Consider the following 72089-nt stretch of genomic DNA (forward strand, 5'->3'; position numbering starts at 1 on the left):
TGCGCCCAAACGACTTTAGCTATTCGTAGATCCATCCTTTGCGCTAAACGACTTGAGCTAATCATAGATCCATCCTTTGCGCTAAACGACTTGAGCTAATCATAGATCCATCCTTTGCGCCCAAACGACTTTAGCTAATCATAGATCCATCCTTTGAGCACAAACGACTTCAGCTAATCATAGATCCATCCTTTGAGCACAAACGACTTTAGCTAATCATAGATCCATCCTTTGAGCACAAACGACTTCAGCTAATCATAGATCCATCCTTTGAGCACAAACGACTTGAGCTAATTGCACATCCATCCTTTGAGCACAAACGACTTGAGCTAATCGTAGATCCATCCTTTGCGCCCAACCAACTTTAGCTAATCGTAGATCCATCCTTTGTGCCCAAACGACTTGAGCTATTCGTAGATCCATCCTTTGCGCCCAAACGACTTCAGCTAATCATAGATCCATCCTTTGCGCTAAACGACTTCAGCTAATCATAGATCCATCCTTTGCGCCCAAACGACTTTAGCTAATCATAGATCCATCCTTTGAGCACAAACGACTTCAGCTAATCATAGATCCATCCTTTGAGCACAAACGACTTGAGCTAATTGCACATCCATCCTTTGAGCACAAACGACTTGAGCTAATCGTAGATCCATCCTTTGCGCCCAACCAACTTTAGCTAATCGTAGATCCATCCTTTGTGCCCAAACGACTTTAGCTAATCGTAGATCCATCCTTTGTGTCAAAACGACTTGAGCTAATCGTAGATCCATCCTTTGCGCCCAAACGACTTTAGCTAATTGCACATCCATCCTTTGAGCACAAACGCCTTGAGCTAATAGTAGATCCATCCTTTGCGCCCAAACGACTTTATCTAATTGTAGATTCATTCTTTGCACCCAAACGACTTGAGCTAATCATAAATCCATCCTTTGCGCCCAAAACGACTTTAAGTAATCGTAGATCCATCCTTTGTGCCCAAACGACTTGAGCTAATCGTAGATCCATCCTTTGTGCCCAAACGACTTTAGCTAATCATAGATCCATCCTTTGCGCCCAAACGACTTTAGCTAATCGTAGATCAATCCTTTGCGTCCAAACGACGTTTTTAAAACGCTAATTTTTAGTGATAACATTAGCACTTTAACCGCGTGTAGGACCGACCATAAAAATGACTAAAGGATGCGATGAGGCCCACCATGTTTCTACAGTAAAATCCAGTTTATATAAGTTCATTTTGTTCTTGTTAAATTATTCCAAGCGATATTGACAGGGAGAGCGTGGCGCAGTGGTTAGGGTACTTGCCTTTAGTGCATAAGGTCCCGGGTTCGATTCCCGGCGGTGGCGATTTGCTGGGATATTGAATTGGAAAAAAAAAGTCTGAAATTAATTGGCAACTTCTGTAGATAAATTTCAGACTTCCGCTCTCCCCATGGTTCATTTAGAATTGGGTAAATGAATCATGAAAGTACTCCGTCCTTCGGAGGGGACGTTAAGCCGTCGGTCCCGTGTACAGAGAGCCATACCTGTACATGTATCTCGCAGCCAGTTTCGAAAAGAGTAGGGTGTTAACCCCTGACTGTTCCTAACCCGTCCCGGTGTTCAAATGGACCCCAATGGAAATAAGCTTCAATAGAGGCTTTCTTGGGTTATCCAGGGTTGTCAGAACTCGAACAAATCAAATCAAAAAATTGATTTGTTACTTGTTAGTTAGTCATTATGACGTCATAGAGATTATGTGGGGGATGATTGTACTTATTTTGGTATCACTGGATAGAAGAGACCCATAACTATACAGTAGCACCAAATATAACAGTATACGGAAATGAAGGGTTGTTGCACCCCCAATCGATCCGTATTAAAAATATGCCTCAGTAGTTCTAGGATAAAGCTAACTTTTTACCCTAACCTTAAATGCCCTACACCCTACCTTAAACCCGTTTTGTTGTTGACCCTTCGGACTAATGGGATATTCCCATTGTCTCGATTTATCACAATTTCATAATCTGACTTGGTAACACTTCGAAGCAATGCATGATGGGAAGATGTCATTCTAAGTATTCTATGCAGTGGATCAAATCGTGATTCTTGTATAAAGCATTTAACTTTATGCATTTGTGTTTCCTAACTCTGAATAACTGGTAACATTGGACTTGCTCAAGCACCAGGACGTCGGTGGATTTTAATGTGATTTTCTGACCGTGGATATCAACTTGCCGCTTTCTTGTACATTATTCATGATCTCACATACCCTGCATTGGAATCATTATACAGGCAACGCTAATCAGGCCTGGTCATACTGCAAATCATACTTCCATAGCAATTGTGCGTTTATCAGGTTAGTGCAAGAATAATACATTGGTTTTTTACTGATTGAACGATTTTGGTAGGGGCAGAGAACTGTTTATACATGTCATATCTCCCTGGTATGAACGTTTAACGTTGATAACGTTAATGGTACACCCCTGGAGAACCCCACACTGGTTCTTTATGGCCTTTCCAGAACCTTTTCAGGTACAAAATGGCTCTTCCTTTCCAGAACCATGTTTGATTAATTGTAGGACCATTTAAGGTTCTACATACAGGGCAGCTCTAGAACCTTTTCAGGTTCTACTTGTAGTCAGATGAGTTTTTGATGCAACTTGCAAAATGTTGTGGGTGTGCTCCGTCAGAATTTTGAGGTGGTGGGTCTTTTGGAACTAACGGCATATTGGTAAAAGGGGGTCTCTTGGAGCTGCAAACATTCAAAATCAAGGGTCTTTCTTTTCTCTTTGGTTGAAAATTGTCTGAAAAAAAACCCCAGAAATGTGAGGGATGAGCAATTTAGAGCTGAACTTGCCAAAATCAAGGGTCTTTCGGAGCTCTATTTTAGCCAAATTTAGGGGGTCTTTCAGAGCTGCGAAATCTAAAGGGGGTCTTTCCGGGTAGCATACCTGTATGGTCATTTGTGTTAAGTGCCCCCAAACGCTTTTAATCTTCAGTGGGGTACTCCAAAATAGCAGCCTTGAAGGCTGAACTAGGAATACGGGAATACTTAATTGAAAATGATGTTCACTAAAATCGATGTAATCTTCTTGCACTGAAATGATATGCTACCAAAGTTCTGCCTGGGAACAAACAATAAGTTTGAGGAGACTAGCTAGGTGAATGAAACTATTCTTCCATAAGTGGAAGAAGGGTCCAACTCCACCATTTTCCAAAATGAGTTAGACCCAGCATTTTATTGCTGGCAGACAGTTCTTCCTTGTGTGTGAAAGAAGGGCTCAAATCCACTGTAAAGTCTTGCAAGTTCAGTACTTAATCATGTTTTCCATGGAAGAAAGATCCAATTGAGATGGGCCTTTCTCAATATTGGAAATATTATGGAGATGGAGTTAGGCCCTTCTTCCACTTAGGTAATAGGTATTCAACTGGAAGTGGTAACAAATCATCAATGTTGTGCAAGCGCAGGGGTATCATGGCCATTGTTTATTTTGGGGTGGGTGGATTTTGAAATAGTAGACCTTTTTTCCACAAAAGTGGACCTTTTCCCAAAATGTTGGTCTTTTTTGACTAAGAAAGCATAAAGAACCTAAATTTTCCACATATTACGACCGCAAATACGCAAATTTGGACCTTTTTTACCCGAAAAAAGCATAATAACCTTTTTACTCCAACGCTCGCAAAGTGGACTTTTTTGCTTTTTTTTTTATGGGGGGGGGGGTGCACCCTTACCCTCCTCCCCTGGCTACATCCCTGTGTCCAGATTTGTTACAGATGGAGAAGGATGTGATCAGCATTGAGAGGTTAGTGCAAAAAGGACCTATCTGCAATAGCTGCTCAATAGACATTTGACACTTTCTGCATTCTAACATGTACACATATGACACATGGCAGCTATTGCAGATAGGACCTTTTTGCACTAGCCCCTCGGTTATAGGGTTTCCTCAATCTTTGGTTATTTCATTACATTGCAAACTAATATTTATCACCCTCTGTTTGTCACCTACACCACGCTGTCACCATTTCATCTTTTTAAACCCTGTTCATTTTAAAAACTTTCCAACTCTTGAATATGTTGTACATTACACTTAGTAGCTATGCAGATTGACAACACAATGATTCTGTAGACTGCCACCAGGAACAGAATTATTTGGAAATTATAGGAACGTTGAGCTTGGCACAAGCATCAGCATCGTACCTCCTGTAAGCTGATCATATAAAAAGGTAAGACAATGTACTTAATAATATTTTATATTATTACCTTGCAGGGTGTACTAAAGGAAAAGATGCATGTGGGGCCTGATAGTTGGGGTATGGGGGAAAAAGATCATCATATGGGATGCTCCATAAGCTATTCTTCATGTGGTACTGACAATGTAAACAACATCCTGATATCAAGTCATGTGGAAGCATGAGTGCAAAATTAGTCCCTGTGCCCCCTCAATCAGTCAAAGTGGCCCCCATGGATGAATCGTGCTACGTCACTAGCTGGTGTAGGATACGGTACATATCGTCAGCCTACTAAGTCATTTTTTGTAATTTTACAAACAAAGTACAAAGTTCCCCTTCTTTCTTATCCACATGGCTTCTTTGATAAATCTCTTCTTTCTATTCTCTGCCTTTGATTTTTGAATGCTACCATCCAATAACATGGTTTTTCCTCAGAAACATGATCAGTTTTCCTCAGAAAGATGGATTTGTTTAGAAAAATTTTGAACTATACATTTCATTGACAATCCTGATGAACTTATTTGTGGAGTATGACTCTGTGCTTGTGAAAAATAACCTTTCAAAACACATTCTTATACACATATGAAATATTTAAAGTGTGAATCACATTTAATTCTTCCAACAAATGTTTTTTGATCGATATGTACAGAACCCTATACATTTGATCATAAAATTTATATACATATAAAAATACATGTACATGTAAAACTTAGCACACAGCAAGAGCTTTTGAAAAAGTTTTAGCTATATAATCTATATTATAATATTCAGCAATGTTATTTAAAATACATTTAAATAGTACTATAAAGATACAAAAGTGTTTAGCAATAACAAGAATATGGATTAGATTTGTAAAATACTACTTCATGTAGTAAAGGAAGATATATATAGAAGAACAAAAGGAAGATAAACATATATGAAGATTTTGTTCTATTTATAAAAACCTGTTCAAATATATTGTCATCTGTATCACATACTGTTGTATCTTAATAAGCTCCCTTGTGTGATTTTTATTATCATTGTTGAATTTCATATTGATAATTGATATTTCAGCATGCTTCTTTTATGAATGGACATGAGATTGTAATAGTGTTAATACAATACCTCAAAATTAATATAAAGAGTTTACTTTAATGTTTCTAATCAGGGCCGGATTACGTAAAACAAAATACTTGACATGCTTGAGTGCACAATCTCCTCACGGTGACTTTGGGCCGCCAAATTTTGGCCTGGCCTAGGGCCCCCAATAAGGTAAATCTGGCCCTGTTTCTAATCACAATCCTAGAGATGACAATAATAAAAATATTACACAAGACAGTCTTTTGAAATAGGACAGTATGTGATGCAGGCGACGATATTGATAATACCAAACAAAGGTGGGTACGCCATTATGTGGATGTGCAGAGTAGCATCAGGGAGCTACTAGCTGCCCATACATGTCCATTGTCCAACTTGTGTAATGTTAGTCACCAACAGCCACCTGGCAGCCCTGGGGGTACTTCATTTTATATTGGGTACGGATGTGCGGTTGTGTTCCGAAAACACACCCAAAAAATAAACCAAATTTGTCGAAAAAGAGAGCCAACAATATACTACTTGTTTTTTATTATTTATGTTCAAAATTTTCCCAATTCTGGAAAAAAAGTCATAAATTTTGTGAAAACAATGAAGATTCTGCACTTTTCCAGATTATTGGAGAAAATTTAGAAAATATACCCATCTCTTATACCAGTTTTAGAAAAAAAATTGTAACCTGAAGTTATACCAAAAAGCCTTAAAATACACCCCAAGCAGCTACACATCCCTGGTTACCTTCACTGTGGTTCCAATTTGGTGAAATTTTCCTAAACTTGTTTCATTTGATTGAATTTGGCCAAATATTGATAAAACTATTACACAATTTATACATAAATAGCACACAGGCAATAGAGGAATGCATTAAAACTGCAATAAACAAGCAGTGACCAAATGAACATTCAATAATCATTAATGTCATAGAAATATAGTGGGTGGTGGTAGCACCATGGTCGAATGGGGGTATACCCCATATAGGGCTTTCTTCACGTGACCCCAGTCGAAATAGGTATTTTAGCCAAAAATTTTAGGTTAATTTTTGGATACCCCCATAACTATCTTGTCCCCCCCCCCAAAAAAAACCAACGACATATTCCTGGTGCCACCACTAGGCCTTGCACAGTCAGATTGCGAGGGACTTCAACTTCAAATTTTGAAGATTATGGGGTCCTGGTTATAAACTATGGGATCCACCTGTACCCCATAAGTCCACCTGTCCCCATAATTAGACACTAGAACTTGAATTTGTGTCCGCATACTCAAAACAATTTGCCAGGATCCCACAATTTTCAAATTATGGGTTTCAACTGGACCCATCATATTTGGCCCTTGCAAGAACCCTGGCTATCATTGAGATACTTTATAACAATATGAAACCTATTTCTTATTTACATTTATACCATTCTTTAAAAGATACAAAAACACATACATATTTGATTTGTGATGGTAAACCAATTAAATTTTAAAAAATGTACATATTATATAGTGCAATCCCAGCAAAGACAAAAGGTTTTTTTAATCTTTTTTGTTTTGGTCAAAAGAGTTTAATAACATTAAATGTGCAGTTATATATAAAGATCATAAAAATATTTTCAAAAGTTTAATAGGGAAAAACACTACAAAATGTTATCAAAATGTTATTTTGTCAACACTTATTTATGTTGCAATGTTTTGCAGCAAGTTTTCAATATATTCTTGCATGTTATTAAAATGTTTTATACTACCGTAACCACCCGGGTATAAGCCCACCCCCTATTTTCAAAACATTCTGGGAACAAGGGTGCACTCAGGTATAAGCCCAGTACTAAATTTTGGCCAAGTTCTTAAATCGAATCAACGCTTTGCTCTCATATTTAAGAACAAATATTTAAAAAAATATCAGTTGATAATTACCATTCGACTCTTATAATTTTAAGAAATTGACATACAGCGTGTTTATACTGAGCGTACGGCTTTTTGACCCGCTATTTTCCGGGCACAAAATACCGATCATAATCCGGCCACCGTTACCCAGATTGTTTCTACTGAGACCAGAAAGCCGTGTCTCGCATTTGCACGGCATTTTCCCCTGTAAACCGGAAGTACGGAAAACAGATTTGACGGTTGTATCCTAAATTTAAATGTCTACGCATGGCAGCTCATGGCATATGACATACAATCACAATTTAGTGTTTTCGTAAAATCCAAATTGCATTAATTTACCAGTGGATCTAGTAATTGGCTATTATGATATTTAATTTACAGCCAAAATATAACCAACTCATTAACTATAAAGAAGTAGGCCTAGACTAAGTAAAGTCATATCCATTTTACTTCATCAAGTTATGCGAGTCACACATGTGAGTTCATGTGGCCATTGTATATAATATCAGAAAGAAGGAACCTACTACATTATAGGCCTATGCTAGACTATACAAGTAGAATATAAATTGCGTTATTTTTGCAACACGCATGACCTCGACCCGCAACCCGATCACACGGCTCGTTTCTACTGCGCCGATTACACGCTTTGATTCGGCATGATCCACCTCAAGAGGTGGATCACGAAAGCGAGCACATGACCCGCAATCGATTACCCAGATCGCTTCTACTGGGCTTGTTACCCGGTATGACCCGGCACGGCACGGCATGACACGGAATTTGGCCCTGAGTAGAAACATGCAGATAGATGATAGAACTTACTGGTACATTGGTCATATACAAATGGGGGGTGATTGTTCTTATTTTTAAATTCAAGCACTAGCCCTTCCCCGGTTATAAGCCCACCCCCATTTTTGAAGTGAAATCGGCTAACTAGGGGGGTGGGCTTATACCCGAGTGGTTACGGTCAGAGTGTTAGCTAGAACTTGAGGGTTGCCCGTCATTTGAATAAAATTGCCTGTCATGATTTGACCTTTAAAAACATTTACCAGACATCTAGCTACATCTATAGCCCATTGGGGGTTCAAAGAGTTCAAATAATGTGCTGATATGGCCTTGTTCTACAAATTGGGTCTACTGAAAAGGGCAATTAGCATCTCAAAACATACAATTTATAATATAGCATCTGTCAAAGGCATTAATTTTGCCCGTCCCAGGAGCAAACTGGCCGTCTAAAATGACGGCCAGACGGGTGGCTAGCTAAGACCCTGGTTACGGTATTTATATAAAACTGGCAACATTTATAAACCTTTTGAGGATGTTTATATAATTGAAGAGCGAATTAAAAATACTAGTTTGCGGCTGACGTCAGCAAAGGCGCTGTGTGATTGGTTGCTGACCTGCGCAGTATATCATTTTTGGTCTGGTTGACAGGATGTCATATGCAAACTAATCTTTTTAATTCAGTCTTCAATTGCTGGGATCTCATTAACATATTGTACACATCAAGGGATTACTTGCTAGAAGCTCCTATCTGCAATAGCTGCCCTATAGACATTTAAGAAATTTATGCATTCTATATTGTACACAAAACTGAAAATATAACATCTGGTAGCTATTGCAGATAAGGCCTTCTTGCCCTAAACCCCGACATGTGGTATTCCAACAGCTGCTGCATTTTGTATCAAAGGTGCTTGACCACATTGACAGCCTCATCCTGCCAATTTACCCCTTCAAAATGCAGATTTCGGTATCAGGCAAACGAAAAAAAGTTTAGGCCTAATATTTTGATATTATTATTTGGTATATAGTATGAACAATTGAACATTGCACCAAAACATGGTAGTTTGGTGTACTATTCTATGGGCCACTAGGATGTACACATTTTTATTTCCAAAATCCAAGTTGCTGGAGCAGTTTAACTCCAACTTGGAATAAAAATGTTTGGGTGATTGGCCTAAATGTGAGGTACTAAACACAATATAATACAATTGGACCACAATCTGATCACTCATTACATCTTTAATATGTACACAATTCATATCAGTAACAATTGTTTGATGTTTGTTCATTATCTATGCCCGTGCAACGGGGGCATAGATATTGTATTTGTTGTGTTTAGTCTTCGGCTTCTCCTTCTCCGTCTTCTCCTTCTTCTTCTCACGCTTCCTTTGCACCCCTCTAGCTCAAGAACTAAAGTATCCTCGGGGCCCATACTTGGTATAATGATGGCCCATGACCCCTAGAAATTTCCTAGCGTGGTCCCGACCCCAGAGGTCAAAGGTCATGGGCTGTAGGGGGCAATATGTGTAAAATTTGAAGCATCTCTAGTCCAAGAACTAAAGCGCACTCAGGGTTCATACTTAGAATAATGATGGCCCATGACCCCTAGAAGTAACTTATGGTAGCCACGACCCCAGAGGTCAAAGGTCACAGGCTACAGGGGGCAATATGTGTAAATTTAAAAACCACTTTAGCTCAAGAACTATAGCGCCCTCAGGGTTCTTGCTTGGTACAATGATGACCCATGACCTTTAGATATTTCCTGCAGTAACATCGACCCTAGAGGTCAAAGGTCATGGGCTACAGTGAGCAATATGTGTAAAATTTCAAACAGCTCTAGCTCAAGAACTACATCGCCCTCAGGGTTCATACTTGGTACAATGATGACCCATGACCCTTGATGTATTCTATATCAGCCGCATCCCCACAGGTCAAAGTCTAAAGGCTTTAAAAGCAAAGTAGGTACGACCTATTAACACAGTGTAGCGCAATAGGTAGTATTTTGTTAGCTCCCTGTGTTTGCAATGATAAACGCCTGAATCGTACGTCAAGGAAACTGATCACTTAACAAAAACTCCCTTAAAAGGGAATGTGTGGGCATTTTGATTTTGGTTCCTTGGACCACCTCAAAAGATTGTCATGATGGGACAAGGGGTGTGGTTGGTTAAGGGGTGGGGGTATTAGAGAGAGTGTGGTCCAGTCTGGTGGCGTTTTAGAGACAGTGAGGGTCTGATGGTATCATGGAGTATAAGAGAGACTGAAGGCTTGGTAGGGTTTTTTGAGAGAGTGTGGGCCAGTCCAGTGTTATGAGCATTACATGTATATCTAATGAAAGCTCACCAAGTTTTCGTTTGTGAATAGGGGAAGGGGGTTAGGTGATGTCACGGGCATAGATATTCGTGTTTGGTAAAACACATTACTGTGGCATCTAGTTCATATTTGTTCTAATGACTCATACTTAACCATACACAACCAGATTCCTATTACTGCCGACCTCAGATGTACACTGCTGCCCAGCTACTTTGTGGCTACCAGTGCAGTACCAATACGGTACCAGTGTGTGTACTATATAGTACCCATAAGGGTTCAATAGAGTACCAATGAACGTAGCTGGGCTGCAGTGTACCACTGAGGCAGTAGCAATAGGAATCAGGTACAGGGTGTATCAAAATGATTGGTACCCATCAGCTTAGTTGTCTAATGAAACACCTGCTTCTTCCACATTAGATCATTTTGAAATGACTACAGTTTATTGTTTATTGGCCTTTTATGACACAATTTTCATAAAAAAAGGGTGGATGTTATACAACATTTTGATGTGACATTCCTGTACATACTCATACTCACTGGATACTGATGGCTACCAATCATTTGGATAAACCCTGTAGTAATACATATCATTGTACAGACTTTGTACAGGTATAAATGTAACCATTAGGAATTTGTTTATTTTGTTTTGCAATTTTAAAACAAAACACATATTTTTATAAAATTTTCAACTATTACATCTATACAAATGTAAACACAAACTGTGCTTTCAAAGTGTATTTACAATGTTGTAAAATTTATGTTTTTTTACTGAACATACAAAAGAAAATGTACAAGTGAGGTAAAGCTGGCAGGAAAAGTATAGCTGGCAGGAAATTGATTTTCACTACAAAAATGGACCTATAGACCATTCCTATAATTGACACTTTCCTGGCATTGATGGGTTGAACATCGATATCACATATTTTATCAGGTGTTTTAAAATAACTAAAGCGAGGTAAGTAGGGTATCCAATGATTGTCAAATAACGAAAGTGAAGTGAAGAAGATATCGATGTTCACCCCATCAATGGCAGGAAAGTGCCAATCATAGGGATGGTCTATTGTAGCACAACAGCCTTGTTTTCAGACTGTTAAGCCCGATTCATACCTGGATTCATATGTGCAAATCTGCCCTATTTATATCAGGATCTGTAATGCTGTATTCCCTTCAAAGGATTGCAGAGCATTTAGCGAGGGGCCAGACAGAAATTTTTTATCGTAAGCGAAAAATCACTCACGCTGAACAAAATTCAACATTGGAAATTTAATGTGCAATGTTTTAATTTCATAAAGGTAGGTTTGTTATTCTGTAAACCGCCAAAATAAAATTTGCGAACTTGTGTTTGCGAATTCGAGTATGAATCAAGACTTTTAAGGATATCAGAGATTTTCTGCGATAAACAATCAGCCATGTACACTTTGCATCTACTGTGTTATGCTTCGTAGTGACGACTGATTATCTTACAGTTCAAATTGTGGCGGACCCATGCTTGCGGCTTTGGTTAATTCGCCATAGCGCGACTGACTAGCGACGCCCGTGTACCGCGCCGAGTGTACTGCGCCGTTGTAACAAGATCACGCTCTGAAGTTCTAAAAACAACAAACTCGGTCTTGGACACAACTGCGCAGTCTCATTGAAAGTTTGCAACCTGCTTAATATTCATGTGCAACCAGAATCTAGTTGCAAAAGTCCGCTACGTAGTTGTCTCAGTCGTCAATCCAGAAGGTTGACGAATGAGGGCAGCAGTCTAATGCATCATTAGGACATCTATGTGTGTAGTCTTGGGCGATTGTTCGAAACAATTGATTTCAATTAATTATTTTTGATGTATTGAACATCACATGACTGTAATAGGTTGAGCATCATTTGTTGCATACAGGCTGTATCAAAATGATTGGTACCCATCAGTTTCCAGTGACATGACTGCTACATCAAAATACAACATAAGATCCACAAAAAATAAATTATGTTCATTTCAAGAAGACCATTATGTTTCATTTGGAAGAAGCAGGCTTTTCAATAACCGTCAAAACTAATGGTACCGTACCAATCATTTTGATACAGTCTGTACAATCCCCCTATTAAACCATTGCTGTGCATTTTAAGTAGAGAAAGATCATGTGTTTAACAGTTCTTTCACTTGTTTGTAATCGCCCAAGCCTGTTCAAAAAATGCACAAATCTGATTTTGGCATATATTACTGATAATCCTTTCAATCATAAAACAAGAACTGTCTTTAAAAAAGACAACAATAAAAAATTGGTGGTGGGATGAATGGAAAACAATCAGAAATGCCACAGGGTTGCTAAAAAATTTCCTGAACTTTTGCGAAGCTCTCGGCTCTCACAGCTGGAAATTCCGGAAAAGTGGCATCTCTGAGCAATACAAAGAATTGGTTTATCCATTGTGCAAACCTGCACAGAATTAACCTAGCACAGAAATCTTCTATTGAAGGATTATAATACAGCTTTATTCCCTAAGCTGCTTATTTAATTCCTCAATGGAGTCCTCACACTAGTCTAACTCATTAATATTTTACACTTAGGAATTTAGGATATACCAAAGAATTGCTTATAATGGGCTATTCCATTTAAAATCCACACTACCCTTGTAGAAAATATTGGAAATATCTTCCACAGAGATTTTGTAAATATCTTTCACAGGGGAGTATGTTTTTCAAATGTAATTGGTCAGATTTAATCATTTTGAAACCCATACTCCTCCTGTATTATGGCTTTACCTATATCTTCCACATCTAGAGTGAGTATTTCAAATGGAAGTTACCCAATTGTCCATTTTATTCAAAATTCATACTCCCTCTGTGGAAGACTTTAGCTAAATCTTCCACAGGGGGAGTGTGGATTTTAAATGGAATATCCCAATACAATATAAACTAAGAGCACCATAAATAGATCACCTTACAGTAAAAGAAGACATGATAAACAGAAGAGCAGTGATAACACACACATACATCGTCCATATCGATGCTTGGATTTGAACTCCAGTGCTCTCATTGCAACGGTCCCTATTGCAGCATTCAATGCAGCCCCATCCAGCTCGAGATTTGTCGCAGAAGTACTTCTTACCTAGTTGAGTTTCAGCGTTGACACAGCCAGCTTCAGAAGCGCAGTATTTATCTATACGGAACTTGCCCCTTTCCTCTGTTGAAAAGAACAAATTTGCAAAAATAATACGTCAGCTGTGACGCAAGTACAATGCCCGGGCGGGTCGTACTCAGTATAAATAACCATATACGAGGATGTGTTACAAACATGGGTAGCATTTGGATGTGTTACAAACATGGGTAGCATTTTCGGCCTTTTGGTATATCAATGGCCCCTTTTTCTAGGATAATTTTGGCATTGGATGATTCCTTTTTCAAAATCTTCTCTTTTTTTTCAGAAAATAGCCCAATTTTGCCTCACTCGGCTCACTGTAGTCAAAAATTGTGAAATTTCCCCAAAATTTGGGGGAGACAATGTGTTAAATTTGGCTGAAAATTCTTTCAAATTCTCAGCGGCACACCCCTACCCAAACCAAACTTGAGTTTGACTATACTAGTTGATGACTCAAGTCAACTGATTTTTACTTATCAACTTGAATCGAGTCAACAATGTGACTTGATGTCTCAAGTTATGAGTCAAAAGTGACTCAAGTTCAAAAGTCACCTTGTAACAACACTAGTACTAGTACTGATGTGGCAGACGTCAGTGCACATTTCATTGGGCGCAGCTACAAATCGCAAGTGTTCGCTCAAAGCGCTGGTGTACACACACACAAGCTTAAATTCGCTTTGACGTAACTGCCACATCAGGGTGAAAAATGGTATCTAGTGGAATTGTAACATTTGGCAAAATGTTTAAAGTGTTTATTAAAATTCTTGTTTTTTTATGTGATTTAGGCATACTTACTAGAGTAAATTGTTTGTGTTAGGCATCTGTCCTGAGTTCGTGAGCATGTGCGTATTGTATTTGTTCCAATGCAGTTCTCATTAGTGTCTTCTTCAGCACATGTGTAACACTGTAGACAGCTAACTGCATACAAACAACATTGAAAAATTACATGAAAACTTAAAAGTTGCTTCATATTCAATGGTAGTGTTATAATGGGCTGTGAAATAATTATGAGCCTTGGGGAAGGTAAAATTGAGGGAAGAACTTTTGTTGGCAAGCCAAAAAGGAGGGGCAAGCAATTTTTCACGCTTGCTACGTGCCTGCTAGCTATGCTCGCATTATAATCTTAACCATCAGGTTTGAAAATTGGGATCCCAAAAATTTGACATGTGCAAAAAAAAGGGGGGGAAAAATTTTGGCAGCTCAAGGAGAGGGCAAGTTATTTTTGGCACACGGTCCGCACACCGTTTAGGAATTTTACCCTCTGCATGCTCGGTCTCTCTGAGAGCTCATAATTATTGAGCTACCTCAATTTATAAATTTCAGCCTTAGCCTAGTTAGTAACTATTTTCAACTGTTGCGATTTGGTCGTTCACAGCTTTGGCAACAATTGCATCGATCATTTCATAGCGAGCACCAATAATCATGTAGGTATGCTAGGTGAATTCAAATTTGCCATCAAACTGCATCATTTTACATATCAAATTAAAGCCCTTGAGTAAAGAAAGCCAAAACTGAAAACATTTTTGTCATAGCACTTTCCGTAACAAAGTTACATCTTGTCAAAGATTGACTTTCATCAAAAAGATTCTGCTAGCAAAATTCCCCAAAACGGCATTTAGGGGTGTTTCTAGATCTTAGTCTCATGGCGATAGCAGCTTTTTTAATGGAACTGCTATCAAAATCCTCTAAAATTCCATGTGCGACTTGATTATCACCATAAAAATCATATATTTGGGTCAAGTGAAGTATAGAAAACATATTTATGTAGGTTTCCTTCACCGACCTGTTCTCGAAAAAAATTCAAATTTCTATGTAAATATGCATTGTGTTTGGGCCCCGGTCTCGGCGAATTTCGCTGACTAGCAAATGTGTTAACTAAGGTTTGCCTGGGATACCTAAATCATGATAATAATATGTTCAGAGAGCTAAAATGCGTGTGTAGGCGCTAGAATGAAATAGCAATTTTCTTTGTTTTACCTCATTTGGTTGGCTCAAAATTAATTTAGTTAATAATGGGGACAATGTGATCAGTAGCTTTACCTCGTCATTATTTCAGCTTAAATTTAAATGGACAGAATCCCACCTTCTTCCTGATAAGGCTTTAATTTAATATCACGCAAAGAGTATGTTCCATGATGTACACAAAATAATTTTTCTATAGGGTTTTTTATACATTTGCTTTAGAATCTATTCATAATTTGAGCACAGCATCAGCCTCAAGACAATGTCCATCGTTCCACCATGTTCATTCAGGTGATTGCTCGAGAACTCTAGCCAAGAATTTGCTCACCGATAGCTTCACATTCTAGGCTAGAGACCTTTGCATTCAAAATCTAGTCGGATTCGCTGAAGCATCACACCGTGTAAAGCAATGGAAGGTCAGAAGTAAACACAGCCGATCACGACAGGCGATTGCATCAAAAATGTTGCTAAAATTACACTTCAGCAAAATTTTAGACTGTCCAAAATACGCAAATCTTGCTCAAAAGATACAGTTGACTCATCGAAATAACTTTCATTCAAATTTCAACAAATAACAGAATAAATAACCTCCGTGTAAAAAATTGCACCGCTGTCCGACCGAAAAACCATAGTAAAGTACTCTAGCATCGAATGCGTAACTATCGTGTGCAAATTCGAAGGCTGAAGCTAGAGTTCTCGAGCAATGACAGGTGATTGAGGTTTGAATGAGAGATTTGGATCAATGAATGAATGCACACCCATTCTTTAGAAATAACACCAACCCACTTTTTTGTCGTATTAGCTCATGTCTGATGCTTGATGTCGTATGCGCAAATCGCGAGGGTTATTTTAAAAAGGACCCTTGCTTGCAAAACATAAAAGTAAAAATATTATTATTATCGGTCTGCAGAAATATACTCACCTGGTTTCACACATATTTGAAGAACAATCCAAGTCGAGAGAATCACTAGCACTGACTGAGTTTGTAAAAAGCATTTCAACAAGGTTACAGTCTTTCTTAAAATCTGCATTTTGGGGATGAAACATGCAATCAATGCATGAATGGCAAGCTTACATGTCCATGATCATGGATTCAGAACTTGCACCATGCATGGCATGATTTAAGCTTATTAAAATCACACAATTTTATTATTATATGCGGAGTTAATTTGTAGTGCAACAGGTGTTGACATTCACACATATTAATTTATGCAGCCGGCTGTGGCAGTCACTTGAATTCATTATTGTCAGTTTGCCATTGGCAAATTTGGCACCAATTTGTATTTTTGTTTACAAAATATCTTTTGTGAGAGTGCCCTCTTTTGACAATAGTGTTTCTATCTTAATTTTTGTATCGATTAAAATATGACAATCATAATTACCATCTTGATGTCAGAAATATGCATATTTTGTCATTATTCATTTTTATGATTGATTAACAGATCAATACCAAAAAAATAACAAATTTAACCTGGAAGATTACCAAGTAAAAATGAAGAACCAAGTAAGTACATGGGAAATGTAAGAATGTACAAGAAACACTGAAAATAAAAAGTTCATTGACCTTTGTATCTCGCCGCGCTGCAGCGTGAAAATCGATTGATTGGTTGTGGGTGGTGGCCGTTTGTGCCAATTTCTTTACATTTTTCTGCCATAAATTTGTTGTGCCGTAAGTGTTGTCTGTAGAACTGATAATGTGTTTGATAAATTAAAAGTTTATATTCGTTCAAATGTGATTGCAGTGTCAGAAAGTAAATCATGATGATGTAAGCTTAAAATTTACAAATTACATTTTTCATTCATAAAATTATTTTGTTTGTTGACATTGACTTTGAATTGTGTAGGCCTACAGTGCATGATGATGAGTGTAGGTGTACGTGCTGTCGTGCACATGATCATCATCATTGCATTGATCATGCTTGCGCATTTCTGCTAACTGCTGACCACTGCATGCACTGCCATGCTAACGTCAACGACTTTCCTGCCGTTTGCTGCTTTGCTTTGCCGCTCTGAAGATGAAGAAGAATTGCAGAAATGTTAGCGGTGAGGTGACCAGATGCAAGCCGATATTCTCTTGGTCGGGCTGACGTCACAAAGGGGAAATAGCCTTGTAAAACCAGTGTGCGCATGTGCAGTTCCCCTTTCTCGAGCTGGTTGCTATGCGCGCGCTTGTGCAAAGGGGACAAAGTCGAAGGGGACAATGTTCCCGGATGTCCGACCAAGTGAATATCAATCACTCCACCGCTTTGCTGCAAAGGCAGCACCGCTGGGAGTTGAATTCAAGTCAACTCGGAGTGGTGCCGCTCTGACGTATGTGAACAAAATACAATTTTGGAGCGGTGCTGAACAGCAAGAGTGGCTTTCAGAGTCATGCCGCTCAGCGGTGTGCCGTTCCGCTTGCAGACAAGTGCAAGCGGCATGATGAAGCGTGACGCCGCTCAGCGGCAAGCGGCAGAAAGTAACCAGCATAGCGTGGCAAGACCATGAGCCAAAAAGCGGATCTTGTCTTTCTTGCCTTGCGATATTTACTGAACCAAGTCAGAGCCATTTTTGTTCACCCAGGACTCAGGAGCAATTTCAAGAAATCGAGTAGGTGTGTACGTTGCCATAACGCTTAGCATATACACGCATGCGCGCGCAGAAGTCAGTGTAGTGCGTCAGGAGTCATTGTGAGTTATTAATGACCGCGCAATTAGTGCGCAGTCAGGCAATCAATTTCTTTTGATTGGATCACAGGCTTCACATATCAATGAGGTTATAAATAATCCCCGGAATAATGTGCTGAAAGGGCATACATTAGTTGCTCAATGCTCATAAAAGTAAGTATTTGGCTAACTACCGGTACTACAAGTTGACATGAAAAAATAGACCTAAAAAAATATCACAATTACCAATTTTCATGCTTTGCTTCTAAGTATTGAATTTCAGTTGTGACAAAAAGTAAATTATCACAGCAAGTCATGAAATGAGGCTTTTTTTGTTTGTTTCGGAGGCTTCGTGTTTATCCTAGGGGTGTAAATTAACGGTTATTTGTCTAACCGTTTAAACGGACCACAATCCGGTCGTTAGGCCAATGAAAGTCAATTCATTGTTTCCCGTTACACAATTTTTCATGGCTGTGTAGGTGACCATTTCATTTTCCATTATTCATTATTTTATACCATTTCATTATTGCATCTGTTACAGGTGTAAACCAATAACTACCTATGTATACATGTGGGATAAATCACAGTTTGTAGTTTACAGATGTAGTTTACAACCACATGAAGGTGATTGTACAACTATTATCAAAAGTTTCTCAATATTTTTTACGGGATGAGATCAGAGCAAATCAAAAAGTGCGGCACAAAGAATTGAGTAGGTATTCATTATAAATTCATTATTAACCATATAACATGCTCCTACTGCAAAGAAAATCCCTGAAAATCAACAGAAAGAGATTTATGATATTTTGAAACCACAATTATTTATTGGTATGTTAAAGTTTGTTAGAAATAAACATTTTATTCAAAATAATGAAATATTTGGCCAGCAATTGCTTTTGAGCGGAGTAGGGTAACGGGAAACAAGGAATCGACTTTCATTAGCCTTAACCGTGTAAACGTATGTAAAAAAAAAAGTAAAAATTTTAATTTTTTAAAAAAATTTTAAAGTTAGTTATAGACCCTAAATGTCTTGTTATTCAAGGTTTTTTAACATCTAAATCTAAATCTAAACAAATACTCAATAAAATCGCAAAAGCGACATAAAAAAAAAAAAAAAAATGGCCTACGACGAAAACACAAATACTTTTACGAGAATACAGATTAAACATTAAGTTACATTACATTATTACATAGTGCAGTTTTGAAGTGTTGAATACTACAAGACTCTAGAGCAGATGATGGTAGGTTATTCCATTCTGATATGGTATTTGGAAAGAAACTTTTGATGATACTTTCATGGACCGGAACTTCAGAGGATGATATTGTCTGGTGCTTGTGACGGTTTGCCTGTGAATATAATCAGGAATTGGAATTGCTATATCTTCTGATTGAATTTTATACATTGTTGCAAGACGGATATTTTTTCGGCGTTCTTGTAGTGTGGGCCAATTTAACTCATTTAGAATGCTAGTTACGGTACCTTCGGTTCTTTTATAGTTATTAACCACAAACCTAGCTGCTCTGGCGCTGCACCATTTCTATTTTTGGATATCAGATGTTGTATATGGATCCCATACAGCGCAGAGCAAATTCTAAATGAGGACGAACAAGAGCTATGTACATTTGTTGTTTGATGGACTTGGGACAACGGTGTAAATTTCTACGTATAAACCATAGGGCTCTGTTCGCCTTGGCGACAATATTGTTAATATGCAGCGACCATTTTAAATTATGAGATATTTCGACGCCTACAGTGTAAGTATGCATGATGCGTCACACCTTCAAGATTTCATTTCCCATACTATAAGTACATACAATTGGATGACGCTTTGTGGTGACTCTTAAGTGTTTTACATTTGGAAATATTAAAACTCATTTGCCATTTGTTTGACCATTTGTACAGTGATGTAAGGTCAGTTTGCAGGATGTCGTTATCATTAGGTGTTCTGATAACCCTATAAAGGAGGCAATCATCTGCAAAAAGACGAATACGGGTTGAACTGTCTATGTGGGAGGCAATGTCGTTTATGTAAACCAAAAACATCAAAGGGCCTAACACCGTACCCTAAATTCGCCATCAACGACAACTTTCTGCGTTCTATTCATTAACCAATTTTGTATCCATTTCCAGATTGAACCCCTTATACCATAATGGTCTAGCTTCTTAAGCAGTCCTTGATGCGGACGGTGTCGAAGGCCTTTTGAAAATCGAGAATTTGTAGATCTGTTTGCAAGCTATTATCAAGATTTCGTGCAAGGTCTTCTATGGTAATTATCAATTGAGATTCACAGCTATGGTTTGATCTAAATCCGTGTTGAAAGTCAGAAAGAATATTGTATTTTTATAAATGAGACATTATATGACGAAAGAGAATGTGCTCCATGATTTTGCATGTGACTGACGTGAGGGACACTGGCCTGTAATTGGCGGATTGTTTTTCGCCCCTTTTAAAAATTGCCGTAATATTGGCAGTAAGCCAGTCACAAGGGATGTCACCTGTTTCAAGTGATTGGGAAAATATAAACTTGATAATGGGAGCCAGTTCCTGATTGAACTCTAACATGCCCACCCCCCCCCCAAATAATCCGGATTTTTTCAAAATCACAAATTTCCGCAAACTTGAGCGAAATTTGTATTTTAAATCGCATTTAGCGATTTGCAATCATGATAATTAGCGTATTTTTGGTAGGAAAACAGTCGACAACCCGAGATCCGAAATATACCGCGATGGTTTGCAAATGCGTGTATCCTCAGTATACTATCGTATTGTGTTTTATTAAACTGCCTGGAACCAGTGGAATGACTTTATACTGTAACTTTTAGAGTACGGTAGTTGTACATACATGGTTTCTACTAACAGGGCTATTTCATTATAAATGACAACATTGAGTCCCAAAAGGGGTCAAAATTCAAACTCATTTATTTCATGCAAATTCATTATCATTTCAAAGTTCAGATGGTGTGTCAATAATTCTCAAAATATTAGAGCGTCAAACCCTCAGGAACCATTAAAAAAATTAAATTGAATTTTTGCTGTGTGTAAAACATAGCTGCCGTCTGGAGGGACATTTTTTAAACAATTTAATACACAACTTTGAAAGAGTATATGTAACCAACATTGGGTTCATACTTATTCATATTTAGTCTGTAATAATTGTTGTATGTTCCTTTACACTTCAGTGTCTTAAATATGCCAGTTTCAATATAAAACAATTAGTAAATTGATACTAATCCAGATAAATGGTGCAAAATTACTACATATTTAAGGATAAACTTTATCTTCACATGAAAAATTCATGAAATAATCATTTTGTCCTGCCCAATAGCTACACTGATGCATAAGTGAGTATTCTGCGTCAATCTGTTGTACTAGTCATGGAAAACCTAAAATAAAAGACCCTCCTGTGTCATTTGTTCTGGATAGGACACATTTTTAACACATAATAAAGCATACTTTAACTTTAGAAATAGCTGCATCAATATTATTGCATCAATATTATTGCATAAAAGATCCCCAGCATTTAAAATCCACTACAAACAGGGTTAATATTCTGGTTAAATTAGGAATATTGCAATTTTTAGCTAACCGAAGTTCAATGCAGAATAATATCATATGTGTTCTCAACAACTGGACAATAATTTGAACACTAAAGTGGTTTGTAAGCATAATTTGCAATAAAATGCAAAAATTTCTTGTGGGTTTGGCTCTTTGAAATTTTTATTTTTTAGTTTGTTTACCAATTCATGGAAATGACATAATTGTGCTGGAGAGGACATTTGTTAAATTGCAAACAGAATCGTGGATACAGGCTTGCAAACATGCAACAAATACCAAATCATGTGCCACCTTGGTAGAAGGAAGACCACTCTTCCTCTACAAATTTCACATTCTATGATATAATCCTTCTTATTTCAACAATTAGTAATTAACTTCAGTTCTGGAGAGGACAAATTTTTAACGCGAACTGTGGTATCAAGAACAAGTGGTCTACTGTATGTAAAATAAATGAATTCCTCAATCAGTGCCCTGTCCCATCAATTGGTAATATAACACAGATTATACAGGTAGGGTAAGGGTTTATATTTCCTCTTTAATGTTTTAAAACAAAAATGGAGGCATGAATTGGAGAGGACACTCATTTTTTTATTTAACGCAAAATGCCAATTTTGCAAGAATCTACTGAATTTTAACATTTTGCACCAATTTTCACCACTCAACTTGCATGATGTTCCACACATATCATATTTTCATTGCAACAAGCACATTGCCATAGAATGTACCTAATTTTTCAAAGAATTAATTCAGAATACATGGGCAAAATGAAATGGGACTCCAAAATTGGGTTAAAATGTACCTTTTGGCAATTTTTTATACAAAAATAGACAGAATTCTGTAAAATGCTCATGTAGCTTGTAGTTTGTGGCATACTTAGAATTAAGTTAATAACACTGCATTATCACCCTAATTATATCAACCAGATATGATAAAAGCCATTTTTGTGAACGTGTCATTTATAATGAAATAGCCCAACAACTCCAAGTCGCCAAGACACTCTTTTTGGTTTAGCTAAAGTGTGGTTTACATGAACATCTCATTTTAGGTTTAGTTTCTTGAAGTATGTTTTGATCAATTTTCTATTGGTGTTTTTTTTTTCCTAGAATGAGTTATTTTTAAAGTGAAACATTAATTCAAGTTTTGTTTTGTTTTCCTCTCAACAGACTGTCAAAAATGAAGTTGGAATCCAACTGGCTCAAATCAGCTCGCAGACTGTCGCAAACAGCCAGCGCTTCTTTGGCCTTGAACTAGACCCACCGAGTGATATTGTCACAAACAATAAGTCTTCAACAAGCAATGGACATACAAGCACGCATAACGGGGTCCACCATAGGCAAAAACAGGAAGCACCCTCACAGTCCAAAGTAGAGGAGATTACAACCACCAAAGATGCCTCCACCAAAGTTGAAACTAGATACTCTGTGAAAAATCGGTTTTGGTACTGGTTGTTTGCTTTCGGGGCAACCCTTGGCGATGACGTATTCTACTACACCTTTTACCCATTCTGGTTTTATAATCTCTCCCCGTGGGTCATACGTCGGGTCATTCTCATGTGGGGACTGATCATGTACGTGGGACAGTCAAGCAAAGAGATTCTCGATGGCGCGACCAAGTGAGCCGCCAGCTGTACGTATTGAGAAGCGGTATTTTAAAGAATACGGTATGCCTTCTACTCATGCAATGGTCGGGACACTGGTGCCTTTTACAATACTTGCTGTGACGTGGGACCATTACGAGGTTAGTGGACTTAGATTAGTAGAATTGAGTTACATATTTATTAGGTAATCCCAACATCTTTCTTATTGGTCAGTTGTGCCAGCATCTGAGTGCAGTGTTTTGATTACTTCCCCTAAGGCTAATGAAAGTCGATTCAAAGTTTCCCGTTACCCTACTCCGCTCAAAACAAATTGCTGGCCAAATATTTCATTATTTTGAATAAATGTTGATTTCTAACAAACTTTTTAATAAACAAATAAATAATTGTGTTTTTAAATATGTCATAAATCTCTTTCTGTTGATTTTCAGGGATTTTCTTTGCAGTAGGAGCATGGTATATGGCTAATAATGAATTAATAATGAATACCTATACTCAATTCTCTGTCCCGCACTTTTTGATCTGCTCTGATCTCATCCCGTAACAAATATTGTGAAACTTTTGATAATAGTTGTACAATCACCTTCATGTGGTTCTAAACTACATCTGTAAACTACAAACTGTGATTTATCACATGTATACATGGGCAGCTATTGGTTTATGCCTGTAACAGTTGCAATAATGAAATGGTATAAAATAATGAATAATGAATAATGAAATGGTCACCTACACAGTCATGAAAAATTATGTAACGGGAAACTGGGACTTGACTTTCATTAGCCTAATCAGGCAAATTTACAAATGGGAACGAAAATGTGGCTTTGCCTCCTGTCCCCTCATCAAAATCCTAGCTACATCACTGGTGAAAAGTGTTCCATAATAACATTATTACCTAACATTTCTCTATCAATTGATTTATCCACTGTCATTTCTCATTAGGGTGGGCTTGGCCTGCTGGGAGTGAAATTGGCCAAAGGGGGTAATTACCGGCAACTGAGCTTGGTTTTAAATCCTTCTTCAGAGCAAAATCCACATAAAACTTATCATTGGGCTGAGAGAAAAGGCCATGGATGGATTATCTTTATACAATGACATAAATGTATTTTCACTGCTTACAGAGACTGATGCCACAAGTATTGATGCCACAAGTATAACATTTTTCACTTTTTAACTTTTTGTATTTTTGTCTGTATTATTTCTATGTCTTCTTTTATCAGTACTCTCACACATGGGGTGTAGCCTTAGCATCATCATACACACTTCTGGTGTGCTTCAGCAGACTCTACAGGGGCATGCATTATATCCTGGTAAGTGAATGGTGATTAAAACCTATGCTGTTGAAGATTGATATTTTTTTATTTGCACTGATTACTATCCTTTCTTTATCCATAAAATAGTTTTAGATTGTTTCCTCTGCTATTGTACATGTACTGAAAAAGTAGAATTATTAGAGCTACATTTATTTTCGCGCTTTTCGCCTTCCAATCTACTACAAGGTGCAAATATATTCATTTTATGTGTAAAGTCAATGTAAAGAAGCTTGGAATCACATATTGGGCTATAATGTGAAAGATTTTGGGAATATCTCTCCCTCAGGGGAAGATTCAGGTTGAATGCTTGTTTGTAATTTTGTTTATGACAAGTTTTCTTTGTCAACTTACACATAATTATATATTTGACCGTTTTATCTTGCGCAAACTTTAGAGAGGGCGAAAAGAGCACAAATTAATTCAGTACAGAAATTCCTACTTTTACAGAAATATGTGTTTTCGAAATGTCATAAAAATGCACTATTTTTAAATACTAATCATTTTCAGATTGGAAATAAAAGTTTGTGTTTTTTAAGACATACAAACTCTAAATTGGTATTGCAAAACCAATTCCCATATTTATGTAGTGTGAAATTATGCAAAAGGTTATTCAATATAGATGATGGAAATCAGGAAATGTTATTTATTATTTATGTATTTGCATGTTCAACTCTGGGTAGTGGTGTTATAAATTGTAATTACAGGTCATGAGTCAAATGTATAATGCTAGAGGTCACCTGCTGTAAAAAATGAAGGATAGCTTCAATTAGTATTGATGTATTGCACTTATATTTTGAAGTAGCCTACCGTAGTATTTAGATTTGTGTTACCAAACAATGTGCAATTCTTACCGAAAATATGTTATTTCTTTGTCATATTAGATAATGTGCTATTCCAGTTGAAATCCATATACCACCTATAGTGTAAGGTCACTAAGGTGTGACCTTAATCTCACACACAGGTGGTGTCATTTTGAAATGGAGTAACCTCATTTGAAATTAACACCCTTTGTGTGGATTTCAATTGGAATACGAACACGGTAGCCAAGTTGTGTTTTCAAATGATATATCAAATTAGCATGTCAGACAAGTCAAACATGTGAAAAAGGTTTTTTGTAATACATGTAAACGGAAATCAATGTTCAGGTACAGTCTGTGCCAAGTGAATGAAAAAATCTATATGGTCTTGAAATAATCTGTATGACTATTGGAACTATTGAAACTATTATTGAAACTTGAATGTTGTAAATTATCCTAATTGAATAATTGCATACATGTATCAGCACTGGTTTAACACATTTTTGAACATCATTTTGTAATTGAATATATATGTCATCTCTGTAATCAAACAGTCACCAATCACCATCTTTTCATTTTATAGTCAGTACTTACAAGTCATCAGTGATTTGGTAGTCACTGACTATTGAAGTATTTCATAGTGAACAATTACTACACAAACTAATAACTTGGCTGAACATTCTAACAGTCGTAGTCAGTAACTGCAGCAACCAGTTAACAACTCGTGTTAAAACTTTGTACATTTACAACTCTCATATATTGAGACCTGTTCTAACATGATAGCTCTATGACAGATGTTGGCGACAAACCCCATAATGGGCTATTCTGGGTAAAATTCATAGACCCCATGGAAAACACGACCTTATTATTCCATAAGGAATTTGAATTTCAAATGGGTTTACCTGAAAAGTCGATTAAGATTGTGTATTCCATGGGAGTGTATGGATTGCAACTCCCGGTTGCAACTGTAATAGCCCACAGAATTTCCCGATTTTGTCCAATGTTTTGTGGGAGCAGGTTTCAATTGAGGAAGTGCTATTGGATCCATAAACAAGTGCCAAAAGGTATTGATGCATCATTGACTTATCAATTAGCCACTAGGCTCTTACAGATCAAGGTATTGTCTCAAATTATGCCACCTATTTGTCACTGAATAGTGAATAGTCATCACTTGTATAAAATTTTAAAGATTTTTACCCTAATCGATAATCACTTGAAGTACTGAATAGTCACTTAGTTGTGGGATCACTGGTGGTTGTTGCTAATAAATCTGGTGTTTTAGTCACTAATTAGTCACTAATTAGTCATTTGACTAGTACATCAGTTGGTTAATCGTATTGCAGTGCATTCATATCATTGGTTGGAGGGCTTATTCTTGCTGTTCACCATAACTATGTCTTTCATTTTTGCAGTTTTACTTTAAACATGTACAATATTTTCACCTCATATTAGACCATCTCCATTTTACATACCACTACAAAAGGCACATGAATTGTATCAGGGATGATGCAGCAAATATTTGCATTGCATCATTGTATAGTTTCAAATAATGTCCAACCTGGAAGTGCACCATATTCAACTGACGGTGTACTCCGAAATCACAATCCCATGATGCACCTGGAGAAAGGATAATGCAGGTGCATAATACTTCAAGTTCCAACAACAAAGAGACCATCACATGATTTGAGCGTTTAGGTAAGAAACATCCCTTTTGGTTCATTTTCTATAACATTAAGTACAGACAATATTTTCTTGGATACATTCAACTGCATGCCAAAGTACTAATTTTTGTCCCCAATGTAGTGTACTTGGTATCTGCATGCGTGTTGTGCTTAGGCACTTCTAACATTGATTTGCATAATTTATGCAAATAAGATGCAAAAGTCGTCTGTTAGTTTTTATGTTGGAGCTTTCACATGTTAGTGGGAATTTATAGTATGTGTAGGTCAAGGGAAAGTTACATAAAATGAGTACAAACATGCCTAGTTGTGGGTTGGCTATTCCAGTAGAAATCCATACACCCCCTATGGAAGTCATGACCTTAATTTCCCTCACAGGGGGTGTAGATTTCAAATTTATGGAGCCACCCATTCAGGTAATCCCTGTTTGAATTTACCTGTGTGGAAGATTAAGGTCATGTATTCCATAGGGAGTGTAGATTTCAACTGGAATAGCCCAAAATGTTTTAGCGACGGGACGGCTCTTGTAGGTTATAAAACAATATACCGAATGGTGATCAGTGGCATGCCATGCTAAATTGCCAAGGGGCAAAATTGTCCCACTACCCTTTCTTCCAAAATGATTTTGCTTGCAAAATGGATAAAGATTTGCAATATTAAGGTAATACACTATTTTAAAGTGTTGTGATTTGGTAGTTCACAACATCTTGCGAATGGTAGTGAGCTTCGGCAAAAATTGCACTGCTCATTTCCTTGCGAAGCGTGTAGAAGAATTCAAATATCACAGAAATGCTTTTATAGGTCCTGTGGTTCTTGAGTTATGTTGTAAAGAGGGCTGAAACAACAACACTTTTGTAAAATGTACATAACTCATTAACAACAATAAATTAAGCAAGTTTTCAAAGTATATGATTTGTAGAATGAACTTTTGCAAAACATCAAGGTGTTATTTTTCAATAATATATTGATTCAGACAATAAAAATCGATATTTTGGCTGCTTCGACCAACAATACCTCATCTACCCTTAATGCCAAAATTGGCCCAAAGGAAGTTAATTTAACTTAAATTAACTAGTGCAGCACTTAAGTTTGACCGTTGGGTTGACTAACTTATAAATCGCATCTACACTTCATTTGAGACAACTGAACCAAACCCATAAAATGGCAAATTATGGTCCAAATGGCAAATTATAATTCAATTTATTTTTTATTAATTACTTCAATCATTAATATATTATACAATAATACTGATTTAAGGGGGTATTTTAACAGCCAAAGTAGCTGTTCGGTATCGTGAATGTATCATTAAATTCCCGATCTGCCATTTTAATTTGATTATTGCAGGGACAGGCGATTTGCGCGGAACTTTTTTTCCGCGCAATTGGCTATTTTTTTTCCTATGGGCAAGGATACATGATTTGCACTGAAAATAGAGTTTTGCTATTTTTTTCCTCGCAAATCGCCTGTCCCTGTCATGAGTGACAGTAAGAGGACAGTATTGTTATTATTTCAGATGAGGTAGGGTAATACATAATTCACACCAATTCTAAATTTGTACAAATCAATGATTCTCACAATTTAATTCTCCTGCAAGAATACAAATTGCTTCTTGTGGACTGTCACAGATTTCAAGGCCTCAAGGTCGCATGTAACTTTTGGTACCGTAGTAGTTGAATCAACATGTTTATAATCTCAAATACGCCAAAATCAATAAATTCAAAGTGCATAGAAAACTGAAAAATGTGATTACAAAGGTACTACTCACGATTCCAGAAAAATATAACACTAATTTTTTTGGATTAAAAAAATATTATCCTGTTTGCCAAATGAAATCCTTTAGATAGTTCTATCTGAAATAAAAAATTTAATATTTTTGCAATTTGAATGAAAATGGGCCAAAAACATTCAATTTTACATGTTTTCTTACAATTGCAGTCACAAAATTCAAAGACTTGGCACAAGTCTAAGCATTAAAAATGTTGAGTATTGGCTATAACTTGAAATTAAACTTGGCTTGATTGTCATGGCATATGAAAAATACCCTAAAATGCATGTTTTTGGCCCTTATTACATAAATTTGCCGAATATTGAAATTTGACTTTTATTTCCAGTTGAATAACTAAAGGATTAGGATTTGGCAAAACAGAATCATTTTTTTTAATCCAAAAAATTTAGTGTTGCATTCTTCTGGAATTGAGAATAGTTCATTGACTAATTGCAAAATGTACAGACATGCAAAATGTAATAAGTTATGACTCAAAGTTCAATTTATCTGATAGAGTTATGCATATATTACACCAAATTCCCATATAATGTCCATATAAGATGGCACATTGGGGTACGGAATATGCATGTTAAGTTATGTTTAGTTCATTGACTAATTGCAAAATGTACAGACATGTAAAATGTAATAAGTTATGACTCAAAGTTCAATTTATCTGATAAAGTTATGCAAATATTAAACCAAACTCCCTTAACGTCCATATAATTTTCGCTGGCATGTTGGGGTACGGCGTATGCATGTTGTTATGTTTATAATGTTTAAAATGTTCTAATGTGCAATATGGTTCATTCCCCTTGTATATATAACTTTTTTTTGTTACTTAATGATCAAATAGTTGAATTAAATCATATGTAAACAATAACAATTATTGATTTTGAAGTAGATTCCCAATAGTAAGTAGCCTTTGTAAACAATAAGTTTTGCAAAATTTTGTAAATGAAATATAAAAATATTTATGGCAATAGAGCAATAACTATTATTTTGTACAGTCCATGCACCGTTGCACTACTGCTAATTGCACTTGACCCTTGCATTGTATTTAAGCAAACGTGCAGTCCTAACCCTAGCATCCATAAACAGAGCTGCCCTCATTTGTGCTAATCCAATTGAAATCCATTACCCTATGGAAGACATGACCTTATGACATGGGGGGTGTAGATTTCAAATGGAGTCGCCAATTTAGGTAACCTTACTTGGAATTCACATTCCCTCTTTGGAAGATTAAAGTCATATCTTCCATAGGGGTGTATGGATTGAAACTGGAATAGCCCTTAAAATTCCTAGCATAAATAAGTGGTTAATTTTAAACGCCAATTCCAGTAGACTATTATTTGCATGTGTTAGTAGAATACGGGAGTAGAATTTGCTGTGTATTATCCGACTCTACCCTTTCCCATCTTTCCTTTATATTTATCATTTTGTACGTTTGTGGTGTATAATATGCTCAATTTATTGGTGTATTTTCATGTTTGTATGTTGTGACTTTGATGATATCGTCACGTTTTTGTGTTCGTCATATCTCACATATTTCATTATGAGCGAGTGTGAGTGAATACTATACTATACTAACAAATAAGTAATATAAGCAAATGTATTTAGGTGAAACTTTTCATCAAAATTTCCTTTCAGGAAAACAGGTTAATTTATGTTATGAAAAAATGGGTTATTTTTATTACAGTTGAAATTCATACACTTCCGTATGGAAGAAATGGCCTTAATCTTCCACACAGGGAGTGTGAATTTCAAATGGGGTTACCTGAATGGATGATTTCATGAAATGTGCACCTCTTGTGTGGGAGCCCAAGTTAGAGCCAAGGGTAAACATTAAACATAAATAAACATATTTCAACAATGCAATGATGTAAGCAAATGTACGTTTATTTATTTCATATCGCAGCCATATTAAGGCTTAATTACATGAAAAATTACAATCTAAAAACACATCAAAAAATAAAACAATCAAAATTAAATATTGAAACATTTAAAATACAATTTATAAATTTCATTTAAGTTAGGCACCAGAGTTTCGCGCGATCGCACAAAAAGCGCAAAAAATCACGATTTTGGGGGTCCATCGCAATTTTGGTGGTCCATCGTGAATTTTGAGAATTTTGCCAAACACACTACTTTTCAATGTAAATTCACCAATATTTACTGTTTACGTGAGTCCAGACCAGCACAATATCCTCCCCGGAAGCCCTTCCGTGATATGCAAATGTCCGATTTTTTCCATGACGTGTTACCATGTGTGGTAGTTAATTCTTTACATCGATCGTATGTATGAGTGACGTCATTAATCATATGCATAATTGATTGAGCGAAGAAGGGTAGGATATAAGTCACAGAACGCACGCGAGATACGAATCAGTTCATGACAAAAACAACATTTGGATGCCAAAAAGTACAGTTATGCATTAAAATGTTTATTGTACAGTACAGTAGTAGCTTTTCACATAAAATTTGCATTGTTCACATAATGTATCAACTTCATGGAGAGAAAAACATCGGACTAGCACGTGTGAAATAGGTGCAGAATTCGGCATACTTGATTTACTTCGAATTGCGTGTGACTTCATCAATGGATACAAAAAGTGGTGGAAAACGCATTTTCGCGCTTTTTGACTTGAATTTTCGCGCATTTTCGCGCTTTATAAAAAACCGGCCGCGCATTTTGCCGTTTTAAATCGCGCGAAACTCCGGTGCCTAATTTAAGTCATCACAATGGCATAATGAATGAATGGCTGAATGAAGTCAGTTATCAGGACAGCCCTGGGTAGGTCGCATCAGATACTGTCGTATCTCACGAATTGTAGTTTCTCAGAAAATAGCGATCAAAGTTTGGACTCTTCGGAGATGGACATTATGTGAAATTCAGTTGTGGGTGATCTTGTCACAATTTTGCAAATATGGGGCAGATACGACAGTATGTGAAAATGCTTTCTTCAGAATACGGTGATAAAAATTTTAAAAATCCACCATGTAACATAATTACCTAATTAATATCTCACTAAATTGGACCATATTTCCTCTTGAAATTTGGTATACTAGTATTTGTAGTACACATATGCTAAATATGTTAAAAATGAGAGATACAACAGTATTTGGTGTGAGCAGGAATAAAATTTCAGGGAGGCCACCAAAGCTATTGCCTGCCTGCCCTTTTTCAGTTTTGGCCTTAGTACCCCAGTACCCCAGATCTTTGTCAACTTCCAGGCATTATTCATCACTTGTTGGCCTTGGTGCCCTCCTTTATCGTTGCCCATTGGCCTTGAAAGTGGGTGCCCCAAAAAATTAAAATTTGAGGCCTGGTTGCGAGCAACTAAAGTTAAGACTTGTTTTGTAAAATTTACTTGTACATAAATTTCAAGCGAATGCCGAATGTAAGCCTTACAATTGTATTGATTTATATTGCCTTCCAGGACGTGCTCGTAGGTGTCAACATCACGGTCGTCATGCTTGGAATCATCTTGCCCGTTATTGATAGCATCGACTACTTCCTGCTGACGAATCCCATTGCACCTGTTGTCATGGTAACCGTTGCCTTGGTGGCGCTTCACTATCATCCGTGTGAGGAGAAGTGGAACGATGCGCGTGCGGACACCACCATCATTGTAGCTGTTGTGAACGGAATCTATATATCGTCATGGATCATGTGTCAAGCGGGCGAGGATGTTCTCACTCGACTCAAGCGGAAATCAGGTGGCCGGCATTAAATGCCATCCCTGTCATGTTCATACGGGAGTTAATCGGTACATCCATAATGGTCATCGTTCACCTTGTCGTGAGAGCTCTTATGCTCAGGTTGTTGTCTGTTATCTTAGGACGGAAAGTCGATCGAAAAGGTCCAAAAGAAATTATCGTTGAGTTTCCGTACAAGTATGTGTCCTATTTGTTTGTCGGTGTGTCTGCTTTGGCATGCATTCCAATATTTCCACTTTTGGGTATTTAGTATCGGTCTTTCGTGAATGACATTACCGATATAAAAAATTTACACAGGGTTAGGATTTTATGTCGCTGTGTGAGAATCATTTGTGATTACCAACTGTGCAGACATTACAAATTTACAAGAATCAAACTGATTCGTGTAAACTTAGTAGAATTGTCTTTTTCAACAATGGATTCACAAATTCTTGCTGAAACTCTAACCCTGAAAACTGCAATAAATAATGCTAACAATGCATATAAACACCTACCAATAAGTAATTACCTACCCCCCCCCCCCTTTAATGAATAACCATTATTCCAAAGCAGTTGATCGTTTCCCAAATTTGGGATATGCATTCGAAGCAGAATTTATTTCTCATTTATTGTATCATAATGCGCAGATATAAATTATGGATTGGTCTGCTTCAAATGCATATCCCAAATTTGGCATACGATCAACCATTTTGGAACAATTGTCATTCATTAAGGGGGTAATTACTTGAAATTGAAATGTGTTTATGTAATTCTTTGTGAGCTAGCTCTACCAGCATTCAGCAGGCATTGTCTGGCACGCACTATGAGCTGAAGAAAAGTCTATCACAGGGGTGAGAAATAAACTGAAGAGCTCTACTGATAGTTTTGCTCAGAATAAATATTCAACAATTTGGTGCCGACAGGGAAGAGGTACTCAAGTTTGATACACAAGCGAGAATCTTAAAATGAACCCATCTATATACCATTTTACCAACAATTTTGGACCCATTGGCATACCAAAATTCAAACTTTCATCTAAGTTTGTCACATTTTTGGGGCAAATTTTGAAAAAAAAAAAAAGACTAATCCATATACCAAAATTGGTCTTAAAAAAGAAGCCCCATGGCTCCCATGAAAACGAGTACCTTCCCCAGGGTGTCTTAGTTCTTCCTTGTTTTTATAGTGATGTTTCATTTTTCTTTTGAAGTTCAAGTGCCTGGAGTAAATGATGCTCAGTATGAGCTGATAACATGTATGGTGGCAGTTTGTAAAGAGCTCAACAAAGAATAACTCCAAATTTTACAAAAAGTATACATAATTTGAAAAAAAAAAACCAGAGGTTTGTATTCAATGACCTCAAGTTGTGGAGTATGATTTTTAGTACCCAGCGCATACAAAGGTCATTGTATGAATGTATAGATTATGTGGGAATAGAACTTTGTCCTCACATATGAGCATGTTTGAGGCTTAGGTGTAACAAAAATTGTTTGATTGGCGTAACCCGATCGAAACCAAAAAGTAAGCCCACCCTAGACTTTTTTTCTAATAATAAAAAGTTAAAATTAAAAAAAAGGGGAAAAAGTCCCAAAACCTCTTTCAAATGCAAATTACAGCATTAAAAGCATGTGTAAAAATATTTAAAAATCCCTATCTACCTACCCTAACTTTTTATGTTACACCAAACATTTTTTCTGCATGAGAGATATTTGTTTGACTGAAATGTTTCCAAACAAGCAGCTAAGTTAGGGAGCAAACCAAAAGATGGATGTAGATCATGTAGTCCTATGAATGAAACTAGTTTCGTTAGGGAGGGATGGGGTTAAAAATGTTGATTACATTTCTACTGTGCTCTTAAAACATCAATATTATTTGACCCACTTCTGTTTTCATTACAGATGGGGAGGTAAGCGTTAGCTATAAAACTAGTTACGTTTATAGGACGTCATCAATTTTTCAGTTTGTTCCCTTATTGGTTAAAAGCAGCTAAGTAAATTAGTTGACACAAGTTATTTATATAGTTTATACCAAAAAAAAATTACAAAAAAAATGTCTTATTTTGTAAATCATGACAATGAGAATCGTTTTTTTTGTTGTAAAATAGATATTTTTTATGACAAGAAAAATTATTTATAAAAATCCATTATGTCAAGATATGATTCCTGTAAATAAGTTTCTCAGGTTAAGATATTTTACTGGTATTATAAGAAGTAGTAGTTTTTTAATATTTCTGTTGATTCAAATAGATGATATTTAATAAGTTTCCCAATTATCATGTGTGCCTAGCAGCTATATTATTGTGTAAAATGTAAATGACTAAATGTGTTTTTGCTAGTAGTGCAGTCAATGTACTGTTTTTCGTGAATATACTCTTTTTCGTGAAGTTATTCATCAGGTTTGTAGATCATTATAATTTGGAATTTTCATTTTTCAAAACCAAAATATTGACACTGATCTGACATTTTCTTACGTCTTGGACGACATACTTCTTCAGAGTGATTGGTTTCTCATCATCTTCATTGCTGGTGGTAACTCAAGACCACACCCCACGGGATGGAGCTGTTTTACCAACAGCAAAGAGGATGATGGGATACCAATCACTCTGAAGAAATATGTCATCCAAGAAGTACGAAACTGTCAGGTCAGTGTCAATATTTTGGTTTTGAAAGATGAAAATCCCAAATTATACTATTTTTATAGCACATATATGATCAGTGATGCACTAACCGAGAAGGGGGCATTTAAGAATAAAATTTACCTTTATTTTGAGCAAAAATAGTGCAAAACAATTTACTCACAGTTTCTCATGTTACATGGGTTTTGAGGACATATTTTCGTAACCACAATCAAAATGATCATAACACAAAGTCAATGGGTTGCTAACAGGTGTGCAAACCAGGCATGAACCAGTAACTAAGCTATGATGTATTCACTATGACTGCAGTTTTAGTGAAAGTGATGGGCACTTATCAAATCTTAGCTAAGACCCTGAGGCACTAACAAACTTTCAGACTAGCGACTAAAGACTAGCAAACTTTAGGACTAGTAGACTTTGAACTAGCGGATGCAGACCCCTTATCTACATATTTATTCGTAACAGCCTGTAACATCCTTGTTGACTTGCCCTCTTTGTCAACTGCCAAAATATTTGTCATAATCTGAAGCAATGCTAATTCCAAAGGCAGTATTGATGATAAGCCACTCTGATAATTTAGAGCAAAGTCCATTTATGACCATGCTGGATAAATAACTCACAATTTGTGGTTATATGGGTGAATACTATATATGAAATGCTTTGTATTTTTTGCATTATAGTGTTTTGCATAACGTCATTGGACAGGAAAAACCTACTTTTGGCCCTTGAACATGGATAAAGCTTTGTAGGTGTAAACTTTATATTGAAGAGGTTGCTTCATCCATGTTCAAGGGCCAAAAGTACATACAGGAAACACCTCATATTTACTTTTTGGCCCTTGAAAATGGATAAAGCCTTGTAGGTGTAGACTTTATATTGAATGGTTTGCTTCATCCATGTTCAAGGGCAAAAAGTACATTGAAGTTTTTCCCACCCAGTGACGATATTGTTTGCTTTTCACGTTATCAAACGTGCAGGACGTGCATTTAAAGAAAACACTTGGCTATTCAAGTTGAAATCCATACAACTCCAACACAGGGGGTGCCGATTTCAAATGTAGTCATCCATTCAGGTAACCCCATTTAAAATTCACATTCCCTGTGTAAGAGATTAAGGCCAGAGTAATGGAAGACACATTCGTCCACGACCGAATTTGAGATTTTTTGATATTTATCAACACTAAGATATATTCTTTCACTTGAAACTGATAAAATACAACTTGCTAATATTTATTCGTAGTTTTGCTTGACTTATTTCACTCTTTTCAACTCTAAAAGTCACATGGCTCAAGACAGCTTAGTACATTGGCGGGCAATAATGAGCCAGACATGCGCGAATGCGCAATACTGTGATTACGCGCGCGATTCGCGTCGCGTCACGTGGCGCAACTCTGCGCGTATGTCCCACGCAGTCAAGGCGCATTCGGTATGTTGTTAACGCCAGCAAATGTGGTGTAAACAAAACAAAAATTTGCAGTCAAAATGCCACTTAGATTTTTTAATTATTTTGAATTTTGGCGCACTGAAAGCAGACATTATAGATTCATTGGTGCAAAAAGATGCATATTTAGACCATGCACAAGATACAGCTTTTACAAGTGTGAAAGTCTTACCGTTTTAAAATTTAAGGACGTTTTGTGCATAATTTTGACATTTTTTACTAAAACATCGATTTCTCAGAGTTCACTTTTGACAATATTGCACGATTTTTGTGACAAGATAACTCGAAAAATATGCAAGCAAAGGTTAAACTTTTTGCACTATCCTTTAGAGTACATCAAAGTCTAGGGAAGGTTTTTCATTTTTCAAAATATTTGTTTTAAACAAAAATATACACCATTATGTGCAATTTTTAGCTTAATAGAGTGACAAAATGGCTTTTTTCACATGTTTTTTTTAATATTTTTAAAAAAGAGACGAATTTCGAAAAAATAAAAAAACCTTCCCTAAGTTCATGTCTCTTCTTCATGAAAAGCTAACTGAATTTTTTTTCTTCGAACGGATTTTTGTCTAAGTTGTCACAAAAAAATTGGGGTAAAAAAGTAATTTTTTGTGATTTTTTCAAAAACTTGAGATTTTTTAACAAATCTGACGTCACCATGGGATTCCTTGACTCATTTCATTTCCAAAAATGTATAGTTTTATATACTTTGGACATACAATTCAGAAATAATGAAGCTCGAAAAGGTCCATGTTCTCTCCCATTACTCTGCCCTTAAGGTCATGTCTTCCTAGGAGGGCGTATGGATTTCAACCGGAATAGCACATTGCACCTGTTTAGAACTGTAGATGGAAGAAATTGATTGGCTTCCAGGCTGGAAAAATTGGGTTTCAGGACTGTCAAAATGTTGGTTTCCAGTCCTGGAAAAAAATGGTTTTGCACCCCCCCTCCTTTCAATGCCCTGGGTGTTGACTTATGAGCATGTGTAGTTGTAGCTTTGCATATAATTATTGGGAAAGATTTTATGTGTTGTCAGTTCACCAACATATATATGGGAAGTGGCAAGTCTTAAACACCTTGTTTAGTCACTTTTTACTTACGCAATTTCATATTGTTATATTTATTCAGTTACATTCCAACTGATATGACTCTGCCTTCACTATGGACCACAATGGCCTCATCCCAATGGCATAGTTCAATAACCTCAATAAAACAATCATAGTGCAAAATTTGACCTCTAGTTGTAGAGTATGAGGTTTTGTACCCAAATTTTCAAAGTTCATTTAATGAATGTACACATGTATTGGGGTTAATGAACTGTGCCCTGATAGATGAACATGTTGTGGACCCTAGTGCTTGTGCAGATGAATGGTGGTGCTATTTTATAGATTTCTTTGTCATTTTAGCTCTTGTTTTCTTGTAGGATTTCTTCTGTGTAAAAGTAGCACAGATTTTTTTTCTTGATCCAAAGATGTGTACATGTATGTAGTGACTTATCAATTTTGTTTTATTGAACTTTCAATTAAGAGTAAACGTCAAATGAATGTACATGTTTCAGCTATTGGTATGTTTATATAAAACGAAGTGTACACATACAATATTTATGTTGTAATCGTAGCTAGAGATAAAAATAATAGTTTGCATCTGATTGACAATCAACTCGACATAGCCCTTGATAGGTTTGTAGTACCTAAAAGATAGGTTGATTCATCTGGTGAATTCAATAGAAAAACAGAATCACAGGAAATGGCAAAAATTTACAGTACCATTACATGGCAAAAAGCAACTTTTCAAGGCATTGTTGACATGGTAGTAATGGTACCTTCAGGAAAGAAAGTTTCCTTTCACTGAGACTTAACGTTTAAGACATATGTTTGAAGGTGCAAAATTAACCATAGACCATGCTATTTTACCAATGCCAGAAAATTCAATCGTGACAAATCGCAAACAAAGCGTTTCCGAGTTTGATATACAGATGACATCAGATACAAACTAGTCTTTTTAATTCAGTCTCAGATTATAACACAACCAATTGGGCTATTCCAGTTGAAATCCATACACCCCCCCATGGAAGACATGGGGCTACCTGAATGGGTGGCTCCTTTTGAAATCTTCACCCCCTGTGTGAGAGGTTAAGGTAATGTCTTCCATATGGGGTGTATGGATTTCAATTGGAATAGCCCAAAAGCAGCTGAGACATTTAGTGTGAAACTTTGCCATTATGTTTATGCCACGTATTAGGAACACATACCATGGTGTAAATGGACTCCTGGGGTCCATTTCACTAACCTTTATAAAGTTTCGTAAGTCTTGAAATCGTTTCGTAATTTACGACGAGTCGTAAGTTCCATTTCACTAAACTTACTAATGGTACCCTTCGTAAGTAATAGGGATTTTACTACAGGGACCTTTCGTAAAGTTACGTCTAGTATTGGGTATTCGTAACTTTACGAATGGTTACTTGAGTTAGGAAGGGTTAAAAGTTTAGTGAAATGGACCCCAGGGTTCCAATTTCATCATACATTGTGGGAATCAATCTTGTATTGTATTTTGACTTTTGTTGATGGGAGTTGGTGATGTCACCGCATTGAGGCAACTGTTTCACACATGTATTTATACAACGCTTTTAAACATGTGTATATGCCAGTACTTTGAGCATATACTTGTGATTTGAAACTGCACCCTATGAAATGCATGCTGATGTCACTATACTCGCCAAGAGTACAATACTATGTCAAAGGAATTCAGCAGGAGTCTGTTGATTCTTGCTTTTGGGTAGACTTGAAAGTTTGTGAGAATCAACTTTGATTTATACTCAAATTTCTGAACGAGAATCTATGTGAATCGATTCAGAGATTCACGTTGAAATTATAACCTGGCCTGGATTTTAACCACAACTAGACTCAGAGCAAGGGTTTGAACTTCATTTGCTTTAGTTTGACAAGACTGTGTACATACGCTTTGCTTTCCTGTGTCTTAAGAGCAAAACTATACTATAGTGTTTTTACTCGTGGCAAGTTGGTAATGTCAATGCATTGAGGCAGCTGTTTCATGTCCGGCATCTTTAAAACGTGTACGTTTGTATGCCAAGGATTTGAAGCTTTGCCCAATGAAATGCGCACTGAAGTCACTGACATGCCATGAGTAAAAATACTATAGCCCATTATGCTTTATTTGTATGTTTAACACCAGATGGGAACCGATGAATGAATAATTCTGAAGGGTCATACTCATAATTTAAAATAAGGCTTGTTATTCCAAAGGTTCGTTATTCAGAAGGGTCAATACTCCGAAGGCTTGTTACTCCAAAATGTCATTACCCCGATTTTTGGAATAACTGTCCTTGAATAATGATTCTTGCCATACATTTGGAGTAATGACCCTTGTAACAAGCCTTGGGAGTAGTGAACCTTTGGAATAATGACCTGTAACCAAAAGATCATGGTTTATTGCAGGCAGGCAGGCGGGCAGGCAGATACAAACTGTTGTAAGATCTATCTGACTTCTTGACCTGGTCGTAAGACGTAGCACCTTGAATTAAGTTAAGAAGTTGGTATAGTTCTACTATTATTTTGTACATGAAACCTGCTGCTTTGTACCATTCTTCCTATGTACCTTTTTAATAATGGGTTATTCCAGTTGAAATCCGTACTCCCCCATGGGGAAGACATGACCTTAATCTCTCACACAGGGGGTGTAGATTTTAAATGGAGTTATCCCAATCAGGTAACCCCATTTGAAATTCGCTCTCTCGATGTGGAAGATGAAGGTCTTGTCTTCCATAGGGTTGTATGGATTTCAACTGGAATGGCCCAATTCACCTTGATGTGGCAGTGACGTTGAGGCAGCTGTTTCATGTGTGTATCTGTGCAGCGTCTTTAAGCACTTGCGTGTGTTCGCCAGCGTTTTGAGCGAACGTGAGTGATTTAAAATCACACGCAATGTAATGCAACCAGACTCCACTGCCACGTTTTAGGGTGTAAAATGGTAGATTGTAGAATTAAGGTTTCTTCTGGAAGAAGTAATAATGTTCATAGCTGCTATATACATGTAATTCAAATCGGAATGTGATTGATTGATTGATTGATTTGATTCAAGCCCTTCATATTGCTGCAGTGTGTTTAATATTGATACCAGTGTGTATTTCAGCAACTGCTTCTTTGGGCTATTCCATTTAAAATCCACACTACCCCAGTGGAAGATTTTGGAAATATCTTCCATAGGGGGGGGGCATGAACTTCAATTTGAAACTTGCCCTCCCTCAGTGGAAGCACAGATTATAGAAGGAGTCATATTGTATCTTTCTCAGAGGATGTATGAAATTCAAATGGAGTTGCCTAATGTGTTTATTCCATTTGAAATTCATCCCCTGTGTAAGATATTTCCAAATTCTTCCACAGGGGTAGTGTGGATTTTAAATGGAATAGCCCATTCTGTGATAAACCTTTGTAATATTCATCACACATTGTTACTATATTTGTCAGTATATATTTGTTCATGTGTGTCAAAAGAAATTGGTGTGAAATAGAGAATTATCCCACCTAGAAGAAGTATATTTTTGAATGACCACCTTGAAGTTTGTTAATTGGAGAATGGTAAATGTTTAAGATATTTGTAATTGTGAAAAATTGTAATGGTTTGATAAAGGAACCACATGAAATAATCACCTGTGGGTAACCTTGTGAACAGGGATGTTGCTGTGTATTTAATTATTAAGTTAAAATCATGTTAGTATATTTGTTCATGTGTGTCAATTCAGCATCGAAGTGGTTACGTAATTCTCTTGGTTACGGATCACGCTACTTTGGTATGCCTTCGAGTGCCATATACTTTATGTGGTGATCATTTCGATCGTGGTTCATTACTCTAGCGCGTGATCCCGTTGACATAGTAACATTACGTAACTTCGATACTGAATTTTAAGAAATTGGTGTGAAATAGAGATTTAGCCCACCTAGAAGAAGTATATTTTTGAATTACCACCTTGCAGTTTGTCAATTGGAGAATGGTAAATTGTTTAAGATGTTTGTTTGCAATGTTGAAAAATTGTAAAGGTTTGATAAAGGGAACACATGAAATAATCACCTGTGGGAGTGGGGTACCTCGTAAACAGGGGATGTTGCTGGGTATTTCATTATCAAGTTAAAAAATCATAAACCAGAGAGATACATGACAGACTGTCTGCAAACAGTCAAAGTCCCTGTACTTTTGTATGCTGTGAATTATCGCATATTCTCGAGTGTTCGATCGGTTGTGTCTATCAATCATGGTGTTGCATGCCTTTGCATATACCACTATACGCAATAGAGCATTGTGTGTCTTTGTGTTAAAATGCACAGTATTTGTGTCGTCATTCACTGATTGGCTACAAGAAGGCTATTATAATTTATTGAGCCAATGGTATGAATGATGGTTGGGCTGAAGAGGCTTAACGCCATGAGTACTTCTTGCTGATTGGTCACAAGTAGATGATTATCATTCATTGAGCCAATCAGCAACATAGTAAGAATGATGGTTGGTCTAAAGAGGATACAACTAAAATATCTAGAAGCTGTATTTCGATTGGTCATTCTGATTATATTTTGTAATTAACCAGAATGAATATTGGTTCACACAAATATTTTTACAAGAAGTTTCGATTAATGGATTAATGCTCGTATTTTAATCCTGACATTCTTATTGTGAAATTATTCATTTCAAAAATAGTTGTTGTGTTGACTAGTTTAACAGTGTATGTTCTTATTATTGTTGTAATGTTGCTATTCTGTAATAATGGGTTTTAGAAGTGCCTTGATTTTTTAGTTATATATTATAAATCACCTTGAATGGATTCCATATGTACAATAAAACCACCAATATTATAACTAAGTATATTTGATTCTATCACCTTATATGTTATCTTAGTATCAATTGTTTTCTAGCAGCTCAAAATATTTAGCCAGGGCTGTCAACTTTTCAGATTTGGCTGGAATGAGATATTGTCGAAAATGGGCGTACCAGGATGGAAATCTTATTTGCTGATTAATATTGTTCATGGTTGACCCAATTTTATTTCGACAAGATGACTGAGAATCTAAAAAGTGGGGGGTAGGATGGGACAAACAAATTTCTCGACCTATATTTTGGCAATTTTATTTTGACAATAGAAATTTTACTACCTTGGCGCGTGAAAGTGCCCAAATATGTGAAAATGTAAGAAACTCATGCCAAATGCGTGAGTTGACAGCCCTGTATTATCATTGGCCCTGTAATTATCATTGGCCAATCAATTAGTACATTGCCACCAATTCCAGACATTTTTTGGAATTAATTTTCTTAAAATAATTTTTTATAGATGTTAGAAAATGGTATGCAATTATAATCCTTTCCTATGATGTAACTGGGATAGTATATAACATTTACAGGCAGTGTCAATTTTTTTTGGGGGGGGGGGGATTAATCAAAATTGAAGCAAACCAAACAAAATTGTAATATCAATCAGTCATTGGACATAATCTTTGACTTCTAAGCTATTTGCATTAAACCTGATAAAGCTTTTATGTCAAATTTGTTTTGGGAACGGATTGCAACATGTGCACAGTATATTTTGTGGGACCTGAGAGCTCATCAGACACACCAAATTGCATTCTGAATACGGGGAATGTCTTGATGACATTAAATAATTTTGATTTTTTAATATTAATGTGATATTATGCAAATTTTATGGCAAATTATTACAAATTTATGTTTTATATTTTTGATATTTAATGGTCCACAAAGTAAACATTATAAATATAATGATATGTACTTACATTGTATTTAGCTGGGATGTATGTATTCAATGCGAAAGGTCAAAATGGTGGACAGCCTCTCCTCCAAGCTACATACACTTTAAGTACATTATCATTAGATTTATAAAGTTTACTTTGAGGACTGGTAAATGTCTAAAATACTGTGCAAATGTTGCTATCCGATCCCTTAAAAACTTTATATTTGGAAAAATTAGTCAAATTCAAAGTTCAAACATTACAAATGTAGAAATGAAAGTCTACAGCATGAATGGACACTGAAATGAAATGACTGGACCGCTAAGGGTTCTGAACCTCAAAGTTTCAGCACATGGTGTGAACGGGACTATAAATATTCATAGTTTTTCTATTTAATAAGGCAAATTACTTGAGACTTGAACCATGCTCCTAACTGATCCCCCAAAGGTTCTGAACTTCAAAAGTTTGTGCGCATGGTGTGAACATGACTATACATATCAGTTTTCTATTTAATAAGGCAAATGGGAGCCTGGTGGCGGAGCGGAACGGACTCCGACTCATAATCGGAAGGTTGCAGGTTCAAGCCCTGGTGAAACACCATCGCGTTGTGTCCTTGAGTAAGGCACTTTATCTCGATTACTCCTCTCCACCCAGGTGTATAGATGGTTACCGGCATTCTTAAATGCAGGGAAGGTAAAAGACTTGCTGTGGAGGAAGTGTAGCAATCCCCCTATAGCAAATGGAGGAGTGTGGCCCAATCTCCATTGAAAGAGAGATGGACACTCCGATCACTGTTTATACAGGATCGTCTCCTTTACTCTTTTTTAAGGCAAATTACCAATGACCCGAACTGATCCCCTGACTGAACCTTCGAGGGTTCTGAACCTCTGAGTTACAATATATGGTGTGAACATGACTGTAAATACTCATATTTATCCTATTTAACATGTTTAAGAGGCATATTACCAATGACTTGAACTGAGTCCATGACTGAACCTTCAAGTGTTATGAACCTCTTGAGTTTCAGCATCGGGCTTTACCACTTGAAATTAAAGGGAGCTTTTAATGGCTCTCCTTGAGTGCTACAGGAGAGCACTAGGAGAGCATTTTTACTGTACTGTATATATGTGGTTATTATTGTTACACCAAAGGTAGTACACCAAAGGTAGACTAGCAATAAAAAGCTGCTTATCTCCTCAGCTTTATTTGAGGGGAGTGATGGGGAGCAATCGCTCTAGCTCTTCTCAAACGGCAAAGCCTGCAGCATATGATGTGAACATGACTATAAATATCCAATCTTAACCATCCAATCTTTGGTTGGTTTTTTTATGTAGGACATACTAGTCGGCACAGGAGTCTGTATGCTGCTTCTAGCTTTATTTGAGGGGAGTGATGGGGAGCGATCGCTCTAACTCTCCTCAAACGGCAAAGCCTGCAGCATATGATGTGAACATGACTATAAATATCCAATCTTAACCATCCAATCTCTGTTTGATTTTTTTTACGCAGGACATACTAGTCGGCACAGGAGTCTGTATGCTACTTCTAGCAATCAATCTACAATTCATAGACGCCCTCGATCATTTCCTCGTCACGCATCCGTACGCTCCGATACCACTTATAGCTGTAGCGTTTCTTCTATGTCTCATCTATCCATGCAAAGACGACAATGGTTGGTCCAGTACAAGAAATGATACCACTATGTGTCTTTCCTGCGTCAGTGGTATCATGACGGCCTGTTGGATATGCAATCAATTAGGTTGGTTAATCGATGCCGACGTGCCCGTTTCACAACCACTCGTATTTCCAGGATGGACTAGCATAGCGTTAATGCTGCTTAGAGAACTTATAGGATGTTGCATTATGGTATTAGTTCATGTCACAATGAGGACGCTAGTTCTGTTTCTTTTATCGTTAGTTATGGGGAGAAAAATCGACAGAAGTAAAGAAACTACAGTTTATGTTGAGTTACCATATAAATTCATAGCATATTTTTGTATTTGTTGTGCAATGGTTCTAGTAAGCCCTGTGACTTTCAAAGCACTGGGAATACCAATTTACACATTTAATGTGTAAAGATTTTTAATTATGTTCAGGAAAAAACAGATAAAATGTATTGGGTTATTTATGAAGCAAGCTCAAAAGACAAAAAAAACTTTTTAAATTATTAAATCTTGAACAGAGCTTGACAGATTAAATGCTTAAAATCAGTACTTTTGTGGAAGTATATGCAGCTATGCTAGAAATTTCATTTAAATGAACACAGCCTGACATAGCGTGCCGATTTTTGTATGCACTGTGCAATGTACGCCAACGTGTGCGATTGTGTGTATGTTACGCGGAAGTGAATCCAACCATTCCAACTGGATTGGTTGGTATTTTAATTATTGTATCCAAAGTTGTGCATTCGCATTGTAATTTGAAATACACGGTATACAATCGCAGTTGGATTGTGTAAAGCTGTGTTCATTCAATTGAAATTTCTAGTATAGGTAGTCGGATAGCCAGGGGTGATTTTGTAGGTTTGATTTTGTATTAATTTTAATATGTATTAGTTTTAGATTTATATATTATAGACTTGGTTTTTCCCCTATAATACCTATAATTAAAAACGCACAATGCTCGCATCGCATGGGCACCCATTACACAGCATGTTGTCAGGATTTTTGACATTTAACAGTCCCCAAAGTAAATTTTATAAATCTAATTATAATTATGTTCTTAAAGTGTATGTAGCTGGAATGAAAAGCCATACAGCATTTATAAAAAATTTGGCCTTTCTTATTGAAGATATACATTTTTCCCGCCAAATTTTTAATAATTTGCCATAAAATTTGTATTATATCGCGAAAAAAAAAAAAAAAATCAAAATTATTTGATATCAGAACAACATTCCTTGTATTCAGAATGTAATTTGATATGTCTGGTGTGCTCTCAGTCCCCACAAAAATACTGTGCAAACATTGCTATCCCTTAAGTTGGATGTGCCATTTTATTAAAACTGTAGTAGCCCAATAATTGAATCACCAGGGTCCATTCCACTAAACTTTACGAAGCTCCGACTGCTCCGTAAGTCTCGAAATCATTCGTAACTATGGCAAGTCGTAAGTTCCATTTCATTTACTAATGGTAACCTTCGATTCGTAAGTAATAGGGATTTACTACATGGACCCTTTATAAAGTTACGTCTAGTATTGGGTATTCGTAACTTTGCGAACGGTTACTTGAGTTACGAAGGGTTAAAAGTTTAGTGAAATGGACCCCTGGTAGTGAGAGGATTCAGTATGTTGATTTAAGGCTCTATCAGGGATCCCAGTGAAAGTGTTCAAAATTTTATGTAGCTACATTACAGACACTTGTCCCCAAACAGTAACCAAAATGTGACATTTTACCTTTAGTAGGCCATGCTCGGTCTTATCAATTGCAGGGTGAATTAGCGCATCCATATAGGCCACCTTAATTAAAACCAGAGTCTCAAAGCTGCCTCACGTGTTAGTAAAATTCAGTGGTGTGGCAAGGGGGGCACGTGCCCTGTGCCAAATTGACAAATTCGCATCGATTCTGGCGCCTCAAGTGATGAAAGTCAAAATTTGCGCATTTCAACACACTATCATTTGAAAGATCAATTTACCGAAAGTTTTCAACACAGAGAAGAATTACTTTGTAGCAGTGACTTTATTTGTCAAGTATTCCAACATTTGCAGCAAACATTGGATAATTTTGCATAAAACGCTTGTCCCAAAACCTGTAATGACACAAAAATAAGAACAGTAAAAAAAATAATAATAAAATTACGCATTAGGATTTAAATTAAGGTGGTCTTATCTTACAAAAATGCAAAAAGCTGATTTTGTTTATTTTCTGATTTAGGAGAAAAAATTCCTTTTGAGGTTTGTGTTTTATAGTAACCATAAATGAACAACTGTTCAACAACTCTTCCTATACCTTTGTACAGGAGCCAGCATTGTTAATCGGTGATGAATCCACAGTCCAGTAACGATCACGTGAACGCAAGGTTATGTGTTAGCGCGCTAAATTTGTCATGCCTGGAACTTATGCGTAAACACTCTCTTATGTTGCAGGTAGCAGCTTAAAATTATCGCTTTATTCTTTAGTTTTATTGCTGATATCAACAGAGAAATCACCGACCTACTTGTAAGGTTGAGTGGCACTGACAAACGGACATTCCAAATGAAAGAATCATGTGAATTAGACTTCTTTTCGTTGTTGAAAGGGATTCAACCATGTTTCACCGTTGTTTATCACCGATTAACAACTCGAATCTGCATGGTTTATTTCGCACGGGCAGCTTTAGCTGCCCGAGCAGATGCATCATTGCTAATCGGTGAAACATGATTGAATCTCCAATTCAATTCTTGATACCTCACTCATAATAATGAATTCTACATGCCAAAGTAATTATTAACAGTTTATAGAGTAGTTGTATCAGTACAAATCTACAGCTCTCCTGAGAGTCTTGTTATAACATAAAAGTGTTGAAATTAACATTAAATATAAAACAAAAAACAAAAAAACTGTAAATATGTGATATGGTCCTGGTCCACTCAGACCAAAGTTGGACATTTTGAAAATTTGAGTTATTGCTATTACTAACTTGCCCAGTACCTGAGCTTAATAATAACAGCAGTACTGGTATGCTAACTAGAGTGTGTCAATAACATATTAAGTGATGTGTGTCTTAACGCTTCTTTTTATATTCAAGTGGTCAGCCTTGTCAATTTTGTTCATTTTGAACAATTCCAACTAAAAACGAAGGTGATTTACTCACATTTTAGTGATGTTTCACCACTTACTAGTGGTTTCATCAGACTTGCAGCTCATCACATCATACTGTTTCCTTTTATGGACAACAGGAAGCACCATAGAGGGCGTGATGAGTTTGTCAAAGATGTTGTTTAGTGCGTAGGCCCCTCGTCCTTGTTTAGAGTGTCATGATGTGATGAGTTGCCAGTCTGATGAAATCACTAGTGTAATGGTGAAACGTCATTAAAATGTGAATAAACCTTCGATTTTAGTTGGAATTGTTCACAACAAACAAAATTCACAGTTGAAATCAACATTCCTAATGAACTTCAAAGATTGGACAGCCTTAATATTTTAAGTGAATTATGATCACAACGCTTCCATTTTTTTTCCTTGATATATTTTACTGCATTATTCTGTCATTTAATCATTGTTAGATTGATTTTTTTTTCTTTTATATATATTTTATATTATTAATCTTTTAATAATTTTTAAGATTGGGCTTTTCTTTATATATTTTATAGCATTATTCTTTCTTTTGGTGATTTTTAAGAGATTCTTCTTTTTCAGCTATACTGTGCTGTACAACTAAATTATGCAACTATCTCAAATTGCACTCTAAATAAAGTTTGTACAATGTTGATTAAATCTGAGTAAAATGTTACACAACAGAAATGCAAACTGAACATGATTGAGTCAGTGTAATGCAATTGGGTAAGGCTTTACTCAGCTTTGAGTTCCATTTTACTCACCAGCGAGCAGTGAATGTGGTCACTAGTTAAGGGGGGGGGGGGAAAGTAGGTAGAAATGCAATGCAGTCTGCAGATTCTTTTGGGTTTTTTTTCCTCTAGTGATTTTCAGTTATTTTCAGATTTTCTGATGATTTTGCTGGATAGTTTCTTTTCAAAAACCCAAAAGAAAACAAAAAATGAGAGAAAACAAAATAAAAAGGGGCGGGGAATAAGTATTCTGCACAATTTTATGAACATGTTCGTGTAACCATAGACAACTTTTTTTATTTTTTGTTTGGGGGGGGCTGATCAACATTGAGCTCACTTTTTAGAGTGTAATTTTATCTGTGTTATCCAATGTAGTAATCTATAGGCTTTTCCAGTTTAAATCATACACCCCTGTGTAAAGCAGGACCTTAATCTCCCACACAGGGTGTAGATTTCAAATGGAGTCATCCATTCAGGTTATCCCATATGAAATACACACTCCCTGTGTTGGAAGTCTTCCATAGGGGATGTATGGGATTGTATGGATTTCAACTGGAACAGCTCATGTAGTGTTTTAATATTAATTGTATATGGCCCATTTTAAATATAGTGTACTTTTAATATATAGATATGGTACAAACATAATGTTAGTGTAAATTGAAAACTTAAGTTTGGGAGTTTTATTACATTTATGACACGATCTGGTCCATGGGGGCCAAAGGCGGCAAATTTGAAACTGAGATATAAAGGTAAAAATATGGAGTAAAAAACAATAAAATACATAAAAAAATAGACATCAAAAAACTTTAGAACCAAGTATGCAAGACCTTTGGTGTTTTCAGTATTATGATAGCCTAATGTTACTACAAGGTAATAATTATAGTAACTCGATTTCCAAAAATGCCTCCTTTGGCCCCCATGGAGCAGATCGTGTCACATTTATTACAGATTAGGGATGTACTATTTGATTTAAAGCAAGTGGAGCATGGAAGTGTTTTCAGGAAAAAACACAAAATCAAGGAGTGGAAAAAAATAGTAACAGAAATATCTTTTCGTGACCTAAACTTCCTGTTGATCCTTCATGCAATTTACATGAATAAAGACAAAGAACTAATAATTTTCGTTATTCGGCCCAACCGGCAATTCACAGGAATAATTGCATGTCACTTTGTGAACAATTATTATACTAACCAAGAAATTAAAACTTTCAACAAAAATTGAAGGCAAATAAATAATTATTTTCCTGCTGATTTTTTTTGTAACTAACTGTTTCCATCCTCCGGCAGTAATGACTGGCTAATTATCTTCTAGAAACACCTAAATCATCCAAGTGTGAATAAGACGGTTAGCCAGTCTGTTACTGCAATGATGTGCAATGCTATTCGCTGTCAAAGTGATGTAATAATCGGATTAACTACCATAGCAGTAGATGAATACAATTTGTGAATATATCACCCTGCACTACAATGTTCATGTGGTACATATGCATTGAACCATAGATGTCAAAGAAATGCTGATCACTCACACCTATAAGATTATTATCTTTGAAAAGAGCGGTATTGTATTCAATCTATGATTGCAGACATACACAGGTGATGCATGCAATGTAGTGCAGGGCAATCTATTCAAAAATTGTATTCATCTATTGCTATGGTAGTTAATCCGATTATTATGTCACTTCGCCTGTGAATTAATTGGTCCAGATGTGTAAAACAAAAGAGGTTTACACCTACCATTTTACATTTCGTAAAAAATATTTTTCCATCCATTTCAAAATTTGGTAGGGGAAAGTAGTGGATGTGGATCCTATATTTTGGTATTTAAGTCATTTCAATAATGTTCTATGATATGCACTTGGACATCATTGTGAGATATTTGTATTAGAATGGTATTGGTGAAAAGAAAATGACAGTATATATAGTAATATTATGTAGTTTAGACATTTCAACTACAGTTGGTTGCTTCAAGTTCGGTAGTGACATCAATGCCTTTTCACAGTTGCACCGCATGCGTACTGACAAACTGCCCTTGTATGTGTACGCTCTGTGTGATTAACTTTACGTGTATGATTCAGTACTGTGACCAACGAAATACACACATACGTCACTACTGAACTTGAGGTGAACTGAAGAATAGATACACTGTAAAACCACTTCAGCAATTAAATAAAAAAAAGTTTGTTTCTTGTAGTGGCCTGAATACCTAAATGCAAAATTATTTATATATTTTAATTTTCTTTTTAATATTTAGAGTCGGAAATGAATGTATGATAACATATGCCTTAAATTATTTTATTTATTGTGAAATACTTGGGAGAGTAGGTTAGATGTGAAATTATTAATTGATTTTAATTGTATATTTAATGATTTCAAAATGCTTGTAAACAAAATTTAGAGAAAAAAAAACCCTTTTTTTTTTTTTAGCCTTAACAATGTTTTGTAATATTTAACAAATGAACTGAGCCACTATTGCTCGATTTTTTCAGAAATTTGTTCAAGGTTTTTATTTAACAACGTGAGTGAAAAATTCAATCAATTTGTGTTTATTTTTCAAGCAGCAGTGTTCAGTGCATACTCGCTACGTTCGTTATTTGATGGGCGTTGCGGTTTGCGAATGGGGCTAGTTCTAAGCTCTGTTTAAAGTTTAGACTTAACCCCTGGATTTAACTTATAAAATTATTTTTTCTGTGCCATATATGATGTAATACTGATTTGTGTGTGACTTGTCATTGGTGAAATAAAATTGAAACTAACTAGGTGAACCAACCAAGTAGTCTTTTAACATTTTACTTTTATATGATATATTAGTTAACTAACACCTAAGGGCATGCTTCAAATTTTAACACCCATTTTCAAGGCCACTGAGAAAAGGGCACCAAGGCCAAGAAGTGATGAAGAATACCTTGAGTTGAAATTTGACAAAGATTTTGGGGCACCAAGGCCAAAACTGAAAAAGGGCAGGCAATGGCCTTGGTGGCCTCCCTGAAAATTGGGAAATGCCTTAGGGATTAAACAATAAATTGATGAAACTCATCAAAACAAGTTTCATTATAGAGATACAATGTAGTAGGCCTGTGGTTACGTTTCTCAATAGGACCGTTCCATATTTACGATGGGGTGGGAGTTTTAGGGGGAATCTGATTTTTTATTTGAACCATAAAGGGAAATTGAGAAAAAGGGAAATTAAGTGGGGAGCAGTGAATTCAACCCCCCTCCCCCGGTGTAAATATTGAACGGCCCTTTTGAAATGTTATTTTGACCCACCCTTGGTTCTAGATGAGATTTTTTTTAAATTTTTATCAAAAAGTATTTTGGGAAGGGAACATTGCCCGGGGAACATTGGGCAAAAGTTGGCTAAAAAATAGTTGAAAATCCCACTTGGCACTTCGCTTATTTATTTTTTTTAAAGCATTTAGCATAAAGATATTTTGTACAATCGTTTAAGGGATCTGATAATAACGTTTAGCGACGTTTTCACGTATTTTTTGTGGGAGCTGAGAGTACACCAGAACCATCGAATTGTATTCTGAATACGAAGAATGTCCTGATGATATCAAATAATTTTGATTTTTTGAGATTCGCGATGTAATACAAATTTTATGACAAATTATTCAAATTTGATATTTTTTAAATTTTTGATATTTAACAGTCCTCGAAGTGGAGTAACTACAGAATACCCCTCTCGGGGGTATAGTTGTATAAAGTTGTAACATGTTTGTATGTATTGGAATAGGGTGTTTTGTGCTTGAGTGGGGTATTCTGTTTTAATGATTTGTGTATGGTAATGTTGTGAGTGTGTTATTCTGGAGACTAAGTATAGGTCTTGGTTTTTTGTGGGCGCAGTTGGCGCAGACGTAGTCGAAAAACCGACAGAGTTGGCGTTTGACGTGGACGCAGTTTAAATTGGCGGGTTGATCAATGCAGCGTAGATGCATTATTTAAGTTGCAGATGAAACAAAGGAAGTATGTTTGCTGGTACTACTCGGGAGTAGGCCTATAGGCCCTATAGGTGTCGGTTTTTAACAAGGCGCAGTCGGCGCAGACGTATCTGTTTTAATGATTTGTGTATGGTAATGTTGTGAGTCAGTGTGTTATTCTGGAGACTAAGTATAGGTCTTGGTTTTTTTGTGGGCGCAGTTGGCGCAGACTTAGTCGAAAAACCGACAGAGTTGGCGTTTGACGTGGACGCAGTTTAAATTGGCGGGTTGATCAATGCAGCGTAGATGCAGTTATTTAAGTTGCAGATGAAACAAAGGAAGTATGTTTGCTGGTACTACTCGGGAGTAGGCCTATAGGCCCTATAGGTGTCGGTTTTTAACAAGGCGCAGTCGGCGCAGACGTAGTTGAAAATTGACAGGTTTTTATAAATGGGGCGTGGACGTAGTATTGCGGGGGGATTTGTCCCCGTTATACCGTTGAAGGAGTTCAAGATGTGGTATTTTTGTGTGTGATTGTATTTGAATTAGTTGTTGGTACAATTCGCCACTTGCACGGTTCCGCCATTATGCACTATATGCGGGGAGAGCCTCGAACTGGCAGCATACATGAAAGGAAGAATTACGTAACCTTACACAGAATGTTATGACTGGTTCAATTCCCATTCATGTATGCTGCCAGTTCGAGGCTCTCCCCGCACATAGTGCATAATGGCGGAACCGTGCAAGTGGCGAATAGGCCTACTAGGACAAATTCTATGTCTAGTTTTTATGTCGGCGTAGTCGGCGCAGACGTAGCTGAAAATTAACAGGTTTGGGCTTCGGACGTGGATAAAATTGGTGATTTTATGAATGGGACATAGTGTTTGGGGGATTTGTGCCCATGATGTTGAATTAGTATATGTTAAATTGTGTGTGAATGTGGTGGCAGTACATGAACAGTATGTTGGACATAGGTCTTGGTTTTTAAGTCGGCGCAGTCGGCGCAGTCGGCGCAGCCGTAGTTGAAAATGGCAGATTTTGCGTTTGGGCGTGGACGTAGTTAAAAGTGGTGATTTTACAAATGGAGCAGGGACGCAGTATTGCGGGGGGATTTGTCCCCCAATGGCGTTGAAGGAGTAGGCCTACAAGATGTTGTTTTGTGTTTGATAGTGTTTGAATTTGTTGTTGGTACATGTAAATTGGACAAAGTATAGGTCCTGGTTTAATGTCGGCGCAGACGTAGTCGAAATTTAGCATGTTTGGGCTTTGGGTGTGGTCGTAATTAAAATGGGTGATTTTATAAATGGGGCACTGGACGCAGTGTTGGAGGGGGATTTGTCCCCGTTGAAGTTGAATTGGGATGGTATGTTGTTTTGTGTTTGATACCAGAAGTGTTTGAGTGTGTTGCTGCTACATGCAGTGTTTGGACCGTAGGTCTTGGTTTTTATGTCGGCGCAGTCGGCGCAGACGTAGTTCAAAAATAGCAGGTTTTGCGTTTAGGCGTGGACGTAGTTAAATTATGTTAACTGTATCAAATAAATACCCTTATCTGGAATGAACTTTTGTTTTGGTTACGTTTTTAATACTGGAACATTTACGAAAATATTGCAGGCTATTCTTTATTTTTTGCTTCAGGACTAATGTTGCTAAAGTTTTTACAGCCCCCCCCCCCCCTCTAAGTGCACAAAAACTTTTTAACCCCCCTGTTCATACACCCAAAACTTTTGAATCCCCCCTATATTCAGAACTCCAAAATTTTATAACCCCCCCCCCTACATATTTTTCAGCCCCCCCTAATAATTGAAGATTCAGTATGTTTTGAAAGTGATATTAGTTCTTTAAGGATGACTTTGGCTATAGGGGTGGGCTTTGGCACGATTTTATGGCACATGATTATTTTGTTCATTGCAATTTTTTCGCGCGCATTTGTCCTGGTAATTAATGTTTTTTAGTTGAACGATGCGATGTGGAAATTTTGGCCCCTGGCTCCGGTATCCCCCTTCGCATTTTAGCATTTAGCATTGATAGCAAATTTTCACGGGAAAAGAGATTTTTTGGGACAGCTTGGAAAAGTTAGGTTACATATCTGAAGGGCCAAAGCTGAATCATGTTGCCTTGCACAGGGCACCCCCGAGAAAATGGTCTCTGGCAGGAGTGATGATGAGTTCACTGACCTTTTAACAAGTTCAACCATGGTTCAACAAAAGTCAATACGATTACGTAATTGTTCCTGTGATGACACACACAGAGGGAAAGTCAATATTTACATTTCTTGGTCATAAACCTCACCTCCATGCAGTAGCCTTTATTATACGCATTATCAAAAACAAATCTACCCATCGTGGCTTAGGGTTTTAATAACATGCTTAATTTCCGGGATTGATTGAATTTAAATAATGGATACACATTTTAAGTTTAGCATCAGTTCAGGGGGGGACGGAGGATTTCTTGATGACTGGCAACCCTTTATTTATTCCCTGGTCCTAATCGATAATCGTGATCAGATTTTAGCAGGCCGGTCTGGATCGGAAAAACTCTGGTAAAAACGCCGCCATTTTGTCGTCGGAAAACACAGTTTTTAAATTCCAAAAAAAGTCAACATTGCCTGATGTTCATGACTTAAAACTTCGTGTATGTAAAGATTTTCGGACTTAGATCATAATGGGCACACCGCAACTCTTTGATTTTGAGAGATTTTGCCCATAAAAGGTCGTCAAATCACTGCAGAAAGCGAACCGGCAACTGACAATTTTCGTATGCAACACATGCATCATTGCATGCACTGTCGACGTCGAGCTGTCATGCATGCAAACCTTTACATTGGCAATCATTGCGTGAATTGCAATGGTGACTTTCCATTTCCAGTACGGTTTACGTTTACGTCGACGGCCAGGACGCCGACCCGGGGACGCCGATCGATGGTTGCATTCATGCATTTGAATCATCATGGACATGGCCATCATCATGATGATCATGGCGGTATGGGCTGATCATGATGAGTTTGATGACAGTACTTCTGCAAAGTTAACTGACATGAATGTTCGGTAAGTAAGTAGCTGAGATCCCCAGTGAGTAGCTCCGAGTCCCAGTCCCAATTATCACTCTCAGAAGTCAGAACTAAACAATCTAATGAATAATATAAATATACCTGGTGTGGGATTCCGTCATTTGACTAAAACATGACAATGGCTAATAGCATGGATACGCAAACTACCATGCTACGGACGCTTTATCGTTTGCAACTGTTTTATGGGTACATGCGTATGTGTGTTTCACGGATCGCAGTGTACGCACGCATTAATGTGCAAGTGTTATGGATACGCACACGTGTGTGCTTATTGGTATATGGGTATGCACACACGCAATTGTTTATGGGTACGCACATGCGTTTGCAAGTGTTTATGGCGCTTTTCTGACTCGCACATGACGCATAGGCCCCTACAGCTCAAATGAGAAGTCACTGCATGCAGCCCATAAATCGTGGCTCTTGAGCCACACACAGTATAGTTAGTGGTGTGTTGGAGACTGATTCTGAACTTAAGACTTAACTAGTGAAGTATTTCTCTAGCGTAGCATGTTAGACTTGCCTTAACTTTGCTTTGCTTGTGGGCAAGCACAGCGCTTGAGTAGCACTAGCAAATTGGCACCCGCAAAAGTGGAACAAGCAACTGTGCGTAGCCACAAACACTAGCAAAAAACGTGTGCTTACCCATAAACAGATGCAGCGACAGCGTGCATACCCATATTCACTTGTGTAGGCCTATGTACACATACACGCATGCAAACAAATTCTATAGAAAAATTATCAAATTCAGTATACATCGTGGAACATATACTCTTTGCGTGGCTGTGCGTAGTAAGCAGTTGTACGCAGATAGCCTCGCTAATATGGACGCGTGAGAGTAGCGTTATGCGTGCATGTGTAGTTAGCATGATTAGTCGCGGAGTAACAAGCGTAGTTGAATGTTCCACGATGTACATGTACATGAATTTAATATTTTTATATTAGTACCGTACAATTTCAATTTCGCCACTTTTGAAGCCAATGTTTGAATAGGATCTATTCCTGAACATAATTGACCGATTTATTGCTCACGAAGCCGCAATTCAGTACAACCAATGTCAACCATCCATGAATATTATCATTTTCATAGTATGAACCAATCAGAGCAAGCGTTAGTAAATTAATAGCTGTGCCTAAATATTGTATAATTGCACTGGCGCGCACTCCAGCGTAATGCGTGCAGTGCTTTCGGATGCGTTCATTTTTCTTGCGGGTGGAGGCATTTATATTTGTTTGTATTTTCCAACATTTTAGTGACAATTTTGTTATAAAAATTATAAAAACCACAGGATTTTTTAGTCGTGTATGAAATAAATGCGTATCACTTAATTGCTCGAGAAATTGTACAAAATAATGCACTTGTACTGAGATGTTGATGCGACTTATGTAATCCGCCTTAGGGGCTCGTGCATTAGACACATGAACATCTCATTACGTCTGCATTATTTTGTACAATTTCTCTCCCAACAAATGATACACGTTTATTAACCTATATTAGTTGTATGCTGCAGCAGCATACAAATTAAAAATAGTTGGTATTTTATTAAGAATGCTGATTTTTTTTTAATACTACATAGGACTAAAAGTTTGTTCGGCTTATAATTGATGAAAAACTCATAACATCATGTCTTGAGATAGAATGGTGTGCACGCAGTTGGGTACAGCACTGACCTTAGTTCCATGTTGTGTATTGTGTGACTGGTGCACCCTAATGTGAATTTACGCATAGCGTGAGTTGGGATTTCTTTAGGCCCATGCCATGGCATAGGCCTAACATAGGTGCTGACTCTGGCCTACTCAACGACTAAATTGGGCTAGGACTAAAAAGGTGTTTGTTTTTTATATGATTTTTAGCTTGACATGAAGTCATGTTTCTTGTACTTTTGCCAACAGCTAGGTCAGTGTGAACTATTGCAGCAACTTTAGCCACATGCCACAGTTATGAGGAGAATATGACTTTACATAGATCTACAGAGTGAACAAATAGCATAAAGACCTGGTATGTACAACAATAATTTGTAATTTTTATTTGATTTAAGGGCATGCATTTGTTAATACTGTGATTTCATCTAATAAATAAATGGAAGATGCAACAACATGTTTAAAATTGACAAAACAGCATTTGTACATCACCTAGTTCATTTTGCCAGATTTTACGTGATGATCAGGGCCTTGCAAAAATACTGCAACATACAAACAAACAGCAGTACCGTAATAGAAATGTTGTTGTGTGCTCTCCATGTGACAATACTGTTTAGCTTAAAAATATTCTTGTAGGCTTACTGTTGCAATGGGCTATTCCAGTTGAAATCCATACAACCCCAACCCCATGGAATACATGCCCTTAAAGCCATGTGTGATTTTTCCACAGTGATGACCTCAATTTCTTTTTGCATGATCGTTATGCCTAATAGCGTACTGAAATACCACGTGAAAGAGTAGTAAGACTAAGCCTGAAGTGCTTTAATTACAGTAAAATTTAAGTTTTTATAATAAAACCTGATATCTCTGGTTTTATTGTGATGGCTGATACATCTCATGCATACATATCATTGAATCAGTGACATATAAACTGTGTGTATCTATCGCTATTTGTCTTAAATGTCTCTTTATACAACCAAGCTGCATGAAGCTCAATGACGATCGGCGAGCCAAAACGCATTGACGATAATTAGGGACCGTTCACAACACTTGTAAGAGGGGAGCCTGATGCAAAAAAATTTCATCACAAAAATGTTTGGGGGCCCCTTGGACCTTTACAGCCCTCGAAAATTATGGGTCAACCCCATAGAAAAGCGTATAACTCAATTTTCCCAGGAAAATTTGTGGTCATTTTTTCAGAGCCCCCCCTTTAGGAGGGTCAAATATTTTCAGGGCCCCCCTTTCCTTTTTTGCATCAGGCCCCCCCTAACAACTGTTTGTGAACGGTACCTTACTACAGGCACTGGAATGAAATGGCAATTTTCTTTGTTTTACCGCATTTGTTGGCTCGAAGTTAAAAGGGGACATAATGTGATTAGTGAAAACTATGGAAACAAAGAACCTATGATTGAAATTATGCGCATTATTCAGGGGTGTGAGAGTTCATATTAAAATCTGAATTAAATTATAGGAGGTTTCCAAATTTCAGAATTTTGAGGCTCTTTTATTTGTGGTCACTCACACCCCTGATTATTTGCTTTAATCTTCCACACAAGGAGTGTGAATTTCAAATGGGGTTACCTGAATTGGTGACCTATGTCTTCCATAGGGGTGTATGGATTTCAACTGAATAGCCCAATATTACAAGTATCACAGTATTGTCTTTAATTATTTCATTTTACAGAATATGAACTTGCACCTCTGGAAGAAACTGGTCTACAGCAACAACAAATACCAGAGATGGATGGCCGGAAAAATTGTGCCCCCAGCATCATTTACTTGAAAGTAGCTCCTCCTGGCAATTGGATTTAGTATCAGAGTGGAAGTCACCTATGACATATTAGTTGCCCAAGATCAAGTCAACCCACCACGCTAAGTTTGATCTACAATTGGAATTTGGAAATCAGTATAAAGATTATGGTTCTCTTTCCTAAACATTAAACTTTGTTTGTTTTGAATGGGAACGAGCACTGCTAAAAAAGATTTGTTAAGTCGAGTCATTCAAGTTGAGTTGGATTCGACTCGACATTTTAGCCTTTAGGACTCCAGACACGACTCGAGTCTGAAAATAATGACTTGAACTCAAGCTTTAGGACTTGAGTCTCAAATCCAAATGACTTGCCTCGAGACTTCAATGATTTCACTTGAGACTTTGGTGACTCGGACTTGACTTGGATCCAGGAATTTTCAAAAGAGCGAGAGCCATGTCAAGCGCCGATCTGTAAAAATACATAAAGTCAGGCGCCGCTCTGCAAAAATTGTAGGGGCACACACCGGTGCGCCCCCCCTCTAATCTGCCCCTGACCCAAGTTGTATTCAGTGGCTCTAATTCAGCTGCATTTCATAGTGTAACATTATTTCCACATCTATAAATGCATGGTTTTAATGGTTTAATTCTGATGAGCTATGTACACTTATTAGGGCACAGCACTGGTAGTGCTGTGATGCATGCATGTATATATGTGACACGATCTGGTCCATGGGGGCCAAAGGCGGCAAACATGAAATTGAGATAAAGGCAAACATATGGAGTAAAAGGCAATAAAACACAAAAGAAAATGTACATCACAATACCTCATAACTTTAGAACCAAGTATGCTAGACCTTTGGTGTTTTTGGTATATGATAGCATAATGTTACTACAAGGTAATAATTATGGTAACTCAATTTTCAAAAATGCCTCCTTTTAATTTGGCCCCCATGGAGCAGATCGTGTCACAATATGTGACACGCAGTGACACAATCTGCTCCATGGGAGCCCGGGGGCACTCGAATTTTAATTGTTATATTACCGTAACCACTCAGGTATAAGCCCACCTTCGGCTATAAGCCCACCCCCTATTTTTCAAACCATTCGGGGAACAAGGGTGCACTCGGGTATAAGCCCAGCAGTCATTTTGGCTTAGTTCTTAAATCATATTCATAACGCAGCAAGTGCTATCCAATCACAGATAATAACTTTTAAATATGCGACGCAAATGCAGGTCATTGAAAAAGTATAATGACCGCTAAAAGTACGCTCTACAATGACCGCGTTATATATGATGTGTTACGCGTTCAACAATTTACGTGGGCGCTGGCCAGTATTTGGATATCGCATGATTGCGTGCAAGGCATTAGCCAGAGGGGGTGTCCAGGTGTCATTTGGACACCCTGTTTTCAATTTGGACACCCTAAAATTCTGATTTTTATAATGGAGTGAATACATGTAGGAAGTGGACACTCTGATTTTGTAGAATAAGGTATTTTTGACCATTTTGGACACCCTAAAGACACCCCTCTGGCTAATGCCTTGATTGCGTGCTAGTGTAATTGGTCGCTAGCAGTATTTCCTTAATGGGCTATTCGATTTTACAGGAAAACGACAGATAAAGTTAAAATTGTGTTCTGTTTTCAAATTAAAAGAAGAAAATGTAACATTAATTGAATTTTAAAAAAATTGAAAAAGTGACGGTTAAGAATGAGGTTAGTGACTTTGCATCAGTTATTTTTCAGGTATTGTGAAATATCTAAACATTGTGCTTTGGACCTCGGATATACCTCGGTTCAATGTTTAGATATTTCACAACAAAACTTAGGCAGCCAGGTGTGTAGGGATCGAGTGTTTTACACACCCAAATTTGTAAATACATTACACACCCAGTTTTTACCCACATGGCCTATACTTTGTACACAAATCTTAAATTTACACACCCAGTTTTTTGAATTTACACACCCAAACTTCAAATCCTGCCTAAGACCCTGTTTCACAATACCCTCAAAACAACTGATGCGCAGTCATTAACCTCTAATCAATGCTTTTCTTTCACATTTAAGGTGGTACTACACCCCTGGCCAATTTTGTGCCTATTTTTGCATTTTTGTCAAAAATTATAGCGCATTGGTGACAAGTAAGATATGTTATATTATAGGGGCAAGGAGTACAACTACTGCACTGAAAATTTTATTTCAGCACAGACAACAGTTGTGGAGTTACAGTAAAAAATGAGGGAAAACCAATATTTGATCAATAACTACCGTAGAAACCCGTCTATAAGGAATAGAAGCGACTGTGATGATAGCATATTTCACGCTAGCGCCCTCCACAATATTATATCATTATGGAATTTGAGCAAATCATTTACCGACACAAGCAGGTATACAATGTATTATTTTATCTTTATTTCAGCATCTCACGAGCATAGCTCACTTGGCAAGGCATAAGACTTTGGTTCTTTAGATCGGAAGATGGTGAGTTCGAGCCTCATCACGGTCACACAAACTTTTATAAACAAAATATTGTTCAAACTTTTCATTTATATTTTCTTGCATTTTCTAAAGACTCCTTTCGTGATCATTTTTTTTTCATATTTAGTTTATTTATTCTATTGTTTTTCTTTTATTGTTTCTTTTCTTTGTCTTTTTTTTTTTCTTGTTTAATTTTATTTTTCTTTATTTTTCTTTGATTCATATAATATTGGCAGGATAAGGAGAGGAGGGAACTAAAGACCCATTCAGTGATTTGCTCATCCGGACGATCGTAAAAATCATCAAAATTCACCTTTGTCATTGTCATTGTCATAGATGTGGTAACATAGCCTGCTAGTGGTTCAGCAGAAAACCGTGTGACACATAATATACATTTGGCTACATTTTGTTATACGATAAATACTGAATTTATTAAACATGGTAACAAATATTCTCTAGCAGATCGGTTATACGATGGAACTGGTAGGCATAGGCCTATTATAAATTCGGGATATTAAATATCTTCCTGACGAGACAGATCTGCGCATGTGGTCAAAGACGATTCCTTACTAGCCACAGACCGTCCGCTGGAATTAGTTGAACATGAACCATTCGCTATGGCTGTTGGTCGGACCTCTCATCTCTCCACATCGATTGTGACCTATAATCCCGACATTGCCCTTATGAACTCACATCCTCCTGTTTTATTTCAATACGCTGGCGGTTACGTAATAATCGGATTAACTACCATAGCAATAGGTGAAAACAATTTTTGAATATACCGCGTTATACACTGATACGTTCAGGCGGTACCTCTTCATTGAACCATATCATGCTGCACCTGTAAGATCTTTGAAAAGACCAGTATTGTATTCAATCTATATGATTGCAGACATACACAGTACAGGTGATGAGTGTAACCTGCTTGTAGCGCAGCGCGATATGTTCAAAATTGTTTTCACCTATTGCTATGGTAATTAATCCGATTAATTACGCAACTTCACCAGCGTATAATGGCCGAATAAATTCTGACCATCACTTGGCTTGTTGGCTTCGTCTATACTACAATTCGCTGTCGAAGTGACGTAATAATCGCAATAACTACCATCAAGCAGATTGCACTAATCACCCGCGTATGTCACCAAACATAGATTGAATACCACTCTTTTCATAAATACTAATCTTACATGGCGAGTGATTAGCATTTCTTTGACAACTATGGTTTAATGCATAGGTGCCACGTGAACGATGAAGTGCAGGGCTATATATTCAAAATTGTATTCATCAATTGCTATGGTAGTTAATCCGATTAATTACGCCACATCGACAGCGAATAGCCTATAGTATGGGTTCAAGTGGAACAAAAATAGTGTATGTCCATTGCTAGCTATGGTAATTAATCATGTTAGTGTTTACATCACTACTTCGGTGAAGACAAGAGAAGTGTGCCTTCTCTACCAACGCCTGTGATATAACAGGTGCAAGCGAAACAAAATTGAATGACCAGAATAGTTTCCTTTGTCAGATGAATTGATTGAAGTTTTTGAAGACACTCTATTCTTGATGGGACAATAGATTCAAATATGGAATAATTATTATTCCTCATCTATTTTTTTTATTTAAAAAACTGCAATTGTGGCAACAGAACAATATTTATTTTGATTTCATTTCAAGTAGAAACAAAATCGTGCTTAAGCCAAAAACGCACCCTACCTACCATTCCTCAAGAATTGGGATGGCACAAAGGTGCAACATAGGTTTTATTGCAAAGACGAGGACAGACAAGTAGTTACAACACATCTGTCTAACTGGGTTTCGCTATTATTTAGAATAAATGCTTTTACTAGTTTCTATAAAACCACAAAATTACTAAAAAAATATTTAAAAAATATTTAAAAAAATATAAAAAACACCTAAAATTAAAAGTAGAAAGGTAGATTTGAAGAAAGATAAAAGAACATGTCAAAAGTTAAAATTAAACGAGAATGAAAAACGGAACCGGTGCCCGGACCATGCTCTCTTCAGCATGTCTTCAGTTCCAAAGTCTGACGCTCTATCAATTGAGCTATACGATCCTGATATACTGAAACAGTCGTTATTATGTCAATACAATTGATTGGTGTTACAACATACTTAGATGGAATGCATAGCCACCCAGTGCCAGTATATATTTGTTCAAACTCCAAATACAACAAGCAACCAATTTTATTGAGGGCGTTTCTTAGGTATATCCTTGTAGACGGGGTTTTACGGTACTTGTCTTGATTCACTGAAATTCCAGTGTAGTAACTGGATTCCTTGCCCCTATATACATAACTTTTGTTACCAGTGTTTTATTAGTTTATGAGAAAAATGCAAAAATAGTCACAAATTTATTAAGGGGTGTAGTACCACCTTAAGAGATCTAGAATGAGCTGCGTTTATGGCGTTTCGACAGTATTTTTGTGGGACATGAGAGCACCTCAGACGTGTCGAATTGCATTCTGAATACTGAAGCATGTCTTTCTGATATAAAATAATTTTTATTTTTTGAAATTCACGATATAATACAAATTTTATGACAAATTATTAAAATTTGATATTTTTCAAATTTTTGATATATAACAGTCCTCGAAATAAATTTCATTAATCTAATGATATATTCTTAAAGTGTATATAGCTGGGAGGAAAAGCCGACGATCAATTGAAAATTTTGACCTTTTATATTGAAGATATGGATTTTTTTCCCAAAAGACCTATTTTTTTTGGGTGTTTTGGGAAAAAAATTCATATCTTTAATACGAAAGGTCAAAATTTTTAATTGATTGTCGGCTTTTCATCCCACCTACATACACTTTAAGTATAAATCATCAGATTTATAAAGTTTACTTCAAGTACTGTTAAATATCAAAATATCAATTTTAATGATTTGCCATAAAATGTGTATTACATTGCTAATTTCAAAAATCAAAATTATTTGATATCAGAAGGCCATTCTTCGATTCAGAATGCAATTCGATATGTCTGATGTGCTCTAATGTCCCACAATAAATACTGTCCAAACGCTCATACCCCTTCCCTTAAGAACAAATATTTTAACAATATTGTTTAAAAATTAACATTCCATACTTAAAACTTTTAAAAAATTGACAAAGATGATAGAAATTACTGATACATTGGGCATATATTTTTTCTTATTGTTAAATTCAACTACTAGCCCCTCCCCGGTTATAAGCCTACCCCCATTTTTGCCCGGGGGCCACTTCAGTATGATAGTGTACACATGTGTGACCAAATTTTCTTTAAACACCCCCTAAACGAGTTTTACCATACCAAGAAATTTAAGCCTAAATTAGGTCAGTTAATATAAAATATACCCTCTAATGCAGGCATGGGATTTTCCAGTGAAAACACTGGAACCAGACTTTTGTGATGTCAAAATTTCCGCAATTTTATTAATTTTCAGCCGTTTTTCAGGTGTTTTTGGCCAATTTTACGTGCTTTTCCAGACTTTTTCATAAATGCGTTGTCCCATGCCTGCTAATGTGTTTTTTGGCTAGTAACAACAATTTGTAAATGTACCCTAAACAAGTTGTTCAGTTTCAGAAAACTACCCTTATTCTTGAAAATCATTGTTTTTTAGACCCTAAATGCATAATTCGCGTAACATAAAAAAAAAAAACCTTTTCCTTGTTTTTTTTTTTTGCATGTGTGTTGAAATGCAGTTTTTGTGAGTACAATTTTTACCAAAAATGTGAATATTAAAATAGCTATAACTTTGAAACTACATTAAGTATGAACTTCATAATTCATATTTGCTGTGGAGAATTATACATGTCATATGTACAGGGTTGTAGCTAGGATAGTTTTTGTGTGGGCGGCATTTAATGAAAATCTTGCATATTTGGCAATTTTTTTGCCAAAATGGGCCAAATTCTTGACTTATCCAATAAAATTGTGCAATTTTGGCCTCTGAGTGGTGGGCTCCAGTGCTAAAGTTGCAGCTGACTGGTGGGCTCCAAAACTGAGTGGTGGGCTCTGCCACAGTGCCACCCACCACCGCCCACTGTAGCTACATCCCTACATATATTCAATATTTGTTAACGAAAAAAATTGCATCTCTATATCTTGATGAGATAGTTGGAGGATATACATTATTTTGGTGATTTTGTACAATTTTGACCGAAAAAAGTTAACAATGGTAAATCATGGAAAAAACAAAATTAAAGATATTTGGAATAAAGAGTATACCTGTATTGATATGAATGTGTACATCAAAAAAAGTCAATCATTGCAACTTTCTAAAACCAAATGTTTTTGACCTATGACCTCTTGAAAATCAAAGGTCAGCATAAAATGCTTGTTTTGGGCTGTAAATTACTGGTGCAATTTTTGGGTACAAATTTGAATTTTTGGTTAAAATGGGCATTTGTTTTGTTGCTATAGGTCTTGATGTTAAATGGTACCACAATTTCAGGATATTTGCAGAAGTCACGGGTTGTTCAGCTACCGTAGCAACTATGTTTCCCACCATTTTTTCAGTTGATTTTGATGGCAAAACTGCCAAAAACTATTTTATGTTGACATTTGATTTTCAAGAGGTCATAGGTCAAAAACTTTGGTTTCAGGAAGTTGCCATGATTGACTTTTTTGATGTACACATTCATACCAGTGTATTGGTATTTCAAATATCTTTAAAAAATTAAATTTCATTTTTTACCATGTAAAATTAACTTTCTTTGTTCAAAATTGAGCAAAATCATCAAAATAATGCATTTCTCCCAAAATATTGCATCAAGATATAAAGATGCATTTTTTTGTTAACAAATATTGAAAATAACAAATTTACAAACTGCATTTTCTACCCAAATATCTCAGCTCATTTGGAAATGCCAGCTGGGTTAAACGGAAAGATAAGGCAACGAAAAAAGAAAACCCTGTTCTACTGGCCCGACTGAACAAATTGGGGAAAACTTAAAATGAATCCCGACCCAAATTTCAGAAATTTCAGAAACAAAGTTTTTTTTTGCATTTTTCTCAAATTGCAAATTATTTAAAGAGTTTGGTGCTTTTTTTGGGTCATTTCAAAAACAAACAAAAAGGCCGACCGACCCTACTTGGTCTGTTCGCCTGTAGAACAGGGTTTCTTTTTTTCGTCGCCTAATGGTTAATTCTAACCTAGCTGGCACCTTTGTCTAAAGATAATGCACAAAAATCTTAACTAGAGCAGATAGACCGAAGTGGCCTCTCTACTAATTATCATGGTTGTTATGTACATTTAGTTGTTGTTTGTATTGTTGTTAGGTTGAGTTTTGAAGTGTCAACTGTGCGGTGGGTCATAGTTTTTTGGACCTGAATTTGGCTCGGACTCAAATATAAATGAACTGGGCTCGGCTCAGGCTTGAATGAAGTGGACTCAGGTACACAAAATGGTCTAATAATTATGTACCAATAATTAAAATTAAACCTGTAAGTCGATGTGGTTGTGAAATGTTTTCAATTATGAAAATATAAATGTTTGTAATTTACCATAAATGTGCCTTTGAATGTAAATTTTATTTTTTGTTGAAAAGTCCAAGTTTGGAAAATATGCATTCAGGACAAAGTCTATCACTAAATATGTTATGATTCTTCTCAACTTTCAGACCAAACTTGAGACTTGTCTCAACCTCAAGATGACTCGAAACTCAGGTTTAGTGACTCAACTACAAGTCTGTTGCAAAACAAACAGCAAAAACAGCTATTTACAAAATGTTGGAGGGCAATTAAATTAAATCCTAGTGTATAAATAAAAAAATAAAAAACTTCATATTAAGACTTGCTCTTACTTAATGGTGGTGTAAGGTGTTCCTCAAGGCAATGTCATTGGTCCTGTTCATTCCATTTTACGGCAAGATTAGTGATCAATGATGATGCTTTGCATGTTCCAAACTCTACAGAAGTTTGGAAGTAATGTTGATGATTTGACCATTGGTGAGCACAGGGCCCACACTACAGGCTCTATCAAAACGATTGGTACCCGTCAATTTGGATGTTTATTGAAAAGCCTGCCTTTTCCAAATGCAACATTGGAAACTCTTGAAATGTCCAGAATGTATAGTTTATGACTTTTTATGGCAGTTAATGTACAAATTATTTGGATCTCTGATTTTTATCTGACATTTCAATTTTTTAATTCAATTTTCGGTCTGTTAAAGGGCATTTCGTGATCCACAGCCTCATCCCCCACTTTTCTCAAAAAAGTTGAGATTTTTATATCACTGGAAACCTCTGGCTACATAATGTTTATGTAAAAAATATTTCTTGCAGATTAATTCGTTTTGCAAAGATATTGTGAAATTTGAATTTCGTTCTGGTGCACCAGAACGAAATTACAACGCATTGTCTATGGAGCAGTGTAATACATATATCATGCATAACTCGCAAACGCAAAATCGGAATCAACTGAAATTTTGGGAATAGGCTTTTTTCGTGGATATGTACTGAAAAATGTCATAAAAAGAGGATGCTAGGATCACGAAATACTCCTTTAAGAATAATTAATTCGAATCTGGTTTTATCATTATTAAATATTTTCTAGTGTACAATATTAAATAAAATATGTTATACTTGATATTGTCATAATATTGAAATTTGTAAAAATGATGAAAAGCTACAATGTGAACAATAAATAATATTAATAAAACAAAGTACGTGTTACAGATCTTTAATAGTAATTGTCTCATGGCTAGTAGAACTCTACTAGTCTCCAAAATTAGACATGTTGATGTTAGAGGTTAATCACTAGATATGATTTTGTTGTAGGACTTTCAAATCAATGCACGAGCCGCTTTAATATTTTGTAGAACAATGCGGGGACAATCACTGTTATATGCGGTCACCTCACTGAAAAATGGGTGATGGTGATGTGTGGCCGACATATTTCAATTAATGTTCACCCAATGACCGACCCTCTTTTTTGTTTGCTGTTATCCAGTGACCCGCTCAAATAGTTTTGAACTATTAAATGTTAGATAAGCTCTAACCAAATTATCCTTTTGAGTCAACCAGAGTTGTGCAATTTTCCCTCACTGAATTTTCCCAAAATTTTACTCAATTTATTTAGGCTCCTGTTTAACCCAAAACTTGCTAGGTTTCGCTGAATCCATTTTTTGGGGCTTTCCCTACACTCTGCTGTTTCAAGCAGAACATTATATAATATACCAAACTTATTCTCGGCAAAACTTATCCCCATCCCAGTTTTCTTCTACCCGAGCTCTATACATCGCTCCAATTTGAATTAGAAATAACATATACAAATGGTTATAGGGCTATGCTATTATGAGCCCTGGGGAGGATGGAGGGGGGATTTGTTTGGCAAGAAAAAAAAAAAGGGGCGGGGCAAAATTTATTTGCAGGTTGAAATGAGGGGAAAACTTTTGGCACACATTTATGGGGCATGACACCTATCAAACAGTACGGAAACGTTCAAATTTGCAATAGGCCTATGTTTTGCTCGGCCCCCATATTTTGAGATTTAGATTATCAGTTTTTCATCCACACCGGGAGAGCCTCGGAGGGGACATGAGTGGTAGGCTTAGATTATTTTTTATAAATTGTTCAAATACAATGCAATGGCCCTATGAGCGAATCGCACCATTTTAGGCGGAATTTGCCCAATTTTAGAAAAAAGTCCCAAAATGTGTCAGTGACCAGATCAGAGGCAATGACCCGCACGGGTTAAAACAAATTACGGCCCCATGGCGCCCCATGAAACTCCCTATCTCGGGTTGGAAAATTGTTATGACACCCCTTCCGCGCACAAATGATTCCACAAAGTTCAGGTGTTTAATTCCCGTTTAATTATTAGGCCCCTATAGGCCTAGCTAGGCCTATTAGACCTAGATTCCACAAAGTTCAGGTGTTTAATTATATTCCTAGGTTTATATAATTAAACACCTGAACTAATAATAGGCCTACTGGTCTGTTTTGTTCCCTTAGGCCTAAGCCTGAAGTCCATTTGGAAAGCGCGCGAAAGTTTTGTAGGCCTATTGATTGTAAATCAACTAGTTTTTCAAACAATATTTAGGCCTAGGCCAATTATAGGCCTAGTCCCAATCCCAAATAGGCTATAGGCCTATCATCATTAATGTTATGACCTAGTAGCGCTTCTTCCCCCCCCCCCATATTTTGATGACCCCCTATATAGGCCTAGGCCTATTCATGGCCCATACCCCCCCCCCCTCCGGTTAATCCTTCTACAGGGAGTAGGCCTAGGCCTACTGATTTGGATATCATAGGCATAGAATCCAAGATTCTGAGCATGTAGTTGTTAATGATGTGTTTTTTATTTACTTTGAAAAGTGTATGCATTTCTGTATTTTAATTTTGTATAGGGCCTACCGCCTAAATAGTTGTAGGCGTACTGTACAGGCCTATTCTATATAAATTGCATGTTGATAATTGTTGCATTTTAATGTTGTGTAAATGTAGGCCTATCGCAGGGCCCTCGTTAGACCAGTGTGACGGGACCGAGCGGCTAGGTACTTAGCAAGTGGTTTTATAGGTGGGCTTGCCGGAGCTAGAATCCGGCTATGCACTGGAGGAGTCTGTGATGGACCTCAAAGAAACTGCAGTGATATCTCGTTTTACTTCAACAATGTATACTGATTTATTCGTGGCACTTGTCTTATCTGTATTACATACTACGGCTTCCAGAATATACTTTATCTCCACAAAGTAATACCATCTCACATATCGATCAACACTAGCTTTTAATCTGGCCAGCAGGCTGTCTCACGCGTCACAATAACCGGGCAGCAGGTAACAGTAACCACAAGTTGCCGTACCACTAATAACACGCTACACAACGGCAACAATCTGATTGGTAAACCCGGGCCAAATTAACATGCTAGAACACGCCACACCAAGAATCTAGAACGATCATCACAGGAGTCAAATAAGAAAAATGTGTTAATAAAATTATATAACATGATAGGCCTACAATAGTCTCTATGTTATCTAGTACAAAATGAAAATTTGGGCATAGTGGTCCCATGCGAAGCGCCATGTTAATCTCGACGACACTTGCGTACGACATGCAAGCATGTAGTGGCAAAGTATCATCACAAAGTTTGACAAATATGATATAAAACAACTACCTATTGGCATACGAAAAATTGGGCAGCATGGCCCCACGCGGCGCATGCCAATAGGTATAATACATGCAAATGACATAGTAGTATGCATTGGCACATATTAATATTTTGATAAATACACAAGTTTTTGAACGCAATTGAAAATTTGCACATAGAGGCCCCTCTCTAGGTGCAGACCAGATTTTCAACAATGCATAAAAGATGACATACGTATGTATCTTTACGATACATGACGTATATATCTCTATGCATCATCACTCTTAGAATTACGACATGGTAAACAATATAGATTTCAACAGACTATGTGTTATAAACAATAGCACTATACAAACCATTAGGCCCTACTATACCATTAGGCCTTGTCACTACCTCCATCACTCAGAATTTGGATTGGTCAATTACTTCCATCACTCAAAGTTCAAGCCTCCATCACTCAAAACTCGGACCGACTAACTCCTCCATCACCCAAACTCGGACCAGTCAAACTCCTCCATCACCCAAACTCGGACTAGTCAAACTCCTCCATCACCCAACTCGGACTAGTCAAACTCCTCCATCACCCAACTCGGACTGGCCCAACTCTCCTCCAAATACCCGCAGTACCAGGGCACCAGCCCACGTTGAACCAGGACACCAGCCCACGTCGCACCAGGACACCAGTCCATGTAGAACCAGGACACCAGTCCACGTAGAACCAGGACACCAGTCCACGCAGAACCAGGACACCAGTCCTACCCGACGTGTTCCTCCTCTCTACTACCCTTAACTCTCCCAATATCACTCTCCGCAGCAATTAGGCCCCAGACCTCCTCTCTGCTACCATTACCCGATGATGTGTCCTGGGCTGCGCCACGCTACTGCCAGGGCCCCTTGGACTTCCTCCTCTTTTATGGACCCGTGCTCCTTGCTCCGTGCTCCTCTCTCTCCCGCACTGAAAAGCAAACATACACGTGCACGTAACCACAACACAATGTCTGTTGAAATCACACATAACAATGATAAAAATATACCATATCATCTTACCAATAACTTTCCGTGAGCACTTAATATTCACATATTATAAAAATAAAAATACATGAATATTTAAATATACTTCACACAATTTATAGGCCAAAATAAGATCATAGGCCCTGCACACGACATGTTTTGTAATAAAGACCTAATTAATCTAAAATAGTATCTGGGTGTGACTTGCGTGAGTTCCACATAAATACTCTGATCCAAATGTTAAAGCCTCTATAATTAGACAAAATGTAATTTCGTTATTAAACAAATGCTTTTAGCTGAGGCTACAATGTCTGCATATCAATAATAATCATGAATAATGTCAAAAGTCAGACAATATAAATAAACACATAATAAATTGTGAAAAGTGAGAAAGAGAGTGAGAGTATTATTTTCCAAACGAAAATAATACAACCCGAAAATATAATAATCCCTATTAAGATTAGACGCAACTCGCCA

The 72089-nt window shown here is 36.9% G+C and overlaps 2 protein-coding genes and 1 long non-coding RNA gene across 3 annotated transcripts; 2 read left to right on the plus strand and 1 right to left on the minus strand.

Annotated features, from left to right (window-relative positions):
- Window positions 1-10367: 10367 nt before the first annotated feature.
- Window positions 10368-16617, minus strand: LOC140145911 (ly6/PLAUR domain-containing protein 1-like). Its single transcript, XM_072167629.1, has 3 exons — window positions 16240-16617; window positions 14151-14273; window positions 10368-13400 (listed from the first exon to the last, which is right to left on the minus strand). The coding sequence occupies exons 1-3, from the start codon at window positions 16346-16348 to the stop codon at window positions 13153-13155; spliced, it is 480 nt and encodes a 159-aa protein (XP_072023730.1). The 5' UTR covers window positions 16349-16617; the 3' UTR covers window positions 10368-13152.
- Window positions 16618-20126: 3509 nt separating this feature from the next.
- Window positions 20127-46735, plus strand: LOC140145912 (sphingosine-1-phosphate phosphatase 2-like). The gene is given in 5 exon segments (XM_072167631.1): window positions 20127-20230; window positions 22683-23116; window positions 23118-23256; window positions 24331-24420; window positions 44688-46735. Coding segments are annotated over 5 exon segments (1233 nt in total). The 5' UTR covers window positions 20127-20227; the 3' UTR covers window positions 45255-46735.
- An 8761-nt stretch (window positions 46736-55496) lies between these two features.
- LOC140135426 (uncharacterized) lies at window positions 55497-59032 on the plus strand. The gene is made up of 3 exons (XR_011856510.1): window positions 55497-55621; window positions 57535-57640; window positions 58967-59032. It is a non-coding gene; the product is annotated as an uncharacterized lncRNA (long non-coding RNA).
- Window positions 59033-72089: the final 13057 nt, after the last annotated feature.

The sequence above is a fragment of the Amphiura filiformis genome, chromosome 2 (assembly GCF_039555335.1).
Source record: "Amphiura filiformis chromosome 2, Afil_fr2py, whole genome shotgun sequence".
Classification (NCBI taxonomy): Eukaryota; Metazoa; Echinodermata; class Ophiuroidea; order Amphilepidida; family Amphiuridae; genus Amphiura; species Amphiura filiformis.

Excerpts from the sequence above, each read along its gene's own strand:
- LOC140145911 (XM_072167629.1), bottom strand. The coding sequence starts at position 16,348 with ATGCAGATTTTAAGAAAGACTGTAACCTTGTTGAAATGCTTTTTACAA. Across the intron at positions 14,274-16,239 it reads TCAAATATGTGTGAAACCAG|TTAGCTGTCTACAGTGTTAC; the intron begins GTGAGTATATTT and ends GTTTGTATGCAG. Across the intron at positions 13,401-14,150 it reads AACACAAACAATTTACTCTA|AGGAAAGGGGCAAGTTCCGT; the intron begins GTAAGTATGCCT and ends TCTTTTCAACAG.